The sequence below is a fragment of the Coregonus clupeaformis genome, chromosome 2 (assembly GCF_020615455.1).
Source record: "Coregonus clupeaformis isolate EN_2021a chromosome 2, ASM2061545v1, whole genome shotgun sequence".
Taxonomy (NCBI): Eukaryota; Metazoa; Chordata; class Actinopteri; order Salmoniformes; family Salmonidae; genus Coregonus; species Coregonus clupeaformis.
Genome location: NC_059193.1, coordinates 45003 through 95877, shown reverse-complemented (window position 1 = coordinate 95877; position 50875 = coordinate 45003). Strand labels below are relative to the sequence as shown.

Genomic DNA, 50875 nt, shown 5'->3' with positions numbered 1-50875 from the left:
CAAAATGTCCTCCCCAAAAAATTAGTAGGATTAAATGTCAGGAATTGTGAAAAACTGAGTTTAAATGTATTTGGCTAAGGTGTATGTAAACTTCCGACTTCAACTGTATGAAGTATTATCCCAAATATTATTAGAATTGAGCGTACACAGAATGGTCGCGTACACAGATTTGAAGATGTTATCACAGGTGCAGCGAAATGCCTGTGTTGCTCCAACGGTGCAGTAAAATACCTAGAAAACAATACAAAACCATATGCACATGATCCAAAAGTCAAAAAAATTAAATTAAGCAATATCAGAACAAGCAATGTCAGAGTCCGGAATATACACTGCTCAAAAAAATAAAGGGAACACTTAAACAACACAATGTAACTCTGTCCAGGAGTTGGCGGATGCTTTAGTCCAGGTCTGGGAGGAGATCCCTCAGGAGACCACCCGCCACCTCATCAGGAGCATGCCCAGGCGTTGTAGGGAGGTCATACAGGCACGTGGAGGCCACACACACTACTGAGCCTCACTTTGACTTGTTTTGGACATTACATCAAAGTTGGATCAGCCTGTAGTGTAGTTTTCCACTTTAATTTTGAGGGTGACTCCAAATCCAGACCTCCATGGGTTGATAAATTTGATTTCCATTGATAATTTTTGTGTGATTTTGTTGTCAGCACATTCAACTATGTAAAGAAAAAAGTATTTAATAAGATTATTTCATTCATTCAGATCTAGGATGTGTTATTTTAGTGTTCCCTTTATTTTTTTGAGCGAACAACAATGCTTAGGCCTCTACTTCCAGCTTATACTTACTATCTACATTTTATGGACACAGTCAATTTTACAGTAATTATATTTTGTTTGTTTTTTCTCCTGAATTTCTTCTACTCTCAACCTCTCCGATCATTTTCATGATGTCCATCCGGTTTGCTTCTATATGCCATATTTTTCACAAAAACTCCCAACCTACAACCTATATACTTATTATGGACACAGTATGCTTACATTATTAGTTATCTTGTTATTATTTGTTGTTAGTTGTTATTAGTCCCATCCTTCAACTCCATTCAACACCACCCATCTATCTCTTAACACCATCCATATAGGATTTCTATTTGCCATATATTTTTCAACTGTACTGTGATGTTTTACAAAAGTTCTGAACCTTTCTATTCTCATTGTTTCTTTGCTAAAAGTATTATTATATTATTGATCGATTGACTATGACTTTTCAGATCACTCAGTAATGCTATCTGCAAGGTTAGCTCCAGGTAAATTTTGCAATCCTTTAGCCATTCCTGGACCTGTGTCCAAAAACAAGCTACAAATGGACAGTACCAAAACAAATTATCTAATGATTATGTCTCTTCGCAGCAAAATCTGCAGAGCTGGAAAGATTGTATCCCCCATATAAATAACATTCTATTGGTAGCAAGAATTTAAACGTTTCGGGTAGCCTTCCACAAGCTTCCCACATGAAGTTGGGTGAATTTTGGCCCATTCCTCCTGATAGAGCTGGTGTAACTGAGTCAGGTTTGTAGGCCTCCTTGCTCGCACACACTTTTTCAGTTATGCCCACACATTTTCTATAGGATTGAGGTCAGGGCTTTGTGATGGCCACTCCAATACCTTGACTTTGTTGTCCTTAAGCCATTTTGCCACAACTTTGGAAGTATGCTTGGGGTCCATTGTCCATTTGGAAGACCCATTTGCGACCAAGCTTTAACTTCCTGACTGATGTCTTGAGATGTTGCTTCAATATAGCCACATCATTTTCCTTCCTCATGATGCCATCTATTTTGTGAAGTGCACCAGTCCCTCCTGCAGCAAAGCACCGCCACAGCATGATGCTGCCACCCCCGTGCTTCACGGTTGGGATGGTGTTCTTCGGCTTGCAAGCGGCCCCCTTTTTCCTCCAAACATAACGATGGTCATTATGGCCAAACAGTTCTATTTTTGTTTCATCAGACCAGAGGACATTTCTCCAAAAAGTACGATCTTTGTCCCCATGTGCAGTTGCAAACCGTAGTCTGGCTTTTTTATGGCGGTTTTGGAGCAGTGGCTTCTTCCTTGCTGAGCGGCCTTTCAGGTTATGTCAATATAGGACTCGTTTTACTGTGGATATAGATACTTTTGTACCTGTTTTACTTCAGCATTTTCACAATGTCCTTTGCCGTTGTTCTGAGATTGATCATTCCCCCACCCGTTTAGCTAAACAAATATTATTATTAATAATAATAATAATAATAATAATAATAATATATACAGTACCAGTCAAAGGTTTGGACAAACCTACTCATTCAAGGGTTTTTCTTTATTTTGACTATTTTCTACAATGTCAAAAATAGTAAAAATATAGAAAAACCCTGGAATGAGTAGGTGTGTCCAAACTTTTGACTGGTACTCCCGCACCTCAGACTCCTGGGGCGGACCAGCCACCACCGGCCTGAGGAGAGACACATGGAACAAGGGTTTAATACAGTAATCTGGAGGGAGTAATAACCTATATGTAACCTTGTTTATCCTCCTCAGGACTTTGAACGGCCTCACAAACCGCGGGCTCAGCTTCCGGCATGGCAGGCAGAGGGGCAGATTCCTGGTCGAGAGCCAGACCCGATCACCCGGTACAAAGACCGGGGCCTCACTGCGGTGGCGGTCAGCATTGGCCTTTTGGCGATGCACGGTGCGCTGGAGGTGGATGTGATCAGCATTCCACATCTCCTCCACGCGTCGAAACCAGTCATCCACCGCAGGAGCTTCGGTCTGGCTCTGATGCCACAGTGCCAGAACCGGCTGATAACCTAAAACACATTGAAAGGGCAATAGGTTAGTGAAGGAGTGGCGGGGAGAGTTCTGGGCAAATTCTGCCCATGGCAAGAACACCGACCACTCCCCCGGCCGGTCCTGGCAGTAGGAACGCAGGAACCTACCCACATCCTGATTCACCTGTTCCACCTGCCCATTACTCTCGGGGTGAAACCCAGAGGTCAGGCTGACCGAGACCCCCAGACGTTCCATGAACGCCTTCCAGACCCTGGATGTAAACTGGGGATCCCGGTCAGACACTATGTCCTCTGGCACCCCGTAGTGCCTCCTCGCTGCCTGGATGTACTCCAGGTTACGGTGGTCCGTCCAGACGAGGAAAGGGTGTTTCGCCCCCTCGAGCCAGTGCCTCCACATGGTCAGGGCTCGGACTATAGCCAACAGCTCCCGATCACCAACGTTGTAGTTCTGCTCCGCCGGGCTGAGATTCTTAGAGAAGAAGGCACAGGGGTGGAGCTTGGGTGGCATGCCTGAGCGTTGAGATAGGACAGCGCCTATCCCTACCTCGGACGCATCCACCTCCACTACGAACAGTAGTGATGGATCAGGATGGGCCATTACCGGGGCTGAAGTGAACAGAACCCTGAGATTACTGAAGGCCCTGTCAGCCTCAGCAGACCAGCGGAGCCGGGACGGCCCACCCTTCAACAGAGAGGTGATGGGAGCTGCGACCTTGCCAAAGCCTCGGATAAACATACGATAGTAGTTGGCAAAGCCAATAAAGCGCTGCACCTCCTTAACCGTGGTTGGAGTCAGCCAATTACGCACAGCTGAAATGCTATCTCCCTCCATCTCCACACCTGAGCTATTGGAAAAACAGACACTTTTCTGCCTTGGCATAAAGGTCATGTTCCAACAGTCGGCCCAAAACTACAAAAACTACCGCTACACCACGACCAAGCATGTCCCGAAACACCTCGTTCACAAAGGAGTGGAAGACGGATGGAGCATTCATCAAACTGTACGGCATCACCAGGTATTCGTAATGCCCCGTGGTTGTGCTGAATGCTGTCTTCCACTCGTCCCCCTCTCGGACCCGCACCAGGTTGTACGCACTCTGGAGATTTTGTGAAGAAGCACGACCCATGCATTGACTCGATCACAAATGGAATGAGTGGTAGAGGATAACTATAACGTCCCCTTGTTAACTGCTCGGTAATCAATGCAAGGGCGCAGACCTCCGTCTTTCTTCTTCACAAAAAATAAACTTGAGGAGGCGGGCGAAGTGGAGGGACGTATGAACCCCTGGCACAGGGACTCGGAGACGTATGTCTCCATCGCCTCCATTTCAGCCTGCGACAGGGGATACACATGACTCCTGGGAGGCACAGTGTCTACCCAGGGGTTTATCGCGCAATCCCCAGCCCGATGAGGTGGTAAATTGGTTCCCTGCGTTTTGGAAAACGTGTCCTCCAAATCTAGGTATTTGGGGGTAATGCGCACGGTGGAGGTAATGTCTGGACTTTCCACCGTGGTTGCACCAACGGAAACACCTAGACACCTACCCTGACACTCTCGCGACCACCCCATGAGAACCCTCTGTGGCCATGAAAAGGTGGGTTTGTGTAGTGCTAACCAGGGAAGACCTAACACAACATGGAAATCAGAAGACTCATTAATAAAAAAAAGTTACTTGCTCTCTATGGGTCTCGTGCGTAACCATAGTGACTGGTGCTGTAACTTCCCTAACGAACCCGGACCTGTCAATTGCCCTGATGGGGAGTGGAATGGATAGGGGAACCAATGTAATGCCTAGACTATGTGCAAATGAACTGTCCATGAAGTTCCCAGCTGCGCCTTACACTGGGGAACTACCGTGTAATCAGGAAAGTGGATGTGTAGGGTACAGTGCGCAGCAGAGGGCTCTGAACGAGGGTGTTCGATACCTGGGGTGACGCGAGAGTAATTAGAGTTCATTAGAGTTACCAGCCTCAGAAATTGCAGCCAAATAAATGCTTCATGTCACAGACACATCTCAACATCAACTGTTCAGCGGGGACTGTGTGAATCAGGCCTTCATGGTCGAATTGCTGCAAAGAAACCCCTTCTAAAGGACACCAATAAGAAGAAGAGACCTGCTTGGGCCAAGAAACACAATCAATGAACATTACACCGGTGGAAATGTGTCCTTTGGTCTGGAGTCCAAATTTGAGATTTTTGAGACGTGGTGTATCTTTGTGAGACGCGGTGTGGGTGATACGATGATCTCCGCATGTGTAGTTCCCACCGTAAAGCATGGAGGAGGAGGTGTTATGGTGTGGGGGTGCTTTGCTGGTGACACTTTCTGTGATTTATTTAGAATTCAAGGCACACTTAACCAGCATGGATACCACAGCATTCCGCAGCGATACGCCATCACATCTAGTTTGGGCTTATTGGGACTATCATTTGTTTTTCAACATGACAATGACCCAACACACCTCCAGGCTTTGTAAGAGCTATTTTACCAAGAAGGAGAGTGATGGAGTGCTGCATCAGATGACCTGGCCTCCACAATCCCCCGACCTCAACCCAATTGAGATGGTTTGGGATGAGTCGGACGGCAGAGTGAAGGAAAAGCAGCCAACAAGTGCTCAGCATGTGGGAACTCCTTCAAGACTGTTGGAAAAGCATTCCAGGTGAAGCTGGTTGAGAGAATGCCAGGAGTGTGCAAAGCTGTCATCAAGGCAAAGGGTGGTTATTTGAAATATAAAATATATTTTGATTTGTTTAACACTTTTTTGGTTACTACATGATTCCATATGTGTTATTTCATAGTTTTGATGTCTTCACTATTATTCTACAATCTACAAACCCTTGATTGAGTAGGTATGTCCAAACTTTTGACTGGTACTGTATATATAAAAAATGGTGTGTATAGACAGTAGGGACAGTATATGAATAGAAAATATGTGTACAGCAGTATTTATATAGGATGATCTTCCTGGCCTTCCTGTGACACCGGGTGCTGTGTAGGCAACTACTGTAGCCTACTATCTTTGGCTTCAACAGAACAGATAATACACCTCATTACTGATAGAATGGACCTTAAAGGGCTAAAGTTGGAAATTAACAGCAGTTTATTGTGGGAGTGTGTTTCACGAGCAACAATTTGTTTTTGGGTGACCCGTTTGCGGTCACGAAGATGGTGAAAGAAGAATTGGGAAAAGTATAGTCTGTCAGAGTGACCAGGAGCGGTATGATGGTGATTTCATGTGTGTCAAAAGAGCAAAAGGAAAAAGCTCTATGGCTCTACAAACTGTCAATGTACGATGTGGAAAGTTATGCTTTTCGGAGTAGGGCACTGATTAAAGGTGTCATATTGGACATTGAGGCTTGTACAAAAGCCACTGAAGTGTTATAACTGTAAAAAGTGTGGACACGTGGCAAGTGTTAGCAGAAGAAACAAATATGTTGTTGTTGAAGTCTGACCACACCTCGATCAGACCGATCAATAATGCTGCATTATAAATTCTGCAGTCAAACTTTTTTCATTATGTAATCCAACTGGATATGTGTGTAACAAAAGTTCAACATTCACCTTTTGCAACTATTTCTGTCAAGTCTACGCATACAATTTGATGCATATGCTGGGGTCGGAAGCATGGTGCTGTAATTGGAATCACCCTCCCGAGTTCCCGGAGTGCCCTATAAGAGGCACTGCAAATAGCGGAAGGAGCAAGTGGAGATAAGATTTTACATTTTAGTCATTTAGCAGACGCTCTTATCCAGAGCGACTTACAGTTAGTGAGTGCATACATTTTTCATACTGGCCCCCCGTGGGAAACGAACCCACAACCCTGGCGTTACAAGCGCCATGCTCTACCAACTGAGCTACAGGGGACCTACAAAGTTGTCTTTTTTAGTGATTCAATTGACATTTTAGTCATTTAGCAGACACTCTTATCCAGAGAGACTTACTATTAGTGAGTGCATACATTTTCCATACATGCCCAACAGCCTGCAGTGAATGTCATTCATCAGAGGGATCCTGAGATACTAGCAGTGAAGAAGGTAGACTTTGTTGTGTTTATTGCGCAAGTGATAAATTGCACTGGAGAAATTAATTAAAACAAATAGAAATCATTGTGAAGGTGACAAAATATGTTTTGATCTTCAGGACTTCACGGACTAAATGTTACAGGGAATAATGAATGAAGAGGTTCCCCCTCTCAGGTTCCTGAGCCTGTGTTGGGATCTGAGTAGACATTTGAAACCGATTGAAGGAGGAACGTTTTTGTTTTTGTTCCCCCTTCCCCTTTCCTTATTATTCCTGCATTAAAGTTGATCTGTTTTCACCCCATCCAGTAGGTGGCGGCACGCATCTCTAACGTTTGTTTACAGAAGGCCATAATACTATAGAAGAAGAAGAAGAAGAAGAAGAAGAAGAAGAAGGCGGCTCTGTCGTTTTAAGTGTTGACCATAGAGAACGATAGAGGCCTCTAGTGGCCAAAAGGCTATTTATTAGCATGGGGCAGCGCCATCCAGGGCTTCCACCATTTTAATGTAGTCAATTGGGTGGGACTTCCAACTTCATTGGCTGATCCCTCCTGGTGACCGTGTTGGAATCATGTTCAATTGGGTCTCAGGAGGAATCAGCCAATCGTGAAGAAGAAAATGGACTACTTCAAAATGGAGACAGCCTCATGCTTTGAACACACTGACTTCTTTTTGCGCAAAATAGTTTGCAGCATCATCTAGATATGTGTGCAACAAAAGTTCAACATTCACGTTCTGCTACCATTTCTATCAACCCGTTTACACATACAGTTTGAGGCATATGTTCGATAAATCCAACTTATGCACCACACGGAACGCACTGCAACTGCCTCTGCAATGCAATACTGCAAGGCAAACGCAGCGTTCAATTGGAACTGAATGTACTTCTGGTGTTCCAAAAAGAAAACACAGTCGGTGTGTTCGAAGCGTCAATGGGGCTGCTGTCGCAGACGCTATCACAGACGCTAAAATGGCACAGATACAAACATGAGTCCTCTATCTATATCTACCGGGTTGACAGGCTGAATGAAACCAAGGAAGTGACGTAGCCACTGAAGAGCTGGAGGGCATGGACCGATTCTGTTTCTGTATTTACAGAAGTGTTGTAACCGCGTGCGCTTACCGAAAGCCCACGACCTACACGCTGGGTACCGACAACCCGAAGGGGACTAGCCATGACGCCCTTGTCATTGTACTTGTGTAGTCTGTTAAAGAATAAGAAGTTGTTCATTTGCTACAACTCCTTACATACGTACGGAACACCACTACACCTCGGCAACCGGGCGCCGCGGAAGACTCGAGCCGCTCAGTTATGGGAGAGGGATTTCCGTGCAGTGGTCCGTGGTAGGGTCTCCGGGCAGGTGTTGGCGCAACAACCCGGTGCCAAAAATTATGGCGAGGCTACTATGTGTACCAGTTCCGCAAGTGGCCAGGACATGACCAACTGGTTGTGGTCTATTTACAACGAAACCAAAAAACAGACCGAAGGTAGGACATGCATTTGTTGAATTCAGTGTAAACAAGTCTCCAATCCGTGTGGTTGAGGATGCAAAACAAAATTGTCCAATCACTCATTACTCTGTAGCATAGTCCTTTGAAAGAAGTTATGTGACTTTCACTTAGCTAGCTACTGTACCAGGGGTGTCATGTCAATAATAAGTACTTATTGTATATCAGTTATTCTACCAGTTAATAACTGGTACTTATTATTGTAGCTACCACTTACAAGTACTTATTGTACCAGAAACACTGGACATTTCACCTGGTGGTGACTACTGTCAATGTCACCATGTGAAAGGCATCCTGGGCTGTTGTTGACTGACTGAATGGACATAGACTGTGACACTGACATGTTGTTTTGCACAGTGATAGCCTGCTGTCCCTCCCGTAGTCTCTGGAATACGGGCTTTTGAGACACAGCAAATGGACAGTGGACTCATGTGTGTAACATAACATAACAGGGGCAAGGGGTCACCTAGCTCTCGAAAACCCTTATTTTCTGTATGAAGGGTTTTCAGCAGTTACATTCACCCACATTTGGCTCCATGTGAACTACAATTCCAACACTGTGTTTTAACGTTTAGAAAAGTAAATAATCATCACTTTCAAACCGGTTTTCGAAAAGTATGCTGAAATGCCTCTTATCTTTCAAATCAGTGAGAAATAATCTTTAAAATAAAAAATATACACTTACTGAAGTAGTTTTGCACAGATCCACAAGCTGTGTGCCTCCAGTTGACAAACAACACCTCCTCCCCAGTTACGCATACACACAGGTGTTCGGAGCCTATGTCTTCCGTCTGTCCTCCGTAAACAAGCGATGTAACATGAAGATATGGCTATGTGGGAACACAAACCCTAACCATATAAAGGTGTGTAGTAATTTAACCTTTTGTTTTTTGAAAATAATTTCTTGCTGATGTGGAAGATACGTTCCTTATGTTTCCAAAAACGTACCGCAAGTGATGCGTGTTAATGTTTCTAGCAAGCGTCGGGGCTCTTAACAAAACTCTTCCTGTTCAGAAGGTACTATCGTCAATAAAGGTCACAGATTCGTCATGATTCATGTCACTCATCAGTAAGGGCATGGGAAAGACCAAGGCCTGTATTCCTTTTGCAGAGTCAGTGGAAATAGATTTAGCTTACATTGACACAACACAACTATAAAGAAAGCTTGAGCAAGCAATGTAAAAATGGATGTATTCCTCTTCTTTCTCTTTTTCCTTTTTTAGCTCTGATCCCGGTGATATCCAAGAACAGTGTGAACCCCAACACTATCTTTGCCAATAACGAGATGAGTCTGCATGATATAGAGATCTATGGGTTTGACTATGACTACACCCTGGCTTTCTACTCCAGACACCTCCACACCCTCATCTTCAACATCGCACGGGACATCCTCATCCAGGAGCACAGGGTACATAGTCTGGTCCTCCAGTCTAGGCTGAACTCAGATCAGATCTGTAGCAGAGGGGTCTTTAATGTGACAGGGATGAAGAGGTAGAGCAGAGGAACAGTAGCCTGATCCCAGATCTGTTAGTAATGTCTTGACAAGCTTAAGTTAGTTTTCATACCAAGTTTGTGCTGTATTGCCAACTGCTCACCGGGGCCAAGTTTGGCTTGACAATGAATGAGCATAGGAGTTGGCAAGACGGCACAAACTGATCTGGGACCAGAGTCTGTTCCTCTAGCCTGGTGTCACATATATGTTTGTGCTGTCTTACCAATAGGAGTTGGCAAGACAGCAGATACAAAATAGCCAAATATTATGGTCGTTGTCATGCCAAATCTATTTGTGCTGTATAGCCATCTCCTACAGTCATTGTCATGCCAAACTGCCACTGGCGTGACAATAATCATATGATTTGGTAAGAAGGCAGAAACAGCTCCGCTAGTCCTTGGCATGCCAGTTCGGCAGGTTGTCATGCCAGACAATGAATGACCATAGGAGTTGGCAAGACAGCACTAACAAATCTGTGACCAGGCTTCTTTTTCTCTGCTTTTCCTCTTCATCATTGTCACATGAAAGAGCAATCTGCTACAGATACATAATCACCATAGTAACAGAAAGCTGTTTTATTAGGCTATGTAATTCTGTTGTACTTGACAGACCACAGTCAGGCCACGTCTTTGTTCGTAACCTTGACAATTCTCCCCCTCCATTTGATTCAACACTCACTATTTTTCTTCCATAGTGAGATATTCAATTTATGCTGTCAGTGTCACCCTATTAAAGTCGACAAATTATTTTCTCATAGTCGTGGGAAATTCTCTGGAGTCTCTTACATTCTGCCTTTTCAAGGTCTTCTGTGATAACAGTTTTTCCTCAATGATTGAACGACACTGACGTTGTCTTGTGCAGAGTCTTTTGAAAAAGTTATCTCCATTAGTTGATATGAGACATTTGTGTTCCTCTCAAAGCTCTGATAAGATATATTTTCCTTCCTCTTTAGTACCCTGAGGGCCTGCGAAAGTACGAGTACATCCCAAACTTTGTTGTCAGGGGACTGCACTATGACGTCCAAAAGGTGAGCATGGTTGATGTTATAACATGTATAATGGGCAACTGGGCATTTTTATACATGACCCCGGTGGGATGTTAATTACTTAATTAACTCACGAACCAGACCTGTGTGGAAGCACCTGTTTTCAATATGGCTTGCGAAAGTATTCACCCCCCCTTGGCATTTTTTCTATTTTGTTGCCTTACAACCTGGAATTAAAATTGATTTTTGGGGGGTTTGTATCATTTGATTTACACAACATGCCTACCACTTTGAAGATGCAAAATCTTTTTTCTTGTGAAACAAACAAGAAATAAGACAAAAAAACAGAACTTGAGTGTGCATAACTATTGACCCCCCCAAAGTCAATACTTTGTAGAGCCACCTTTTGCAGCAATTACAGCTGCAAGTCTCTTGGGGTATGTCTCTATAAACTTGGCACATCTAGCCACTAGGATCTTTGCCCATTCTTCAAGGCAAAACTGCTCCAGCTCCTTCAAGTTGGATGGGTTCCGCTGGTGTACAGCAATCTTTAAGTCATACCACAGATTCTCAATTGGATTGAGGTCTGGGCTTTGACTAGGCCATTCCAAGACATTTAAATGTTTCCCCTTAAACCACTTGAGTGTTGCTTTACCAGTATGCTTAGGGTCATTGTCCTGTTGAAAGGTGAACCTCAGTCCCAGTCTCAAATCTCTGGAAGACTGAAACAGGTTTCCCTCAAGAATTTCCCTGTATTTAGCGCCATCCATAATTCCTTCAATTCTGACCAGTTTCCCAGTCCCTGCCAATGAAAAACATCCCCGCAGCATGATGCTGCCACCACCATGCTTCACTGTGGGGATGGTGTTCTCGGGGTGATGAGAGGTGTTGGGTTTGCACCAGACATAGCGTTTTCCTTGATGGCCAAAAAGCTAAATTTTAGTCTCATCTGACCAGAGTACCTTCTTCCATATGTTTGGGGAGTCTCCCACAGTCTCTGTGGAGTGTACGGCTTAAAGTGGTCCTATGGACAGATACTCCAATCTCCGCTGTGGAGCTTTGCAGCTCCTTCAGGGTTATATTTGGTCTCTTTGTTGCCTCTCTGATTAACGCCCTCCTTGCCTGGTCCGTGAATTTTGGTGGGCGGCCCTCTCTTGGCAGGTTTGTTGTGGTGCCATATTCTTTCCATTTTGTTAATAATGGATTTAATGGTGCCCCGTGGGATGTTCAACGTTTCAGATATTTTCTTATAACCCAACCCTGATATGTACTTCTCCACAACTTTGTCCCTGACCTGTTTGGAGAGCTCCTTGGTCTTCATGGTGCCGCTTGCTTGGTGGTGCCCCTTGCTTAGTGGTGTTGCAGACTCTGGGGCCTTTCAGAACAGGTGTATATATACTGAGATCATGTGACACTTAGATTGCACACAGGTGGACTTTATTTAACTAATGAAGGTAATTGGTTGCACCAGATCTTATTTAGGGGGCTTCATAGCAAAGGGGGTGAATACATATGCATGCACCACTTTTACGTTATTTATTTTTTAGAATTTTTTGAAACAAGTTATGTCCATTACAGAAATCCAAATCCAAATATATTTAAATTACACGTTGTAATGCTACTAAATAGGAAAAACACCAAGGGGGATGAATACTTTGGCAAGGCACTTTTACAAAATTATGTGAACAACCCTTCAAATTAGTGGATTCAGCTATTTCAGCCACACCCGTTGCTGGCAGGTGTATATAATCGAGCACCCAGCCATGCAATCTCTGTAGACAAACATTGGCAGTAGAATGGCCTTACTGAAGAGCTCAGTGACTTTCAACGTGGCACCATCATAGGATGGCACCTTTCCAACAAGTCAGTTCTGAAATTTTCTGCCCTGCAAGAGCTGCCCCAGTCAATTGTAAGTGCTGTTATTGTGAAGTGGAAGCATCTAGGATCAACAACGGCTCAGCCAGCAAAGTGGTAGGCCACACAAGCTCACAGAGCGGGACCTCCAAGTGCTGAAGCGCGTAGCACATAGAAATTGTCTGTCCTCGGATGCAACACTCACTACCGAGTTCCAAACTGCCTCTGGAAGCAACGTCAGCACAATAACTGTTCGTCAGGAGCTTTATGAAATGGGTTTCCATGGTCGAGCAGCCTCACACAAGCCTAAGATCACCATGCGCAATGCCAAGCATCTGCTGGAGTGGTGTAAAGCTTGCCGCCATTGGACTCAGGAGCAGTGGAAACGCGTTCTCTGGAGTGATGAATCACGCTTCACCCTCTGGCATTCCGACGGCCAAATCTGGGTTTGGCGGATGCCAGGCGAACGCTACCTACCCGAATGCATAGTGCCAACAGTGTGGAAGGACTTGACTGGCCTTCACAGAGCCCTGACCTCAACCCCATCGAACACCTTTGGGATGATTTGGAACGCCGACTGCGAGCCAGGCCTAATCGCCCAACAGTCCCCGCAGCATTGTTCCAACATCTAGTGGAGGCTGTTATAGCAGCAAAGGGGGGACCAACTCCATATTAATGTCCATGATTCTGGAATGAAATGTTTGACGAGCAACTTTTGGTCATGTAGTGTACTTTGTATCCCTCATTTACTGAAGTGTTTCCTTTATTTTGGCAGTTACCTGTAGCTGTTATAAGGCTTTATATCACTGCTTGTGTGAATATTCAATTCTGACAGGTGCCATTTATTTTTCTAATTTGTGTTAATCAATTATTTATTCCAGGCTTTACTGATGAAGATAGATGCCTTTCACTATATCCAGTTGGGAACAGTATACAGGTATGTACTATCAATACTAGCACCGTTTACAATCAATACTTTAACAATCAACACAGTTTTGGATTAAACATGGATGGAGTGCCATATTAGAAGTGTATGGGGCTAGGTACTTCCTTGTTTGAGTGGTTTTTCAAACTTGTGTGTTCTCTTGTCACATGTAGGGGTCTTCACCCGGTGCCAGACAAGGAGGTGATTGCCATGTACGACGGCTGCCATGTTCCTCTGGAGAATATGAGTGACTTTTATGGCAAGGTAGGGCCCATCTCACCTCCTCTACCCTTCCACATTCACTATATACATATCTGCCTCATTTACCGTGATAAACTGACCCCATTACATTTAGCAGCAAGGCCACTCTGTTTATCCCAGTCACTCCGGTCATGAACTATTTTCACCCCTACAGTCAGGCACACGATACTGTAGTATTACGTTTCTACCCTGTGGAGCCCTATTATGGGTAATCATGGAACCCAGAACCAAATCTTACATGTGCTAGCTAACTATATACAAAATGTACTTCTGTGGGCGGACGTGGTAAAAAGACACAGCCTCACGTTAGGGATACACTTCTGTTTTGCATACCCTAGTAACACCTCGCTACACTAGTGTCTATTCCTATCTGATCTTTAATAATTTCCCCTCTCTCCTCCAGAGTTCCCATGGCCACACTATGAAACAGTTCATGGATATCTTCTCCCTTCCAGAGATGAACCTACTGTGCTGTGTTAATGACTACTTTATGAAGCACAACATCGACTACGAGCCTGTCCACCTCTACAAAGACGTCAAGGTAAAGATACCAGAACAGTGGTGTTCCAAAGACACCTTCTTTGGACTGGAACTGCAGCTTGTGGGTGAAACTCATAGGGTCAGTTTCCCAGACACAGGTTAAGCCTAGTTCTGGACTAGTTAGAATCATGTTGAATCTCCTTTCAAAATAGCTTTTAGACCAATTACTGTACCAAAAGGATTTAAAATGAAATGAAGACCAGAGAATGGTCAGATATTTTACCTAATTGTCAAATCAAATCAAATCTTATTTGTCAAATGCGCCGAATACAACAGGTGTAGACCTTACAGTGAAATGCTTACAAGCCCTTAACCAACAATGCAGTTTTAAGAAAGAATACCAATAAAAAAAATCACAAAATAATACAATATAAAATAATACGAAATAAAAGTAAAAATATCAATAGCGAGACTATATACAGGGGGTACCGGTACCGAGTCAATGTGCGGGGGCACCGGTTAGTCGAGATAATTGGGGTAATATGTACATGTAGGTAGAGTTATTAAAGTGACTATGCCTAGATAATAAACAAAGAGTTGCAGGAGTGTAAAAGAGGGGTGGGGGGCAATGCAAATATAGCCATTTGATTAGCCTCCCGAGTGGCGCAGTGGTCTAAGGCTCTGCATCGCAGTGCTAGCTGTGCCACTAGAGATCCTGGTTCGAATCCGTAGCCGTTCGTAGCCGGACGCGACCGGGAGACCCATGGGGCGGCGCACAATTGGCCCAGCGTCGTCCAGGGTAAGGTAGGGAATGGCCGGCAGGGATGTAGCTCAGTTAGAGCATGGCATTTGCAACGCCAGGGTTGTGGATTTGACTCCCACGGGGGGCCAGTATGAAAAAAATAATAAATGTATGCACTCACTAACTGTAAGTCGCTCTGGATAAGAGCATCTGCTAAATGACTAAAATGTAAATGTAAAAAATTAGATGTTCAGGAGTCTTATGGCTTGGGGTAGAAGCTGTTTATAAGCCTCTTGGACGTAGCAAGCTCCGGTACCGCTTGCCATGCGGTAGCAGAGAGAACAGTCTATGACTAGGGTGGCTGGAGTCTTTGACAATTTTTAGGGCCTTCCTCTGACACCGCCTGGTATTGAGGTCCTGGATGGCAGGAAGCTTGGCCCCAGTGATGTACTGGGCGGTACGCACTACCCTCTGTAGTGCCTTGCGGTCGGAGGCCTTGCAGTTGCCATACCAGGCAGTGATGCAACCAGTCAGGATGCTCTCGATGGTGCAGCTGTAGAACCTTTTGAGGATCTGAGGACCCATGCCAAATCTTTTCAGTCTCCTTAGGGGGAATAGGTTTTGTTGTGCCCTCTTCACCACTGTCATGGTGTGGTTGGTGACGTGGACACCAAGGAACTTGAAGATCTCAACCTGCTGAGAATGGGGGCGTGCTCGGTCCTCTTCTTTTTCCTGTAGTCCACAATCATCTCCTTTGTCTTGATCACATTGAGGGAGAGGTTGTTGTCCTGGCACCACACGGCCAGGTCTCTGACCTCCTCCCTATAGGCTGTCTCGTCGTTGTCGGTGATCAGGTCTACCACTGTTGTGTCATCGGCAAACTTAATGATGGTGTTGGAGTTGTGCCTGGCCATGCTGTCATGAGTGAACAGGGAGTACAGGAGGGGACTGAGCACGCACCCCTGAGGGGCCCTTGTGTTGAGGATCTGCGTGGCGGATGTGTTGTTACTTACCCTTACCACCTGGCGGCAGCCCTTCAGGAAGTCCAGGATCCAGTTGCAGAGGGAGGTGTTTAGTCCCAGGGTCCTTAGTGATGAGCTTTGAGGGCACTATAGTGTTGAACGCTGAGCTGTAGTCAATGAATAGCATTCTCACATAGGTGTTCCTTTTGTACAGGTGTGAAAGGGCAGTGTGGAGTGCAATAGAAATTGCATTATCTGTGGATCTGTTGGGGCGGTATGCAAATTGGAGTTCTCTAGGGTTTCTGGGATAATGGTGTTGATGTGTGCATTACCATCCTTTCAAAGCACTTCATGGCTACAGACCTGAGTGCTACGGGTCGGTAGTCATTTAGGCAGGTTACCTTAGTGTTCTTGGGCACAGGGACTATGGTGGTCTGCTTGAAACATGTTGGTATTACAGACTCAGACAGGGAGAGGTTTAAGATGTCCGTGAAGACACTTGCCAGTTGGTCAGCGGATGCTTGGAGTACACGTCCTGGTAATCCGTCTGGCCCTGCGGCCTTGTGAATGTTGACATGTTTAAAGGTTTTACTCACATCGGCTATGGAGAGCGTGATCACACAGTCATCTGGAACAGCTGATGCTCTCATGCATGTTTCAGTGTTACTTGCCTCGAAGCGAGCATGGAAGTAATTTAGCTCGTCTGGTAGGCTCGTGTCACTGGGCAGCCCGCGGCTATGCTTCCCTTTGTAGTGGAGCTCTAAACCTGTGGAAATTCCCATAGGAACACAGCCATTTTAAAAGTGCAGGGCTTGGGCAACGTGCCATGCCTTCATTTTTAGTCTTACAGGAATTATATACTACTGTACATATGAGAAGAAAGCAGAAGTCTCTACCTATCCTTTGATGTAAATATCCCCTGTCTTATTCCCAGTTCGTCCACTAGTTAGCAGTTGCATCTGGTTTGGGTAGTCAGTCGCTGTGCCAAAATGGCTGAACGGATTTTCAAGCCTGACATGACCGTAGCAGTCAGGGCTTTGAAGCTATATCGTTAAAAAAAATAAGACACAGACAGATGAGGACATTTCTAACTTCTTCTCCCATTCAAGGATTCGTACGACATTGCCAGCAGTAAGATTTGAGTTCCATTTCCAAAAGGACAAGGACTGTAGCTTTCAAATGATATGTCACTTTCTATTTTCTGGTACCGGGTCCAAAACAACCACTCAGAGTTTAACATGTTAAAACAGCTAAAGAGTTCAATGGCTGTGAAGGGAGAAAACTGAGGATGGATCAACATCATTGTAGTTACTCCACAATTATGACCTAAATGACGGCGTGAAAAGAAGAGTAAAAATATTCCAAAACAAGGCACTAAAGTAATACTGCAAATAAACATGGCAAAGGAATACACTTTTTGGCTTAAATGCAAAGCCTCATTTATTTAATTTATGCACAGCCTTATTTATCCAACACAACACATCACTGAGTAACTGCCTCCATATTTTCAAGCATGGTGGTTACTGCATCATGGTATTGGTATGCTTGACATCGGCAAAGACTGGAGAGTCTTTCAGGATAAAAGAGAAATGGGATGGAGCTCAGCACAGGCAAAATCCTTGAGGAAAACCTGCTTCAGTCTGCTTTACACCAGACACTGGGAGAGGAATTCAACTTTCAGCAGGACAATAACCTTCAACACAAAGCCAAATGTACACTCAGTTGCTTACCAAGAAGACAGTGAAGATCCTAAGTAGCCAAGTTAGTTTTGACTTAAATCTGCTTGAAAATCTATGGCAAGACTTGAAAATTGTTGTCTAGCCATGATCCCCAACACCTTGACAGAGCTTGAAGAATTTGACATTAATAATGGATAAAAATTGCACAATCCAGGTCTGCAAAGCTCTTAGGCCTTGTTTAGACTTGGCAGTTCATGCAGCTTTAATATTCTGATCATAGAGTTCTGATCATGGAATAACGAACGCTTCATGCATCTACACCTATATTTAAATGTGTCTACTGTGTCCACAGTGTGTCCGGATTCCCTTTTCCCGCGCTATATTCAAATGCCAGTATGCATTCTACAAATGGTGAAATAGGCAAAATATTAAAATAACACAACAACAACTGATGGCAGTCGCTAACTAGCCAGCTAACCTCTGTAGCTAGCCAGCAAGCTAGCAAGCAATGCTAAAGGGATTGCAAACGGGTTAACACAACTCTATTTTTTCTAAATATTAGTTCGCTGGCTTGCATTTGAGGCCAGCAAACACGTTCCTCACACGCTAGGAACATATTTCCTCCAACGTTATAATGAAAAGGTGCCTCTAGGTCCCAAAACACAAGTTTTCTGGAGACTTGTGGGATGAGTACTGATGACATCGCCCACTGTATGCGCTTTCGGTAGCCTGATTGCATCCAGACTGAGGAGAAATCCGCACACAATGCATCCCTGACCACCTCTTGAAGTGGTCAGCCAGATCTGAACGCAATCAGAACACAAAGCGACTTCTGTGCATCTAGACCCGTCTTTTAAATGCGATCTTCGTATTCTGATAGCAGAAGTTGCATGTAAGTGTCAAGTGTAGACACGACCTTAGAGACTTACCCAAGAAGACTTACAGCTGTAATTGCTGACAAAGGTGTTTCTATGTATAGACTTGGGGTGAATACTTATCTAATCAAGATATAACGGTTTTATTTTTCATTAATAATAAAAAAGTTAGAACTGTACTTTTTGTTTTGTAGATAAAAATTCAAAAACTGAATTAAATTAATTTAAATCCTACTTTGTAACGCAACAAAATGTGAACAAATCCAAGGGGGGTGACTACTTATGATACCCACTGTATATGTGTTTATAATAATGCCTTGTTGTGATCATTGGTTGTGATGCTGCTGTTATTATTGTGTGCTCAGTGACAAATTTGAAGCTTAATTTTAGTTTTTGAAAATGGCAGTCTAATTTTAGAGGCGCCTGCCAACACCATCTGTGTTTGTCTCTTTCTGGTCTCTGGTGGCTCTCTACCTGCCTCTTCACAGGGAGACAGGAGTGAAATTAGTGCAGTGGTGTGTTTGTTCCTATGAGGACTGGTACCTGCTCAGTTTCACTCTGCAGCAACGTCTGTGACAGATCAGTTTGATCATGATGAAATTCTGGCTTCATGCTCGCTAATATATCTAGCTAGATTAAGCACGTTCTCAAGTTTCACTTTTTCACAGAGTGAAGGACACCACTACTCCCCCATGCATTCCCCTGTCCTCTCCCCCTTCTCTCCTCACTCCCCTCCCCTGACCCCACTCCCCTGCTCTACCCTCTCGACCCCCTTCCTATTCCCTCTCTTTGCTCCTGTCCCCTATTTTTACTCCAACCCCCCTTCCTCCTCTCCTGTTCTCCCTCCTCTCCCCACACTTCATCCACACACCGTTTTACCACAGGATGATTAACCCTGTCCCTCGTCTCTTGACTTTCCATGAGTCATTGTTGAGAGGGGTCCTTCAGCCCAGTGGTGGTAATACAACTTGAAACATTAACTTTGCCTGTCTGTCAGTGTGAAACCTTGTCTGGGTGCATTAGTTCTGAAGCACAGGAAGGGCGCACACACACACACACACACACACACACAGGGCCATTCAGGAGATGTGGTTGGAAACTTTTGGTCTTACTTTTGGTCAATTAGCCTATCAGGCTCCAGAGCATCGAAGCTGTACTCCTGAGTGGTGCAGTGGTCTAAGGCACTAGCAGTGCTAACTGTGCCACTAGAGATCCTGGTTCGAATCCAGGCTCTGTCGCAGCCGGCCGCGACCGGGAGACTCATGGGCGGCGCACAATTGGCCCAGCGTCGTCCAGGGTAGGGGAGGGAATGGCCGGCAGGGATGTAGCTCAGTTGATAGAGCATGGCGTTTGCAATGCCAGGGTTGTGGGTTCGATTCCCACGGGGGGCCAGTATAAAAAAATATATATATATGTATTCACTAACTGTAAGTCGCTCTGGATAAGAGCGTCTGCTAAATGACTAAAATGTAAATGTAAATCTATGTAGCAAGTAGCAACCTTCAAGATGCAATAGGCTTTAATTTGTATTCGGTGATGCACACCAGTCAAATTAAGGCTACAGTGCCTTCAGAAAGTATTCATACCCCTTGACTTATTCCCTGTTTAGATTTAAAAAATAATAATTCTCACCCATCTACACATACTACCCCATAATGACAAAGTGAATTCATGTTTTTAGACATTTTTGCAAATCCTAGAGGAAAACCTGGTTCAGTCTGCTTTCCACCAGACACTGGGAGATGAATTCACCTTTCAGCAGGACAATAACCTAAAACACAAGTCCAAATCTACGCTGGAGTTGCTTACCAAGAAGACAGTGAATGTTCCTGTGGCCGAGTTACAGTTTTGACATAAATCTCCTTGAAAATCAATGGCAAGACCTGAAAATGGTTGTCTAGCAATGGTCAACAACCAATTTAACAGAGCTTGAAGAATTTAGAAAAGAATAATGGGCAAATGTTGTACAATCCAGGTGTGGAAAGCTCTTAGACTTACCCAGAAAAACTCACAGCTGTAATCGCTGCCAAAGATGCTCTACAATGTATTGACTCAGGGGTGTGAATACTTATGTAAATTAAATATTTCTGTATTTCATTTTCAATGCATTTGTAAAAACATGTTCGCTTTGTCATTATGGGGTATTGTGTTTAGATGGGTGAGAAATCTATTTAATCAATTTTGAAATCAGGGTGTTACACAACAAAATTGGGAATAAGTCAAGGGGTATGAATACTTTCTGGAGGCACTGTATACATTTTAAAAAACCATTTTCCATTCTAAAAATTATGAAAAAGCAAAGGCTTTGATAGAAATGGGGTCTTAGAAAACATCTCTTAAAAGCTATTAGAAATACATCAAAACACAATGTTGAAGAAAAGACCCCTCCCAACCAATATTAATAAACATTTATATTTAGTTTTGCATAAATTATTTTGCCAACTGTAAGTTTAAGAAATATTGCCTAGTATCTTGTCATTCTTTTAACAAAAACCCACATATCTTTAAGATATATTCTAATTGTGACCGACTACCTCTTTTTGGTCTTATGTTACAACATTTGAAATTGTGTTTTCTACATTGGATAAAAGTACTGACTCAGAGCTTCAAAATTGTATACAATGCACTGCAGTTGAGGAACAATTGGAAAGTAATGCTGCTTTGAAAGTTGATAAACGTGTAACCTGACTTTTGAGAACCATTCCTTGAATGTTTTGGTACACCTACTAGAGAGCTCTTCTTTGTTCACACCCATTCAGCATCGTTCACACCCTCTTAAGCCTTAACCCCACCCATCTCTTTAAGGATTCACATGTGAGGCCATGTGCAATGTGCTAAACATAGTGATTGTTGCTGAGCTTTCGGTCAGTTGACCTTAATCAGAGCATCTAAAAGTGGTAAAAGTAGTAGCCTACAATAAGGAAAAATTCCAGATAAAAATACATTTGATCTAGTCTTTGGCCTATATCCTAATCTGACTTTGGTGCAGGTCATGTTGTTCTTCACATTACTATCTCTGGTAAACACACACTATATCAAATCAAGGTTGATTTGTCACATGCACAGGAGACAGAAGGTGTAAACGGTACAGTGAAATGGTAAAAATAATTAGAGAAAGTAGAGAAAGATACTGGTGATAGATGAAGTAGTTACATGCATACCATCAGGGGTAAACTGACTGAGCAGAAGGATAAAAACATCAATCGGAGCAGAAACGTGTGTGTGAGGAGAGAGTCATGTGAATGTGCATAGAGGCAGTGCAGATAGGGAATCTATATTCAGAGTGCCTGTTTCTGACCTGCCCTTGACATTGGTGCAGGGCATGTGATGTCCATGGCCTCTTCGTCGCAAAACTCCCTGATCTTCTCAAAAAGATGAGTTTGTCTAGTTGTGTCCAGTCCAGGTGGTGCTTGTATATGCAGACCATCTCTGGGAGGAAGAACGCAACAACACCAGGCTCCAGAGCATCGAAGCTGGAAAACAGGAAAATAGTCAAAAAAATAGACAAGACATTTCAACCTTGCATAACATCAATTCACCTTCCAAGTTTAGATAAGACCATACAATGCAATGGAAATGATATTCACCTGATGTGCTGGTACTGCTTGATTTGTAGCAGCGGCCTGAAGTACAGAGTCAGGTGTATTTGTATTTATTAGAGATCCAAACACATTTAGGCACTTACATCACACATAAAATAAAATATAAAACAGTACATCATATAACATTATTACACCACTACATACAGTTGAAGTCGGAAGTTTACATACACCTTAGCCAAATACATTTAAACTCAGTTTTTCACAATTCCTGACATTTAATCCTAGTAAAAATTCCCTGTCTTAGGTCAGTTAGGATCACCACTTTATTTTAAGAATGTGAAACATCATAATAATAGTAGAGAGAATTATTTATTTCAGCTTTTATTTCTTTCATCACATTCCCAGTGGGTCAGAAGTTTTCATACACTCAATTAGTATTTGGTAGCGTTGCCTTTAAATAGTTTAACTTGGGTCAAACGTTTCGGGTAGCCTTCCACAAGCTTCCCACAATAGGTTGGGTGAATTTTGGCCCATTCCTCCTGACAGAGCTGGTGTAACTGAGTCAGGTTTGTAGGCCTCCTTGCTCGCACACGCTTTTTCAGTTCTGCCCACACATTTTCTATAGGATTGAGGTCATGGCTTTGTGATGGCCACTCCAATACCGTGACTTTGTTGTCCGTAAGCCATTTTGCCACAACTTTGGAAGTATGCTTAGGGTCATTGTCCATTTGGAAGACCCATTTGCGACCAAGCTTTAACTTCCTGACTGATGTCTTGAGATGTTGCTTCAATATATCCACATAATTTTCCTTCCTCATGATGCCATCTATTTTGTGAAGTGCACCAGTCCCTCCTGCAGCAAAGCACCCCCACAGCATGATGCTGCCACCCACGTGCTTCACGGTTGGGATGGTGTTCTTCGGCTTGCATGCGGTTTGTTAACAAGAAATTTGTGGAGTGTTTGAAAAACGAGTTTTAATGACTCCAACCTAAGTGTATGTAAACTTCCGACTTCAACTGTATCTACAAACAAACTGTATAATACCACCATACAACAATATTACAATGTACGTGTTTGTGTGGGGTGCGTGTGCTAGCGGTTGTGTGCGTAGGCGTGTATCTGTACTTGTGTGTGTGTGTGTCTCTTCACAGTACCCGGTGTTCCATAAGGTTTATTTTTATCTGTTTAAAAAAAAATCTGATTCTACTGCTTGCATCAGTTACCTGATGTGAAATAGGGTCTCATGTAGTCATCGCTCTATGTAGTGCTGTGCACCTCCCATAGTCTGTTCTGGACTTTGGGATTGTGAAGAGACCTCTGGTGGCATGTCTTGTGGGGTATGCATGGGTGTCCGAGCTGTGTGCTAGTAGTTTAAAAAAACAGCTCGGAGCATTCAGCTTGTCAACACTTCTTACAAAAACAAGTAGTGATGAAGTCAATCTCTCCTCCACTTTGAGCCATGCGAGACTAACATGCATATTATTAATGTTAGCTCTCCATGTACATTTGAGGTCCAGCCGTGCTGCCCTGTTCTGAGCCAATTGTAATTTTCCTAAGTCCCCCCACACAACTGAACAGTAGTCCAGGTGCGACAAAACTAGGGCCTGTAGGACCTGCCTTGTTGATAATGTTGTTAAGAAGGCAGAGTAGCACTTTATTATGAACAGACTGCTTCTCATCTTAGCTACTGTTGTATCAACATGTTTTGACCATGACAGTTTACAATCCAGGGTTACTCCAAGCAGTTTAGCCACGTCAACTTGCTCAATTTCCACATCATTCACTACAAGATTTAGTTGCGGTTTAGTGAATGATTTGTCCCAAATACAACTTATTCCTTGCCACCCATTCTGATACTAACTGCAGCTCTTTGTTAAGTGTTGCAGTCATTTCAGTTGCTGTAGTAGCTGACGTGTATAGTGCTGAGTCATCCGCATACATAGACACACTGGCTTTACTCAAAGCCAGTGGCATATCGTTAGTAAAGATTGAAAAAGTAAGGGGCCTAGACAGGAATTCCTGATTCTACCTGGATTATGTTAGAGAGGCTTCCATTAAAGAACACCCTCTGTGTTCTGTTAGACAGGTAACTCTTTATCCACAATATAGCAGGAGGTGTAAAGCCATAACACAAGTTTTTCCAGCAGCAGACTATGATCGAAAATGTCAAAACCGCACTTAAGTCTAACAAAACAGCCACCACAATCTTTTTATCATCAATTTGTCTCTGCCAGTCATTTGTGTAAGTGCTATGCTTGTTGAATGTCCTTCCCTATAAGCGTGCTGAAAGTCTGTTGTCAATTTGTTTACTTTAAAATAGCGCTGTATCTGGTCAAACACAATTTTTTCCAAAAGTGTACGTAGGGTTGGTAACAGGCTGATTGGTTGGCTATTTGAGCCAGTAAAGGGGGCTTTGCTATTCTCGTAGGCTTAGATTGAAGATATGGCAAATAGGAGTGGCAATATTGTCCGCTATTATCCTCAGTCATTTTCCATCCAAGTTGTCAGACCCCAGGGGCTTATCATTGTTGTTAGAGAATAATAACTTTTTCACCTCTTCCACACTCACCTTACAGAATTCAAAATTACAATGCTTGTCTTTCATAATTTGGTTAGTTATGATTGGATGTGTAGTGTCGGCGTTTGTTGCTGGCATGTCACGCCTAAGTTTGCTCATCTTACCAATGAAAAAGTCATTAAAGTAGTTAGCAATATCAGTGGGCTTTGTGATGAATGAGCCATCTGATTCAATGAATGATGGAGCTGAGTTTGCCTTTTTGCCCAAAATGTCATTTAAGGTGCTCCGTAGCTTTTTACTATAATTCTTTATATCTTTTATCTTTGTTTCATAGTATAGTTACTACTTTTTATTCAGTTTAGTCACATGATTTCTCTATTTATAGTACGTTTGCCAATTGGGTGTGCTACCAGACTTATTTGCCATACCTTTTGCCTCATCCCTCTCAAATCAAATTGTATTTGCTACATGTGCTGAATACAACAGGTGTAAACCTTACAGTGAAATGGTTACTTGTAAGCCCTTAACCAACAATGCAGTTTTAAGAAAAATAAGTGTTAAGTAAAAAATAGATAAGTAAAATATAACAAATAATTCAAGAGCAGCAGTAAAATAAAATAACAGTAGGGAGGCTATATACAAGGGGTACCGGTACAGAGTCAATGTGCGGGGGTACAGGTTAGTCGAGGTAATTGAGGTAATATGTACATGTGGGTAGAGTTTTGAGGGCCTTCCTCTGACACCGCCTGGTATAGAGGTCCTGGATGGCAAGAAGCTTGGCCCCAGTGATGTACTGGGCTGTACACACTTCCCTCTGTAGTGTCTTGCGGTCGGAGGCCGAGCAGTTGTCAACCAGGCAGTGATGCAACCAGTCAGGATGCTCTCAACCATTAACATTTTTTAATTCCTCATCAATCCAATGGGATTTAACCGTTTTTACAGTCATTTTCTTAATGGGTGCATGCTTATTAGTAACTGGAATAAGCAATTTCATGTGTCAAGTGCAGCATCTGGTTGCTCCTCATTACACACCACACACCAGCAAATGTTCTTTACATCATCAACATAAGAATCACATAAGAATCACTACAAAACTTATTGTATGACCTCTTATACACTATATTAGGCCCAGCCTTTGGAACTTTGGTTTTAATATGGATATGGCTACTATATTGTGATCACTACATCGGATGGATTTGGATACTGCTTTAAAGCAAATTTCCGCAGCATTAGTAAAGATGTGATCAATACATGTTGATGATTTCATTCCTGTGCTGTTTGTATATACCCTGGTAGGTTGACAGATAACCTGAACCAGGTTGCAGGCACTGGTTACAGTTTGAAGCTTTTTCTTGAATGGGCAGCTTGATGAAAGCCAGTCAATATTGAAATCACCCAGAAAATATACCTCTCTGTTGATATCAGATATATTATCAAATATTTCTGTCACGTTCGTTCAATGACGGGGCAGACCAAGGCGCAGCGTGATATGCGTACATGTTTATTGAACTGATAAACACACGAAAAAACAAGAAACGAAACGTGAAGTCCAAGGTAGCACACACAACATACCTTACACGGAACAAGATCCCACAACTAGACAGTGCCAATAGGCTGCCTAAGTATGGTCCCCAATCAGAGACAACGAGCGACAGCTGCCTCTGATTGGGAACCACACCGGCCAACATAGATCCACACATGCTAGATCGACAACATAGAATAAACACAACAAAGAATATACACACCCTGACTCAACATATTCGAGTCCCCTGAGTCAGGGCGTGACAATTTCACACATATTATCCAGGGTTGGACCAAGTTTCCATCCTCCATCGTTAAGACAGTGGAATAATAAAATACATTATTTAAATATAGATTTTTTTTTTGCTACAGATAGAATTAAAATACAACAATTTGAAGCCATATGGAATAAAGTATTACAAATCCTAGAAACATCCAGAAGATGTTGTTTTATTATGAGAGAAAACAAGATGGGTATGGATACTGTGAGAACAGGTAGGTTTGAGCAACTATGATGTCATTAATGTTTTTTGAAATGTATGTCTGAGTTGATGTTTTGTCTTTATTTGTCTTTTTTCTTTATGTTGAAGGTTGGGCATTAAGTCCCAGCCAACGTCATGTCTAGTTTAGTGGATCCATATCTGTGAAATGTTAAGGTGTCTAATTTCTTTTGTCTATGTCTATTGTCTCAAAAACAAAATAAAAGTGTCCCCCCAAAATTGTGTCATTGGTAACAGAATTACCAAAAAATCTGTAACAGAAAGACTGCAACTGAACTTGTTACAATGGGAATTCATAGTAGGCACAAACCACAGTTTGGTCACCTGCTACGGTCCTCCCTTCCTCTGGCATACTGTGATGTTCAGCTCAATGTTTTCTTTCTCTTTCTGTCGCATGGTGGGCAAAGCAAGAGTGTGAAAACAGTCTGGAAAACCCCTCCCTCTCTCTCTCCACCCTCTCTCCAGTTAATGTCATTTCTCTTACTGACACCTACCCATGAGCCCCCTCTCTTACCATTTACTGTAACCAGCCCTCTCTCCCACTGAGCACCAACCGACACCGGACGTCCATGGACATTGAAAAGTAGTTGATCTGAACCAATCAACGTCTGTTTCACAAGTTTGGACACCACAGTAAAGAAAAGTAGAGTAGAGTTTAGTACAGTAGAGCACACTAGAGTACAGTATAATTTACTGTACTGAACTCTACTGTACTGAACTATACTGTACTGAACTCTACTGTGCGGTACTGTGATGTCTATGATTGGTACAGATTTGATCCAGTCCGGACCAACCAAATTTGGTCTTGTTTGGTTGCGGAGCTCATTAGAATAATAGCCAGTGTGTAGAATAATACCCAAACATGCAAAATAGGATATTACATTTTTTCTACCTTTTGTGTACCTATTCAGGATACATCACCATGAGGAGAATGATATTCATAATTATGCATTTCTGTATAGTACAGATCAGGGACCAATGATGTCATTCTGTTACCATCATTCTGTTACCGGATGTTAATCCACTTCTCTTACTGTAGCTCAATAACCAAAATATATTTTTTTCAAACTCAAGGTGTCGTATCATAGATGACACCCTATTCTTTCTGCAGACATCTTTGAATCTTAATTCGGAGTAGATGTTTAAGGGTTTTTTGAAAAATATGGTCACATAAAAAACGTATGGAGATTTTACTGTCATTCTGTTACCAAACTTTACATCTGCACTGTTGTTCGAGTAAATTTGTTTTTGTAAAATATTCTGTGGAAATTGTTAAAAGTAGTCCTTGTGAGGGACCTCCCAAGTGGCGCAGTGGTCTAAGGCATCGTAGGTCTAGCTGTGACACTAGAGATCCTGGTTCGAGTCCAGGCTCTTTCGCAGCCGGAGACCCATGGGGCGGCGCACAATTGGCCCAGCGTCGTCCAGGTTAGGGGAGGGTTTGGCCGGCAGGGATGTTCTTGTCCCATCGCGCACTAGCGACTCCTATGGCGGGTCAGGCACAGGGCATGCTACACGGTCCCAGTTGTACGTTGTTTCCTCCGACACATTGGTGCGGCTGGCTTCCGGGTTAAGCAGGCTTTGTGTCAAGAAGCAGTGTGTTTCGGAGGACCTTCGCCTCTCCTGTATCCCTACGGGAGTTGCAGAGATGGGACAAGACTGTAACTACCAGTTGGATACCACGAAAAAACTAACAATGTGCATAGAGTTGTATGGTTTGTTTAACTTTGCAATCAATGGTTTTTATTTGGCATAGTTTTGTGGAAAATTGGGAGTCTCAGCGTCATTCTTTTACCATGGAATTGCCTGTTTTAAAGATAAAGAAAAAATAAGACGCAATTCAAACCCAGAGGCTGTTGGTACAATTTATTTGCTACGTTCATAACGTTTTCCAGGTCGGTACTATTGATAAGGAGTAGTATGAATTGTATTAATCTTTCTGTCTCCTTTACATTGTGTCTGTGAGTCCCTCTCACAGTTTGTGAAGTGCTATATTTTGTGAAAAAGATTCCTACTGCCACAAAATACAACCAAATCAATTCAAATGTTATTTGCCACATGCGCCGAATACAACAGGTGTAGACCTTACAGTGAAATGCTTACGTACAAGCCCTTAACCAACAATGCAGTTTTAAGAAAAATAAAGTGTTAAGTAAAAAATGAAAATAGCAAATAATTAAAGACCATTGTAACATCTCATCCTCTCTCTGTGTTGACAGGCAGCTATAGGAGATGTCCATGTGAAGGGTATTATGTATCGAGCTGTGGAGGCAGACATGGGTAAGGATAACAATGATCTCTCGTTGTTCTCTAAAATACTTACTGTATGATCATGGGAGTGAGGGGAGTGTATGCTCTGATTTGGGCAACCCAGTCGCTAATGTTATATGTAGTATCTTTACAAATTATCTCAGGTGTTTGTGCTACTGTGCATGAATGTCTGTGAGAATGGTGAGGAGAGTTCTACATCAAGGTCATTGCTCGTATCTTCAAAGAGATTACTATGAAATATTATTATTGTAGTTCCTAGAAATAATGTATTTTCTGTAGACAATTGCAATTGTCAAATCAAATTTTATTTGTCACATGCGCTGAATACAACAGGTGTAGACCTTACAGTGAAATGCTTACTTACAAGCCCTTAACCAACAATGCAGTTTTAAGAAAGAATACCCCCCCAAAATCACAAAAAAATACAATATAAAATAATACGAAATAAAAGTAACAAATAATTAAAGAGCAGCAGTAAAAAGAACAATAGCGAGGCTATATACAGGGGGTACCGGTACCGAGTCAATGTGCGGGGGCACCGGTTAGTCGAGGTAATTGAGGTAATATGTACATGTAGGTAAAGATATTAAAGTGACTATGCATAGATAATAAACAGAGAGTAGCAGCAGCAGCGGGGGGGCAATGCAAATAGTCTGGGTAACCATTTGATGTTCAGGAGTCTTATGGCTTGGGGGTAGAAGCTGTTTTAGAAGCCTCTTGGACCTAGACTTGGCGCTTGAACAGTCTATGACTAGGGTAGCTGGAGTCTTTGACAATTCTTAGGGCCTTCATGTTGGTATTACATTTACATTTTAGTCATTTAGCGGACGCTTTTTTCATATTACAGGCTCAGACAGGGAGAGGTTGAATATATCAGTGAAGACACTTGCCAGTTGGTCAGCGCATGTACACGTCCTGGTAATCCGTCTGCCTCGAAGCGAGCATAGAAGTAATTTAGCTCGTCTGGTAGGCTTGTGTCACTGGGCAGCTCGTAGCTGTGCTTCCCTTTGTAGTCTGTAATAGTTTGCAAGCCCTGCCACATCCGACAAGCGTCGGAGCCAGTGTAGTACGATTCAATCTTAGTCCTGTATTGACGCTTTGCCTGTTTGATGGTTCGTCGGAGGGCATAGCGGGATTTCTTATAAGCTTCCGGGTTAGAGTCCCGCTCCTTGAAAGCGGCAACCCTTTAGCTCAGTGCGGATGTTGCCTGTAATCCATGGCTTCTGGTTGGGGTATGTACGTACAGTCACTGTGGGGACGATGTCATCGATGCACTTATTGATGAAGCCAGTGACTGATGCGGTGTACTCCTCAATGCCATCGGAAGAATCCCGGAACATATTCCAGTCTGTGCTAGCAAAACAGTCCTGTAGCTTAGCATCTGCTTCATCTGACCACTTTTTTATTGACCGAGTTTTCACTTGTAAGCAGGAATCAGGAGGATATAATTAAGGTCAGATTTGCCAATTGAGGGCGAGGGAGAGCTTTGTACGTGTCTCTCTGTGTGGAGTAAAGGTGGTCTAGAGTTTTTTTTCCCTCTGGTTGCACATTTAACATGCTGGTAGAAGTTAGGTAAAACAGATTTAAGTTTCCCTGCATTAAAGTCCCCAGCCACTAGGAGCGCCGCCTCTGGATGAGCGTTTTCCTGTTTGCTTATGGCCGTATACAGTTCATTGAGTGCGGTCTTAGTGACAGCTACGAAGAATATAGATAAAAACTCTCTTGGTAGATAGTGTGGTCTACAGCTTATCATGAGATACTCTACCTCAGGCGAGCAAAACCTCGAGACTTCCTTAGATATCATGCACCAGCTGTTGTTTACAAATATACGTAGACCGCCACCCCTTGTCGTACCAGAGGCTGCTGTTCTATCCTGCTGATACAGTGTATAACCCGCCAGCTGTATGTTATTCAGTGTAGGTCAGTTTGCACTGACAGTGTAGCTCAGTTAGCACTGTATTTTCACTACTCCCCTGTATCTTTCTCTCCCTTTCATTTCTCTCTCTGTCTCTCTGTCCGTCTGTAGAGAACTATATTTCCTATGGGGAACAGACTCACGCTGTGTTGAAGAAGCTCTATGAGGATGGCAAGAAGATGTTCCTCATCACCAACAGCCCCTTTGACTTTGTGTAAGTGTCAACTGTCAACCTGTGTTCAGGCGTCCTGTGGTCCTGTGTGGCTCAGTTGGTAAGACCTTGGCAATGTCGTGGGTTCAAGTTCTGAAGATATCACATACCATACAAAAATGTTTTATCACTGTACTGTAAGTCACTCTGAGATTTCCGTCAGTACTGAGCTAGGCTTTACAACCACAACATTTGTTAGATTCAAATGGAGGCTTGACCCAAAGCCACTGGTCTAAATCAAAGAGCTTACATCACCTACTCATGTCATGGTTACAGGAATGTTAGCTACATTCAGGCCTCACTGTGATGAAATGCAGTGGCCTGAAACATGACTGATTTTAAAATGGAACAAACGGTTGATGAAGTACCCACATGAGTGTGCAGATATGGTTGATACTGGCAGAGTGTGCTGTGTGTGCTATATTCTGTTCTGTGCTGTGTGAACACTAATCTAAAATCGAATCTAAATCGAATCTGTGAATTCCCAGGGACCGGGGAATGAACTACATTGTGGGGAAGGACTGGAGAGATTTGTTTGATATTGTCATTGTGCAGGCCGACAAACCAGGCTTCTTCAACGACAGGAGGAAGTAAGTGTTGGAACTACATAAAGACCTAGAACTTCCGTCATGTCCCTTTGGTCTCCACAGGGTACCTACATAAAGACTTCATAACACATTCATAAACCATACATGGCACATTAATAAGCAGTGCATAAGCGTTCAATAAATGCTTATGTCAACAACCGCAAGTTGAAGTCCTCATGAAAGTAAGTACTCTTCAAATGAAGTGTTAGCGTTTTTCTTCCTCTGTCCGTCCTAGGCCCTTCAGACGAGTAACAGATAAAGGGGTGCTGCATTGGGACAGGATTCACAAGCTGGAGAAGGGGAAGATCTACAAACAGGTACTGGACAATTCAATTGAGCTATTGAACGTGAGTTAAACTCCTTTGGAATTATTTAATCTTTCTTTAATACAGGTATCTGTGTTTGTTTCAGGGAAACCTCTATGAGTTCCTGAGACTCACTGGTTGGAGGGGGTCCAAGGTGCTGTACTTTGGAGATCACATTTACAGTGACCTGGCTGTAAGTGCAACAACAATTTGCAAATGCTTTAGCTACAACAAGCAGTAAATCAAATGGACAACATTTAGACATAAATAGAGTACAAATACAATGTACATCATAAAAATTAACTGGGTATTTGAGTTGTTATGTGTCTCCCTGTAGGACCTGACTCTGAAGCACGGCTGGAGGACAGGAGCCATCATCCCAGAGCTAAGGAAGGAGATCAAGATCATGAACACTGAGCAATATGTCCATCTTATGACCTGGCTACAGGGCCTGACTGGACTCATAGAGCACATGCAGGTAGGCGGGGGTGGGGAGAGGTGTGTGTGTGTGTGCGTGTGTATGTGTGTGTGTTGAATACTGAGCAGTACGTCCACCTAATGACCTGGCTACAGGGCCTGATGGGGCTCATAGAACACATGCAAGTATGTGGTGTGTGTGTGTGTTCGTGTATGTGTGATAGCTCTATGCCTACAGCTATGCTCCCTCCTCAGGGTTGGGTAGGTTACTTTCTAAATGTAATCCTTTACTGTTACTAGTTACCTGTCCAACATTTGAATCAGTAATATTAATTTTTGGATTACCCAAACTCAGTAAGGTAATCTAATTGTTTTCAGTTACTTTTGGATTACTTTCCCCTTAAAGGACCCCCCCCCCCTTAGAGGAAGTTGGGGCCACTATTTCGACATAATTTCCTGTCCTATAGATGAAATGCACATTTAGGTTCCACCTGCGAAGAATGACGAAGGCTACTTATACATATTCACGAATTGGGCGTGGGAACTTCCACGTGGAGTTGATAAACATCAACAAATAGGGCACTGACAGGTGTCAGTGTAGCTAGCTAGCATGCTAACCTTATCTAGCTAGCTAATATTATCTGTGGTTTTTTTAACTACACCATATTCAAAAGATTAGCCAGCTGGCTCTATGGCTGGTCCTGGAGCTGAATTTGTCATAAGCATTGATTTAGGCCATCTCTGGCGAAGTTTTCCCTATCTTTGACTTTTTGTATTTTTTCACAAACATCCTTTCTGAATTCAAAAGTAATCCATTAAGTAATCATCTAGTTTTTCAAAAGTATCTGTAATCTGATTACAATATTTTTGCTGGTAACGTAACTGATTACAGTGAGTTATTTTGTAATCGGATTACATGTAATCAGTTACTGCCCAACCCTGTCCCTACTTCCCAGCTCCACAGTATGTATGTACACAGTTACACATTATGTCTCCTCTGCTCCTCCCTTCCAGGTCCACAGAGACCCAGCGTCCCAAGCTGTTGTCCAGGAGTGGATCAAAGAGAGAGAAGCCATGAGGTACCATGGGGAATTACAGGAATTACTTTGAATGTGCAAAGAGAGGGGATTGGGGAAGAGCCTTTGAAAGAATCTCAAGAGAAGCATTATGTAATTAATGACGAGTCCTCTTATTTGCTCAAAGTCTTGGAAGTTGTTATGCTACAGATATTTTGATAACACTTTCTTTGAAGGGCACCTACAGTACTTAAGTACAGTGAGGGAAAAAAGTATTTGATCCCCTGTTGATTTTGTACGTTTGCCCAGTGACAAAGAAATGATCAGTCTATAATTTTAATGGTAGGTTTATTTGAACAGTGAAAGACAGAATAACAACAACAAAATCCAGAAAAACGTATGTCAAAAATTTTATAAATTGATTTGCATTTTAATGAGTGAAATAAGTATTTGACCCCTCTACAAAACATGACTTAGTACTTGGTGGCAAAACCCTTGTTGGCAATCTCAGAGGTCAGACGTTTCTTGTAGTTGGCCACCAGGTTTGCACACATCTCAGAAGGGATTTTGTCCCACTCCTCTTTGCAGATCTTCTCCAAGTCATTAAGGTTTCGAGGCAGACGTTTGGCAACTCGAACCTTCAGCTCCCTCCACAGATTTTCTATGGGATTAAGGTCCAGACTGGCTAGGCCACTCCAGGACCTTAATGTGCTTCTTCTTGAGCCACTCCTTTGTTGCCTTGGCCGTGTGTTTTGGGTCATTGTCATGCTGGAATACCCATCCACGACCAATGTTCAATGCCCTGGCTGAGGGAAGGAGGTTCTCACCCAAGATTTGACGGTACATCGCCCTGTCCATTGTCCCTTTGATGTGGTGAAGTTGTCCTGTCCCCTTAGCAGAAAAACACCCCTAAAGCATAATGTTTCCACCTCCATGTTTGACGGTGGGGATGGTGTTCTTGGGGTCATAGGCAGCATTCCTCCTCCTCCAAACACGGCGAGTTGAGTTGATGCCAAAGAGCTTGATTTTGGTCTCTTCTGACCACAACACTTTCACCCAGTTCTCTGAATCATTCAGATGTTCATTGGCAAACTTCAGACGGGCATGTATATGTGCTTTCTTGAGCAGGGGGACCTTGCCGGCGCTGCAGGATTTCAGTCCTTCACGGCGTAGTGTGTTACCAATTGTTTTCTTGGTGACTATGGTCCCAGCTGCCTTGAGATCATTGACAAGATCCTCCCGTGTATTTCTGGGCTGATTCCTCACCGTTCTCATGATCATTGCAACTCCACGAGGTGAGATCTTGCATGGAGCCCCAGGCCGAGGGAGATTGACAGTTATTTTGTTTCTTCCATTTGCGAATAATCGCACCAACTGTTGTCACCTTCTCACCAAGCTGCTTGGCGATGGTCTTGTAGCCCATTCCAGCCTTGTGTAGGTCTACAATCTTGTCCCTGACATCCTTGGAGAGCTCTTTGGTCTTGGATATGGTGGAGAGTTTGGAATCTGATTGATTGATTGCTTCTGTGGACAGGTGTCTTTTATACAGGTAATAAACTGAGATTAGGAGCACTCCCTTTAAGAGTGTGCTCCTAATCTCAGCTCGTTACCTGTATAAAAGACACCTGGGAGCCAGAACTCTTTCTGATTGAGAGGGGGTCAAATACTTATTTCCCTCATTAAAATGCAAATCAATTTATAACATTTTTGACATGTGTTTTTCTGGATTTTTTTGTTGTTATTCTGTCTCTCACTGTTCAAATAAACCTACCATTAAAATTATAGACTGATCATTTCTTTGTCAGTGGGCAAACGTACAAAATCAGCAGGGGATCAAATACTTTTTTCCCTCACTCTACTTCATAACTTCATAACACATTCATAATCTACATAAGAATTCCATGTGAATGTTTTATGTATGGGTAATGAATGTGTTCTGAGGTCCAGGTAGCTTAGTGGGTAAGAGCGTTGTGCCAGTAACCGAAAGGTCGCTGGTTCTAATCCCCGAGCCGACTAGGCGAAAAATCTGTCGTTGTGATCTTGAGCAAGGCACTTAACCCTAATTGCTCCTGTAAGTCGCTCTGGATAAGAGCGTCTGCTAAATGACTAAAAATAAATAAATAAAAAATAAATAAAGTCTTACCGATATTTCCCTTGACATGCAATGCAAATGAGCACCGTCACTTGATAACAATATCTTATGTATTTAATGATACAATAGATCGCAGACTAAGGACATCTTCAACAGCCAGTTTGGGAGTCTCTTCCGGACGTACCACAACCCCACCTACTTCTCCCGCCGCTTGTCTCGTTTCGCTGACATCTACATGGCCTCCCTCAGCTGTCTGCTGAACTATGACTTCCAACACACCTTCTTCCCTCGCCGGACCCCCCTGCAGCACGAGTCACCCTTCTGGCCCGAGCAGACCAGCGCCGGAGCCCTGAAGATGCCCTTCATATCCCACAGGACCACGACTGAAGAGTAGAGAGGGGAGGGTTACAGTGTGACACCCCATCCGGACCTGCTCAAAGTAGAGAGGGGGACGGGTTTCATTGCGACACACTCCGTCCGGACCTGGTCTGGACAAAGAGCTTTCTGTGGGCCGTATTCGGAGTTGAGATAAGTGTGCGCAACTCAAAGTTTTGTGCAGATCATTAATTCATGTAAATTGGAGACATGCATTGCTTTCAAGTCAGAATACCATCCTGAGATGGGTCCTGGACATGGCTGACTTGGATTTCAACCCTTCCTTACATATTTAGGGCATGTGGACTGTAACATAAAGGCCATTCACTAGATACTGTACATGCTGCATCTACACTGCTCCATCTCATATGCTGGCTTTTTCTCAATAACTTGAATACTGATGCTCCTCTTTTTAAAATCTTGTCATGACATCTCACTATTACACGTATAGCTTTCATCTATCTATAACGATTTAGGACGTTAGATAATATACAGTAAGTATATACCCTCTTAAATAGTTCTGCGATGTTTCTATGCTATTCTGTTATCATTAAGAGGACCACTAACAGTAGAGTTGCTTAATATACAAAACACAAAGCATGAAGTTTTCCTGAATGTTCTTGACACACATACAGTATGTAACCAAATAGAGATTTACTAAGATCCACAAACTTTCACTTTCATCCAAACAAGGTCAAAATCTGTTATTGTGATCTCTAATTTCTTAGTAAGTATATGTGAGTGTGAGAGAGAGCAAGAGAGTATGATTGTACGTACAGAGTGAATAGCTTTTATTTTATAGCAATAGACTTGAAAGGTGTCGGGCCAAGACTTGATATGTGCATGTTCATTATCTGTAACATTCATGTGAATCATGTATTTATGTAAATGTTTGATATGCACTTGTATAGTTACCTGTGAGTGTGAGTAGCTCAACTCATCTTGCTAACCTTAGTATTAAGATGGTCTTGGCCTTTTTAACTATATACAGTATCTGTAAATAAGGGAAAGTTGGTTATAAGGGATGACCACCTAAAGCAGGTGGTCTCTGAACCTGTAAGCACAGAAACACACAGACTCCTGGTATAAACTAGCACAGGAGTTTTGGTGTGGAGTTTAATTGCTTGAAAATATGACTTGACATTTTCAAAGACATGCCTTACGCGTCTGTCAGTAGAACTGCACTGTAGAGCATATATTCGTGATGCTTTAGTTTAGAATATATTATTCCCTGTAATAAGGGAGACAGGCCTACCCTAAAATCATATTTTTCACGAAGGCTTTATCGTTATTAGTAGTCCTTACTAGTTCAGGTACTAACCACATTAATAGCACTCAGACACAACAGACATAACTGTCAGTTTAATTTTTTATAGAAAAAGGTAATCTGCTGTATTTCATGGACAAATGTATTTATCATCGTCCAGTGTTTTCTATGCTGTATTTGAGTTGCTTGGCTATCTTTTTTGTTCGTTTTCATAAACATTGTGCTTTAAAAACTCTAACTCTTTAATCTAAATATAAAATGTTATTGAAATAATTTACTTTGCATTGAAATGTTCAGAAATTAGTTTTATTCGTATTTGGGGGAAACTAACAAGAAAACTATATTGTTTATGATCATTGATACGGCCCGAATGTTTTAGAAATCTATTGTTTGAGATATACAGTGGGGTCTGAAATTATTGACATCCTTGATAAAGATGAGCAAAAATCACTTCATAAAATACATTATTAAATTCAAATACTGAGCTATACTGAACAAAAATATCAACGCAACATGCAACAATTTCAAAGATTTTACTGAGTTACAGTACATATAAGGATATCAGTCAATTGAAATAAATTCATTAGGCCCTAATCTATGGATTTCACATGACTGGGAATACAAATATGCATCTGTTGGTCACAGATACCTTAAAAACAAGGTAGGGGCTTGGATCAGAAAACCAGTCAGTATCTGGAGTGACCACCATTTGCCTCATGCAGCGCAACACATCTCCTTTGCATTGGGTTGATCAGGCTGTTGATTGTGGCCTGTGGAATGTTGTCCCACTCCTCTTCCACTCCTGTGCGGAGTTTGTGGATATTGTTAGGAAATGGAACACGCTGTCATACACGTTGATCCAGAGCATCCCAAACATGCTCAATGGGTGACATGTCTGGTGATTATGGAGGCCATGGAAGAACTGGGACATTTTCAGCTTCCAGGAATTGTGTACAGATCCTTGTGACATGGGGTCATGCATGGTGGCGGATGAATGGCACGACAATGGGAATCAGGATCTCGTCACGGTATCTTTGTGCATTCAAATTGCCATCGATAAAATGCAATTGTGTTCGTTGCCCGTTGCTTATGCCTGCCCATACCATAACCCCACCGCCACCATGGGGCATTCTGTTCACAATGTTGACATCAACAAACCGCTCGCCCACACAACGCCATACACATGGTCTGCGGTTGTGAGGCCGGTTGGACGTTCTGACAAATTACATTTTCTGGCAACAGCTCTGGTGGACATTCCTGCAGTCAGCATGTCAATTGCACCTGTGTAATGATCATGCGGTTTAATCCGCTTCTTGATTTGCCACAGCTGTCAGATGGATGGATTATCTTGGCAAAGGAGAAGTGCTCACTAACAGGGATGTAAACAAATTTGTGCACAAAATTTGAGATAAATACGCTTTTTGTGCGTATGGAACATTTCTGGGATCTTTTATTTCAGCTCATGAAACATGGGACCAACATTTTACATGGTGCGTTTATATTTCTGTTCAGTGTATATTGTATGCTAAAAAAGTTGGGAAATTATAATATTTAATACTAATAAAATTGCTCAGAGAAAGCGGTTTTGTTTATCGAGTAAGACATTTTTTCTCTCAAAAAGGTAGGGGCCACCCCTGTTTTCAATACCTTTCAATACCTCACCTTGCGAGGATAACAACACTGAGCCTTTTTCTAAAATGTTTTATGAGTTGGAGAACACATTTGGAGGGATCTTAGACCATTCCTCCATACAGAATCCTTCCAGGTCCTTGATATACGTTGTCTGTGCTTATGGACTGCCCTCTTCAACTCAAACCACAGGTTTTCAGTGGGTTTCAAGTCCAGGAACTGCGATGGCCATAGCAAAATGTTGATTTTGTGTCCAATTAACCATTTCTTTGTGGATTTTGAGATGTGCTTGGGGTTATTGTCTTGGTGGAAGATCCACATGCGGCTGAGTTTCAGCCTCCTGGCAGAGGAAACTGGGCTTTTGGCTAAAATATCCTGGTACTGGATAAAGTTCATGATGCCTTTGAACTTAACTAGGGCCCCAGGACCAGTGGAAGCAAAATAGCCCCATAACATTGTCGTGATGTGACTTACTTTAATGTATGACTGTTATTTATCGATTAAATTAATAATGTAACAATTAACTCATTAGGAAGTTGGGGCACCACGGAATAAGTTTTTTAACGAGTTACCGTCTTCCGAATTAAACTCTTAGAAGATATATATGTTATATATCGATAAGTCACTTATTAAATAATTACCTCTTATCAGTCTCATTCTGAACGTTGCATAATCCTTGAACCTGCAAGAACCCTAACCTTTTTGATGAATCAGCAATACACAAATTGGCTTAATTATTTATTTATTAAATAACTAAATAATAACACAGAATACAAACACACACACACACACACACACACACGGTTATTGATTACTAACGTAATACAATAAGAACAGGTCCCTAGTGGACTGGACGAACAAGTCTGCTGGCTGCCCTACACAGCCCTGTCCGTGGTGGTGGTGGACCCAGAGCTCCACATCCCTCCACTGGTGGCTTCCAGTCCTGTCAACAACCCTGTCATCTACTTCCTAAGCAACAAGCAGGTATGTGTAGGAGTGCCAGAAAAACACGAGTGAGGACACACCACATTAATTGAGTTTCTAGATTATTGAAGGAGTGCTATATATCAGTTCCCTGTGGTCTTAATTCAATTAGGATACACATTTACATTTACATTTTGGTCATTAAGTAGATGACACTTTTATCCAGAGCTATTTACAATCAGTAATGTCTTGTGGATTGTCTGATTGTATTGAAGATTGTATGAATTGATTCATAGTTCTTTACCAGACATTTTGTATGTGGTTTGCAAACAGTTTTTGTCTCTCTGTACTCCCTGTAGTTCCGTGATGCCACTCTAGAGGTCCTCTCCTGTGGGCACTCCATCCACCGGCCACCGACACCCTCACCATGTGCTCCATGACCCTGAGGAGCACCGTGGGCAGAGGGAGCCGAGGGATCAGCGTCCACAGCAAGGTGCTGCCTCTGTGAATCCTCTTTCCTTTGTCTCAGAAATAGGAACCTAGAAGTATCACGGTGGTCTGGGTGGGGAGAGAATAGCTTCCGCCTCATCCTCAGGCCACATAAAGTAGTCCCCATACAATTCCACTTCAGTCCGTCTCAGCAAGACCTCAAGCCACATAAAGTAGTCCCAACCCTGCAATTCCACATCAGTCATCAGCCAAGGCCTGCTCCTCAGGGTTATCAAAATGGGAATGAGCGCGCAACAGATCAGTGTACTGTCTACACTCGGTCTGTTGTTTTTATGAAATTGTTTTAATTAAAATGTTTTTAAATCATGTCAACAACAACTTCTTTAACCATTGGAAGTTCTGATAGCTAATGATTCCTCGACGTGGTTAGTTTTTCGGCTGGGACTGCAAGTTTGTGTCCCAGATTCCGGCATAAAAATAAAAAGTTAGCGGTTAGCCATCATGCTAACAGAGCAAGATAAGAGTCAAAACACCAGTGGTATTTGTGTCTATGTCTGGGTGAGATGATATCTACGCAAGAGTAGGGAAATAAGGTGGAATTAATAAATTAACATGAATTCTTTGTCTGTTCCAAATGTATCATCATCAAACAGCTTAGGGAAGAGGTTCTCCAGCTGCTAGTTCAGCTGCGGGAAAAACAAGAGGTGCTTTCTAAGTACTTTGACGCAGCCCAGGCACACAGAATTTCAGTTCTGAATGCCTCCTTCAGCCAAGGGGTCGATGAGTCGGGCGGTACTGACCTGCTCCAATCCACTGGACAGATGGTAAACTCAACTCCGCGGCCAGTGGGAGACTGGACACTGGTAAGGCGAAGGAGGTCAGGTGGGAGGCAGTCTGGTCGGCCTCCATAATATCCTAGAAGATCAGATCCAGTTATTAACCTCTTAAGGATCTGACCCTTTTTTCCATTTTCACCTAAAATGACGTCCCCAAATCTAACTGCCTGTAGCTCAGGACCTGAAGCAAGGATATGCATATTCTTCATACCATTTGAAAGGAACCACTTTGAAGTTTGTGGAAATGTGAAATTAGTGTAGGAGAATATAACACATTAGATCTGGTAAAAGATAAAACAAACAAAAAAATATGTGATTTTGGCCACTAGATGACAGCAGTGTGTGTGCAAAGTTTCTGATTGATCCAGCATTACAATACTGGACTATTTTGTATTAAGTCTGCCCAAATTTGCCAAATTGGTCAATTGATTCATTTTCAAATAAGTAACTATAGAGAATATACAAAAATGATATGGTAATACAAAATGTAAGTTTACACACTGCCAGGAATGTCATACATGATGGATCATTAGCTTATACACTAACTTTTACACATCTAGATGGCCGGGCGGGGTGGGTGTGGAGCCAGAGACAGCAGGGGTTCAAACTGTAGAACCCAGATCCTACATTTGAATAAAAAATGGATTTGATCAAACAAAACTATGCAACATTTTATCTCTGGGACCCTTAGGATGACAAATCAGAGCAAGATTTCTGAATGTAATTACATTATTTACCTTCAGAGGTGAAAGTATCAAACCAGTTGCCGTGATACATTTTTTGTTGTTGTGCACTCTCCTCAAACAATAGCATGGTATTTTTTCACTGTAATAGCTACTGTAAATTGGACAGTGCAGTTAGATTAACAAGAATTTAAGCTTTCTGCCCATATAAGACATGTCTATGTCCTGGAAAGTTTGCTGTTACTTACAACAGTCATGCTAATCACATTAGCACACGTTAGCTCAACCCGATCCCGTAGAGGTTAAACAGCTTTGCCCTGCTGGTGAGGGACAAACCAGCCCCGGGACTCAGCTCTGGTCCTGGGAGTACACCAACAGCCAGCAGCCGTCCAGGGGCACGCTGCAAAGCTCAGCCGGTCGCTGACCAAAGGAAACAAGTTCTTGGGCGCTCCTCCATATCCCTGAGGATTCCGACGCCATCCGCCGCTACTGGTACATGTGCGGTTGGAGTCAGGCTGGCATGAGTCGAAGCACACCTCCTCCCCCCTGTCCAAGGCAGGGCCGTTCTGTTCCCCCTCTTCCTTCCCCATCGGATTTTATCACGACCACCACCGCTGTGGGCAGCTCGATGGTGAGAGATTTTGGCCTGTCTGCGGCCTGTCAGCCTACCAAGGTCCACTGTCACCCAGACGCCCGTGTCCAAGTCATCAACTCCCTCCTGCCCAACTACTCTAATATTAGCACCATTGTCACTCATGTTGGATTTAACAACATTCGCTTTTGGCAATCTGAGGAACTGAAGAAGGACTACAACATTCTCTTGAACACCCTTGTTTGCACAGGGAAGAGAACGGTCATCTCTGGCCCCCTGCCGTGCTATAGAAGGGGTTCGGAACGTTACAGCCGCCTCGCTGCCCTAAACGAGTTCCTGAAGAAACTCTGCAAAGACAGGAATGTCTCCCTTTTTGACAATTTGATTTGCTGTGGGAGCAACCAACACTTTTTAAAAGAGATGGGATTAACCTTAACCGCAGGGGTTCCAGAATTATCTCCATCAACATAACGATCTGTTTAAGAGAATGACAGTCTGGGTTCGGTAGTGCTCCAGTCCTCCCTGTCATAATAAGCAACAGAGGACTATCGCCCTGTAGCACTCACCTCTGTCATCATGCTTTGAGAGACTAGTCAAGGATCATATCACCTCTACCTTACCTGTCACCAAGGGAGTACTCCAAGGCTCGATCCTAGGCCCCACGCTCTTTTCAATTTACATCAACAACATAGCTCAGGCAGTAGGAAGCTCTCTCGTCCATTTATATGCAGATGATTAGTCTTATACTCAGCTGGCCCCTCCCCGGATTTTGAGTTAAACGCTCTACAACAAAGCTTTCTTAGTGTCCAACAACCTTCTTTCTCTGCCCTTAACCTTGTTCTGAACATGTCCAAAACAAAGGTAATCTGGTTCGGTAAGAAGAATGCCCTCTCCCCACCGTGTGATTACTACCTCTGAGGGTTTAGAGCTTGAGGTAGTCACCTCATACAAGTACTTGGGAGTATGGCTAGATTACGGAGATGTAATTTATAGATTGGCAGGTAACGGTGCTCTTGAGCGGCTAGATGTTCTCTATCAGAAGCTTCTAAAGCCATGACATAATTTTCTGAAATGTTCCAAGTTGTTTAAAGGCACAGTGAACTTAGTGTATGTAAACTTCTGACCACTGGAATTGTGATACAGTTAATTATAAGTTAAATAATTTGTCTGTAAACAATTGTTGGAAAAATTACTTGCACAAAGTAGATGTCCTAACCGACTTGCCAAAACTATAGTTTGTTAACAAGAAATTTGTGGAGTGGTTGAAAAACGATTTTAATGACTCCAACCTAAGTGTATGTAAACTTCTGACTTCATCTGTAACTACTCTCCTCCCCATATCCTGAGGAAAGCCCCATCTACCCAAACCAGAATCGCACGTTTTGCACCTTCATCACTTTCCTAACCACGGAGTGCATGACACTCCCCCTATCCCATACTTAACCACATTATACCATTGCCCCCCAGCTTAAACTCATTTGATTATTATTATTTTAGCATTTTTTTTTATAGGGACATAAATCTAAAACTGAGGGGGCACAAGTTTCAACTGAGGGGGCTAAGCCCACATTTGCCCCCTCGTGGAGCCGGGCAAGCCCCCGTGTTGATGGTCAGCGTGGCGGATGTGTTGTTGCCTACCCTTATCACCTGGGGGCGGCCTGTCAGGATGTCCAGAATCCAGTTGCAGAGGGAGTTGTTCAGTCCCAGGGTCCTGAGCTTGGAGGGGACTATGGTGTTGAACGCTGAGCTGTAGTCAATGAACAACATTCTTACATAGGTATTCCTTTTGTCCAGGTGGGTTAGGGCAGTGTGGCGTGCAATAAAGATTGCATCATGTGTGGACCTGTTGGGGCTGCATGCGAATTGGAGTGGGTCCAGGATGTCTGGGATGATGGTGTTGATGTGAGCCATGACCAGCCTTTCAAAGCATGTAATGGCTGTAGATGTGACTGCTATGGGGCGATAGTCATTTAGGCAGGTTACCTTGACGTTCTTGGGCACAGGGACTATGGTGGTCTGCTTGAAACAAGTTGGTATTACAGACCGGGTCAGGGATAGGTTGAAAATGTCAGTGAAGACACTTGCCAGCTGGTCAGCGCATGCTCTGAGTATGCGTCCTGCTATTCTCTCTGGTCCCGCGGCCTTGCGAATGTTAACCTGCTTACAGGTCTTACTCACATCGGCTACCGAGAGTGAGATCACACAGTTGTCTGGAACAGCAGGTGCTCTCATGCATGGTTCAGTGTTGCATGCCTCGAAGCGAGCATTAAAGTATTTCAGCTCATCTGGTAGGCTCGCATCGCTGGACAGCTCACGGCTAGGTTTTCCTTTGTAATCCGTTATAGTTTGCAAGCCCTGCCACATTCGTTGAGCGTCAGAGCCGGTGTAGTAGGATTTGATCTTAGTCCTGTATTGACACTTTGCCTGTTTGATGGCTCTTTGGAGGTCGTAGAAGGATTCTTTTTTATCCTTATGAGCATGGTAAAGTTAGTAATTAGGCTTTGGATGGTGTATCAATACACCAAGTCACTACAAAAATCCAACTCGAACGTGTACACCGTTTCGGACAAAGAGGACAGAGATATGAGCGTCCAATCGTTGCCAAATTTGATTTCTTTAAGGATAAAGTAACGGTTAAAAGCCTAGGTAAAAGATAGGCATGAATGATCAGTTCCTGAGGGAGATTGCAGAACGGTGCAACAGAACGGCGCAAAGTTCTTTACCCAATCTTCAAGGAAAATAGATTAAAAGGGAAGCGTGTTGCTCTCGTAGTCGATAAACTGTATATTGACAACCAAATGTTCCGCGACACAAAGACTACTCCATGGCTATTCTGAAAGTTCTAATAGAAGAGTTGAATAATGGAACACCCAATACTAGCCATGGCAAGGATTGTAATAATAAAACACATGTATAGTATTTATGGTATTTTATAAATGGATAAGGCAGCATTAGAAGAAAGGATAACTAGCAAAATAATACATCTTCAAATATAACTAATTAGAACACAAAAGTACTCAATCAACATAGTGGAGATAAAAACAAAAGACATAGAAGGCACAGTATGTGGGTGTGTGTGGATGTATTGTGATGGAAGGTGTGTTGTGCATTTTTGTGTTTGGAAAAGTGTGGCGTTAAGTGAGTGTGAAAGGAAATGGTTGCATATCCCAGAACCAATATGTGTCTGAGCAGGGTTGTCAGAGAGCTTTCAATTTTGTGCAGATGAGGGATATACATTTTAAAATAAAGTATACATCTAATTAATTATTTATTGTCCTATCATGATGGAACGGTCGTCAACCCTATATCCTAGACACCCACCTGAGCAACCCATCCTAGACACCCATACGCCTATATGCAGCCAAAACAGAAAGATAAATGCGGTCAGAGACCTACTAGAGCAGCATCACCCCCTCAAGATTCTGAGCCTGCCTGGCAGGGTTGGTCCTACAAAGCCAGAGCCCCCTGATGGGAGAGCATAATATACAAGGAAATTCTCAAAGCTGCTAATGAGAACCTTGACGACCTTGTACCTAGCCGGTGGGGATTCCGGTGGGGTACCCCCCAAAAACTACAATTAAATCCATTTGAATCCCACTTTGTAACACAACAAAATGTGGAAAAAGTCAAGGGTTGTGAATACGTTTCTTGTTTGCTTCTGGCCCTATACAGCTCATTGAGTGCAGTCTTAGTGCCAGCATCGGTTTGTGGTGTTAAATAGACAGCTAACAAAAATATAGATTAAAAGTATCTTGGTAAATATTATGGTCTGCAGCTTATCATAAGATATTCTAACAAGCAACAACTTGAGACTTCCTTTACATTAGAAATTGCTCACCAGCTGTTGTTAACAAAGAGACAAACTCCTCCTCCCTTCATCTTACCCGAGTCTGCAGTCCGGTCTTGACGATACATAGAAAAAACAGGTAGATGTTTACCTATGTACTCATTCAGCCACGACTCTGAGAAACATACTATATATTACAGTTTTTCAGGTCCTATTGATAGGATAGTCTCGAACGGAGCTCATCCTGCCTCGCTTTCGCTGCCGCTTCTTCCTTAGAGTTCCGGGGATTAGGGCCTGGTCTGGAGTAAGCAGAATGTCCAGAGCTGCCGGCTCGTTGAAGTAGACATTTTCGGTCATAGGAAATGATGGCGGAGACATTATGTACAAAAAAGTTACGATCAGCGTAAAAACACACACAAAATAGCAGAATTGCTCAGGAGCCCAAAAGACGGCTGCTATCCACTGCAGTGCCATCTTAGTTTTCATCCTCCAAACTCATGATCATTATATACTGTGTATATATATATATATATATATACACAATTTTTTATAATGATTATATATATATATATATATATATATATATAATCATTATAAAAAATTGTTATGGTCCACAACCACCATCTCGATCCTAACCGTTATGTATCCTACTATGTTGATCAAGTGGGTAATGGCTTACTCGGTTATCATGGAGCCTCGACTATGTATGGGTCGGGGATAGAGGGTATATTTCGTAACCTCTTTAAGATGGTTATACCCTTTATGAAGAGAGGCCTCAGCATAGCCAAATCTCATTTAAAATCTGCCGCCAAAAATATAGTAAGTGAGGTGGTGGCTAATGCTATGACTAGACATGCGTCATCAGACCCTGAACATCAAGAAGGCTTTCCAACCTTTACAAGACAAATCTTCATATCATGACCGCTAACCGCTACACACAGCCTACATCATTGTCACGTCATAGTCAACTAGAACTACTAGAACTAATGCGTTAGTAAGCCCGCTACAATCATGCAGTACAGTTTACAGTTGGAAAGCAGTGGCAAAAAGTTAATAAAACCAAATGCTTACCTTGACTTTGAAGAGTTCCAGTGCTGGCTAGCCATAGCCAGCTAGCTAACATAGCATCCCTCTCTGTTTGAGCCGTGTGTTTGAGTAGGCTAAACTAGCTAGCTGCATTTGCTATATAAGTAAAAGTAAAAAGAAATACTACCAAATATAGCTAGCTCTCTCTCTCTTGCTTCTCCTTAATTTTTGGAAGAAAGTAATTTGTTCAAAACTGTTCAACTATTGTCTCTCTCTGAGTCAACTACTCACCACATGTTATGCACTGCAGTGCTAGCTATCTGTAGCTTATGTTTCAGTACTAGATTCATTCTCTGATCCTTTGATTGGGTGGACAACATGTCAGTTCATGCTGCAAGAGCTCTGATAGGTTGGAGAACGTCCGCCGGAAGTTGTCACAATTACTGCTAAGTCTTTGGAAGGGGTGAGAACCATGAGCCTCCTAGGTTTTGTATCGAAGTCAATGTACCAAGAGGAGGACAGAAGCTAGCTGTCCTCCGGCCTACACCATGGTGCTACCCTACAGAGTGCTGCTGAGGCTACTGTAGACCTTCATTGCAAAACAGTGTGTTTTATTCAATTATTTGGTGACGTGATTATATTTAGTATAGTTTTATCTAAAAAGGATAACTTTTTTAATGTTTCACTAGTTAGATTTTTATGAAATTCACTGTGGAGGATGGTCCTCCCCTTCCTCCTCTGAGGAGCCTCCACTGGTCTTGACCAAAAACTGCAAAAATAATACTCAGTAGCATTTTCTAAAGAAGAATCAACATGGCTCTTTTACACCGCATTTGTATTTATTAGGGATCCCCATTAGCTGCTGCCAAGGCAGCAGCTACTCTTCCTGGGGTCAAAACACATTAAGGCACTTACATTACATATCAAACAAAATATAAAACAGTACCACCATACAACAATATTACAATGTACGTGTGTGTAGAGTGCGCTTCTGTGCGTATGCGTGTGTCTGTACCTGTGTGTGTCTCTTCACAGTCCCCGTTGTTCCATAAGGTGTATTTTTACCTGTTTTTTAAAATCTGATTCTACTACTTGCATCAGTTACCTGATGTGGAATAGAGTTCCATGTACAGTGTATTCGGAAAGTATTCAGACCCCTTGACTTTTTCCAAATTTTGTTACGTTATGGTCTTATTCTGAAATTAAATAAATTGTTCTACACACAATACCCCATAATCACAAAGCAAAAACAGGTTTTTAGACATTTTTGCTCATAAAAATAAATAAATGAAATATTACATTTACATAAGTATCCAGAACTTTTACTCAGTACTTTGTTGAAGCACCTTTGGCAGCGATTACAGCCTTGAGTCTTCTTGGGTATGGGGAGTTTCTCCCATTCTTCTCTGCAGATCCTCTCAAGCTCTGTCAGGTTGGATGGGGAGCGTCGCTGCTCAGCAATTTTAAGGTCTCTCCAGAGATGTTCGATCGGGTTCAAGTCCGGGCTCTGGCTGGGCCACTCAAGGACATTCAGAGACTTGTCCCGAAGCCACTCCTGCGTTGTCTTGGCTGTGTGCTTAGAGTCTTTGTCCTGTTGGAAGGTGAACCCCAGTCTGAGGTCCTGAGCGCTCTGGAGCAGGTTTTCATCAAGGATCTCTCTGTACTTTGATCCGTTCATCTTTCACTCGATCCTGACTAGTCTCCCAGTCCCTGCCGCTGAAAAACATCCCCACAGCATGATGCTGCCACCACTATGCTTCACCGTAGGGATTGTGCCAGGTTTCCTCCAGACGTGACGCTTTGCTTTCAGGCCAAAGAGTTGAATCTTGGTTTCATCAGACCAGAGAATCTTGTTTCTCATGGTCTGAGAGTCCATTAGGTGCCTTTTGGCAAATTCCAAGCGTGCTGTCATGTGCCTTTTACTGAGAAGTGGCTTCCGTCTGGCCACTCTACCATAAAAGCCTAATTGGTAGAGTGCTGCAGAGATGGTTGTCCTTCTGGAAGGTTCTCCCATCTCCACAGAAGAACTCTGGAGCTCTGTCAGCGTGACCATCAGGTTCTTGGTCACCTCCCTGCCCAAGGCCCTGTTCACCTTTTCGAGTCTCATATCAAAGGGTCTGAATGCTTATGTAAATAAGGTATTTCACTTTTCTTTTTAAAAATACTTTTTCCAAAATTTCAAAAAACCTGTTTTCGCTTTGTCATTATGGGGTATTGTGTGTAGATTGATGAGGGGGGGAAAATAATTTAATCAATTTTAGAATAAGACTGTAACGTAACAAAATGTGGAAGAAGTCAAGGGGTCTGAATACTTTCCAAATGCACTGTAGTCATGGCTCTATGTAGTACTGTTCCCAATGGTGCCGGAGGGGATGGCTGCTGTTTTACGGGCTCCTAACCAACTGCGCTATTTGCTTGTTTTTTCGCATTGTTTGTAACTTATTTTGTACATATTGTTGCTGCTACCATCTCTTATGACCAAAAAGAGCTTCTGGACATCAGAACAGCGATTACTCACCTCGAACTGGACGAAGATTTCTTCTTTAATGAGTCCGATGCAAAGGACATACTGCTTCCCTGAGACCAGGCCCAAATCCCCGTCATTCGCGTGAGGAAAAGACGGAAATACACGGGGAGGAGGTCTGGGTGCCTTGTGAGAATTTGTCGCCGAGTGGGTAAACCGCCTCTACCATCCGTCCTATTGGCCAACGTGCAATCACTGGAAAATAAACTGGAAGACTATCCTACCAACGGGACTTTGAAAACTGTAATATCTTATGTTTCACCAAGTTGTGGCTGAATGACGACAAGGATAATATAGAGCTGGCTGGGTTTTCAGTGCATCGGCAGGACAGAGCAGCTACTTCTGGTAAGACGAGGGGGGTGTGTGTATGTCTATTTGTCAATAACAGCTGGTGCGCGATGTCTAATATTAAAGAAGTCTCAAGGTATTGCTCGCCTGAGATAGTGTGGTCTACAGCTTATCATGAGGTACTCTATCTACCAAGAGAGTTTTCATTTATATTATTCGTAGCCGTCTATTTACCACCACAAACCGATGCTGGCACTAAGACTGCACTCAACACGCTGTATAAGGCCATTAAGCAAACAAGAAAACGGTCATCCAGAAGCGGCGCTCCTAGTGGCCGGGGACTTTAATGCATGCAAACTTAAATCCGTTTTACCTAATTTCTACCAGCATGTCACATGTGCAACCAGAGGGAAAAAAAACTCTAGACCACCTTTACTCCACACACAGAGACGCATACAAAGCTCTCCCTCGCCCTCCATTTGGCAAATCTGACCATAATTATATCCTCCTGATTCCTGCTTACAAGCAAAAACTAAAGCAGGAAGTACCAGTGACTCGCTCAATACAGAAGTGGTCAGATGACGCTGATGCTACGCTACAGGACTGTTTTGCTAGCACAGACTGGAATATTTTCCGGGATTCATCCAATGGCATTGAGGAGTATACCACCTCGTTTACCGGCATAATCAATAAGTGCATCGACGACTTCGTCCCCACAGTGACCGTACGTACATATCCCAACCAGAAGCCATGGATTACCGGCAACATTCGCACCAAGCTAAAGGCTAGAGCTGCCGCTTTCAAGGAGCGGGTCACTAATCCGGACCCTTATAAGAAATCCCGCTATGCCCTCAGACGAACCATCAAACAGGCAAAGCGTCAATACAGGACTAAGATTGAATCTTACTACACAGGCTCTGACACTCATCGGTTGTGGCTGGGCTTGCAAACTATTATGGACTACAAAAGGAAACCCAGCCGCGAGCTGCCCAGTGACGTGAGCCTACCAGACGAGCTAAATTCCTTTTATGCTCGCTTCGAGGCA

The 50875-nt window shown here is 42.9% G+C and overlaps 1 protein-coding gene across 1 annotated transcript; it reads left to right on the top strand.

Moving 5' to 3' along the window:
• Window positions 1-7834: 7834 nt before the first annotated feature.
• Window positions 7835-37553, top strand: LOC121577089 (5'-nucleotidase domain-containing protein 3). Its single transcript, XM_041890860.2, has 14 exons — window positions 7835-8280; window positions 9525-9709; window positions 10746-10820; window positions 13514-13569; window positions 13731-13821; window positions 14222-14359; window positions 28855-28915; window positions 30933-31035; window positions 31521-31622; window positions 31855-31936; window positions 32031-32117; window positions 32262-32402; window positions 33356-33420; window positions 35579-37553. The coding sequence occupies exons 1-14, from the start codon at window positions 7968-7970 to the stop codon at window positions 35841-35843; spliced, it is 1764 nt and encodes a 587-aa protein (XP_041746794.1). The 5' UTR covers window positions 7835-7967; the 3' UTR covers window positions 35844-37553.
• The last annotated feature ends 13322 nt before the right edge of the window (window positions 37554-50875 follow it).

Bases quoted from the DNA above. Each gene is read 5' to 3' on its own strand.
- LOC121577089 (XM_041890860.2), top strand. From the start codon at position 7,968: ATGACGCCCTTGTCATTGTACTTGTGTAGTCTGTTAAAGAATAAGAAG. The intron at 9,710-10,745 runs GTACATAGTCTG...CTTCCTCTTTAG, and splicing joins TCCTCATCCAGGAGCACAGG to TACCCTGAGGGCCTGCGAAA. The intron at 13,822-14,221 runs GTAGGGCCCATC...TCTCTCCTCCAG, and splicing joins TGAGTGACTTTTATGGCAAG to AGTTCCCATGGCCACACTAT.